Raw genomic sequence first — 72,089 nt, forward strand, 5'->3', positions numbered from 1 at the left:
CGCGAGTTCGGCTCCCGGCTGTGCAGGGAACAGTTTAAGAATTTGAATCTCGTTAAAACAGACTGCTGATTCACCGGAAGACCCATCAGCTTGTAAAAACACCCCGCCAGTCCAAGTATTCCAGTCCTGTTTGAGACAGCCCTAGCATGTATTCAATATCAACGGTGAATATTAACGTCACAACGGTGACATAATGGAGGTGTGAAGTACGTGGCAGGGCTGGAGGATCTTGAGGATGGTATGCCCATCTCCAGGGTCGGATTCACTGGAATAACAAAAAACAAAAAGACTAACAGACCCAGCAATCTGTTTCCCTTCCAGTTGCCATAGTAGGTGAGACAAACTAATTATTTTGGCAAGAAGTGCTTTTGTGTAACAGATTGTTACTAAAACCAGTTTATGCAGTAAGTACTGAACTTAAGGCAGTGTAGGAAATCACAGTCCAAATCACGGAACACCACCTCCAGACGTGAGGACACGATTCGCGTTGTCCACATCCTTATGAGCTGCTTTGTTCACGGCATTGATTTGTCTCATACGACACACTGGTCATGCAGAATTCTAGGAAATAGGAAGAGCTTGATAAATCTTGCTGTAAGAATCCCCGGGAGCGATACGCTGTGTTTGCATTCGAGTAATTTGTCATTAGCACTGCAGGAAACAGGCCCTCCACATATACTGACACCTTTCTTTATTTCTTTCAAGCTTAATTCTATCGAACTGGGATCCCCCAGGTTATGCAATAGTTTCAGATGATAAATTACTCCCATTGTCTCTACGCCCGTTCCAGTTTCCAGCTCCTCTCACTGCCAATCACCCAGACTTCCTGTCTCCCATCCCCACCCTTCCTCTCTCCCCTCCATACCCTTCATCTCTTCCCTCCATACCCTTCATATCTTCACCTTCTCTCTCATCTCCTCACCTTTCTCGCTTCTCTCCCCATTCTTCCTCTCTCCCCTATTCATCTTTGCTCTCTTCCCTCCTCACTCCAATTTTCTTTCCTCCTCCTCCTCCATCCCCTCTCTCCTTCGCACTATTCCTTTTTCGTCTCCACCATTCTTCTGTCCCCTCCTCACACTTTCTCCCTCCTTTCCCCATCCTTTCTTTCTCCCCTTCACACCCTTCCTCCCTCCCCTTCACACGTTGTCCTTGCTCCTGTACCAAGTCTTTTCCATAACACATGGTTTGCTCTGACTACAAAATTGTAGGAAGCATGAGATGGATTTGAGTCTCAGGCTGAAAACATCGTCAGCGATACCGATACTTCCTTCACCCTTACCGTTATAGGCAGCGTGGAAAATTACTGAAATGATACAAGTAGTCCACCACATTACCAGGTGTAGAAAATGACTAGCCCTCCTGGATTTCAGGTAGTTACATATTGCTAGAATTTATAGTGGAACTGAAAATATCAACTAAATATTTATATTAAGAATACTTATTCAGATAAAAACAACAGACATAAACAGCCATAAACTCATAAATGGTGCTTTATTTTATATTTGACAGTGGGCTAGATCAGTATTATTTTCCTGTATCTTGTTCACTTTAACTTGGCCTAAAATTGCCATCTCTTTACCTAGATTGCTGAGTTGAACAATAGGTTAACACTAGAATACAGGGTTAGTTACGAAGTAGTGCTGTAAAATTGATATACAGCCGTAATATTGTTTTTTTTCTGCCACTGACCAACGTGAATTAAACCGCTTAAGGACGAAAATATGGCTTAAGTTAAAGTCAGTGAACTATAGCACATCTAACAAGCACCATACAAAAAGTTAGTGGTCCCTCATAATTTCTGGAGAATCAGATGAACAGACTACCGCCAATTTCAAACACTGGTCTTATGTATTAGTGGACCATCAGTTATTTCTTGATCGGTTACAGTTTTGTTACATAAAACAAATCGTTTATTTAAATCGTTGGGTAATGAGTTACTCTTCTTGTGGAAAGCAGTCCTCTCCTTATGCAATTTAATTTAAACGTTTTAGTCTATATCTACAACTAATGATTTATATAGCATTCAAACATTTTTACCGTACAGATGTAGAGCTTAGCTTCACGTGTTATCATAATTATGATTCACACTTTTATTCGCTCCCTGCATATGGTTTGACTGGGTGAGAAAAAACGAAGAAATAATGAGGTGTGGAAGTAGACCTACTATGATGGCAAGGGGTGACCATGGTGTACTTGACTGCTATGGTCATATGGACAGAATATGTGATGAAGTGCAGGGATAGAGGTACACTGATCACAAGTATGCCATCCATCCATCCATCATCCAGTCCTATGTTGCCTCATGAGGAGTGTAGGAGCCCGGAGCTAGGCAAGTTGGTCCTGACATTCAAGTTGAGAGTGACCAACCTCACTCGTCCCTGAGTGGCATTACGTGAGCAATAAACCCCAACCATCCCTTGGATATAAACCTGCAGCGGCTCAATCAGATTGGAGCGCCTTAATTACTCACTAAACCACCAGGCCCCATAATTTGATTATATGGTTACCACCCAGCGTAGTAAACGGTTTCCTGCTGTACAGGAAATTATTTAGCTTGTCACTCAGTGCAGAGTCACCCATAGGCAGAAGGAAGAGGAAAGAATGAAGGAAAGACAGAAGAGGAAGTAAGGAAGAGAGGACAGAGCAGACACCCAAAGCAGCACTACATCGGGTGAGTGGATGGTGAGCGCCCCCACCTATCACATATGATTGAGAAAATAATAGAGGGCAGGGAGGAGGTGAAGGGATGGTGTGCAAGAAGTACCTGAGGATGAGGAGAATGAGATGTGCATAGAACAGAGCAATTTGGAGTGATGTGATGATTGAGGTTGGAAGGGGGACGACCCGCTATCACGTCTAATAACAAGCGAATAGTGAATCGATCGGGGTAAACTACAGTGTAATCAGCGGGGCCTGATTGTAGAAACTGCAGATTTGTGCTGTTGTAGAACATTATTTACGATAACTGAGAATAAATGTAAGTGAATGAGTGGTAGGTGGTGGCGACCATCGTCCACTCACTTGATGAATTGCTTCCTACTTCTTCCTTAGTCTTTATCATTCTTTTTCTGTGCCTGCCATCCTCTCTTCCTATTTCTCCCATCTTTCCTGTCACTTCTTATTGCTTTTCTTTCCTTTACAGGTGGCTTTGCATTGAGTGACAAGCCAAATGGTTTCCTGTAAGCCAAGAAACCGATTACGACGCTGGGTGGTAACCATATAACCAAACTATACGTGCACCCTACGTGTCAGCAAGTGGGTTGGTGGAGAGTTAGTGCCCCTCCCCGTAAAACAAATAATTCAAAGTCAAATGGCCACCCCTTACGGGATTATGGCGTCTGGCAATAGATACATAGATAGATAGATAGATAGAATGAGGTTGCATACTCATGCTTTCGAGTGCCACTCCTTAAAGCAGCAACTTTGCCAGAGTGGTGGGACAAGAAAGACCCTCCTCCCTTCTTCTTGTTCTTCTTTCAAACACGTTCATAAGCGAATAGGCCTCCTGTTAGCTGTAGTTTTTATGTACTCCCATGTACAGAAAATTTTAGCATCTGCAGTACAAAGTTCATTTGGATAAATATACACTTTCCTTCAGTGATTGTATCTACATTTCCTTCATGCTCCTCACACAAGAAACACAACCAGGCTCGGATCTAGACCATCCCAAAATATCCACCTCTGCACCTGCCCTCTATACCCACCTCCACGCCTATAAATAAGGGAGTTTTATACCAAGCCACGCCAGAGTTTACACCCTTCATTCTCTTTAGTCACACCTACACAGGTTCCTGACAGGTATACCTACAACTCATTCATTCTTTTGCCTCCAGTGCATTTACACCTTTTGAAATCTACGCTCTTACATCCTATAACCCATTCCCACATCATTCATGGATCTGTGTTAGTCAACTGCAGGACAAAGGGTCGTATTCTCGTTGGCTTAGGCGAGAACGTAACTACTTTCCCTTAGTGATTTATTTTCCATATTGCACCTTAATAGTCACCTGTATACTAGTAGAGCAAATTACGTCAATTTTTAAATGATATGAATAGCAAATAACGAAGTAGGAAGGCGTAATATGCATAATAAATCGCTATGAGAACTTGATACGGTGAAGTCCGCAATGCCAAGAAGGATACGGATCAAAGACCTTTCCCAACTTTTTCTCGTCACCTGCCGGCTGTTCACCTGCTGCATCTAAACCTGGCGAATTTCCGGAGTGCAGCTCCTCTGGCAAAGTGTGACTCCTTCTCAACCTGCAGTTTTCTCCAGATATCCATAATCAGGGGTCGTACACACACACTTGCAAACCATTGCCTGTTGTAACCGAGATTGGTTGTGTTGGAAGGACAAGACAAGGAAAGCTCAGAACCTGTCCATATCTAAAGGTCTTACTGCCGAAACCAATAACAGTCCCGAGATGGCTTTGATTGTGTGTGTGTGTGTGTGTGTGTGTGTGTGTGTGTGTGAATCTCAGTCCGGAAAGATGTGATCCGTCGGTGTGCATTTTTTGTTTTTCTGTTTTATTACGGCGAGGTATTTTGCAATATTTATTTGTTCTTTTTCTTACTGTCTGTCCTCTACCTAACATTATTCCATGATAAGGTTCCTTTTATCAATCTTAGCACAAGAACGCGTGATGGCATTTCTCATGATGCACTACAGCAAGTACTCCATACCAGGCTTAAATTTCGTCTTATTTCCCACCTGTAATTTAATCAGCGTCTCTAATTCAAATTTATACTTAGCTAAACTTCATTTTTTTTGTGATGAAATTGCATGAAATGATACTTTTATACGCTGTTATCGATATTTCTCGTGTTTTCTATTCTCTTTGCACGTGTTGGGTCCGATTAGTAAACATGTCTTCAGATTTCCACATTTTCTTAAACCTCCTTACACACACACACACACACACACACACACACACACACACATTTTTTTAATAGATATTATTTGTTGTGCCTCTCTTAATTTACTTTTTAGAAAATATAAACACCCACCTCAACATTCACAACTATACAAATGCTGATACTCGCATTAGGTCACCCATCCACACCCATCCTCTAGCTGATTCGCATGCAAATTTACACATGTCCACACTTTCACACCTACACTCACGTCTACACATCCATCCATCCATACCCATATTAGTACACACACACACACACACACACACACACACACACACACACACACACACACACACACACACACACACACACACACACACACACACACACACACACATCTAAATTACCATACGTATACATACAAGTTCAGCTCCGCCTCGGAATAAACTTAGGCATGTTTACACAGGCGAAAGGAGAGGAGGGAAGAAGGGAGGAGGGAGAGGAAAAAGGAAGGGGGGTGGAAGAGGGGAGACGTGAAGTAGTGAAAAAAGGAAAGGAGGGGAAAAGTGAAAGGATGGAGGGAAGGAAGTAAAATAAACAGAGGGAGCAGCAGATCAACAAAGGGGGAGAGATGCAAAAAGAGGTAAACGAGGAAAGTACAGGCAAAAAGAGCTGGGGTGCGGAGGTAATGAGAGAGAGAGAGAGAGAGAGAGAGAGAGAGAGAGAGACTGCATTTAGGGGAATGTGCCTGCCAAGTCCCCTTCTCTCCCTCACACTGTCTGGCTCTCATCTCCCCCTCTTCATCTTCTTCCGCGCTTCCTCTATCGCCACCCTTTTTCACCTCTCCATTCCTCCACCCCTCACCCATTTCTCTCCTCCGTAAATGCCCCTTCACCTCTCGTCTATGTCTCCTTTCTGTTTCTTTCTCCATACCGTTTAATCGTTTGTCCGTCTCAATTTTCCTTATCTCAAAACTCAGTCTCTTTATCTCTTTTCAGCCCAGTATTTCTTCCCTTTCTCTTCTCCTTCCCCTGTTTCTCTTCTACATCTTTTCATTGTCTGTGATCTTCTTTAATGTGCCTTTATTTTTTTTTTCTATCTTTCAGCTTGGTTTTATTTCTCTGTTTTTATTTCTTTTCCCTTCGTCTCTCTCTTTCTTTCTGTTTTTCTTCTTTTAATCTGCCTCCCTTACGTTCTCCTCTCTTTGGACTCGACTGTACATTCCTTCTTTTCCTTTTCTTCCTTCTTGTGAGTCTTCTTTGTGGTGATGTGGTGTGCGGCCTGGTGAGGTGGTGTGAGGGCTGGTGTAAGGCTAGCATGGTGGTGTGAGGGCTGGTGTGTTGGTTTGAGGGCTGGCGTGTTGGTGTGAGGGTTAGTGTGGAGGTGTAAGGGTCAGTGTGATGGTATGAGGGCTGACGTGTTGGTGTGAGGTTTAGTGTGGAGGTGTGAGAGCCGGTGAGGTGGTATGAGTGCTAGTTTGGAGGTGTGAGGGCTGCTGTGGTGGTGTAAGGCCTGGTGTGGCGTGTGGGGGCTGGTGTAAGGGTTGGTGTAGAGGGTGCATGAGGGTGCTCCAACAAACGTCTGCACCAGAATAACTCACTTTTTTGGCAGCTAGCCTAGTCCTCCACACTCACAGGCCGGGGGACTCACTCAGGCCGGTCACTGATTGGGAGGGAGGAAAGACTGGGACTGGGGACTGACTGGGGCTGAGGAAAGACTGGGACTGGGGACTGATTGAGGCTGAGGAAAGACTGGGACTGGGGACTGATTGGGACTGAGGAAAGACTGACTGGGGACTGATTGGGATTGAGGAAAGAATGAGTGGGTACTGATTGGGGCTTAGGAGAGACTGGAACTGGGGACTGATTGGGGCTGAGGAAAGACTGGGACTGGGGACTGATTGGGACTGTGGACTGATTGGGACTGTGGACTGATTGGGGCTGAGGAAAGACTGGGACTGTGGACTGATTGGGACTAAGGAAAGACTGGGACTGGGGACTGATTGGGGCTGAGGAAAGACTGGGACTGTGGACTGATTGGGGGTAAGGAAAGACTGGGACTGTGGACTGATTGGGACTGAGGAAAGACCAGGACTGGGAACTGATTGAAACTGTGGAAAGACTGGGAATGGGGACTTATTAGGACTGAGGAAAGAATGAGTGTGGACTGATTGGGACTGAGGAAAGACTTGGACTAGGGACTGATTGGGTCTGAGGAAAGACTGGGACTGTTCTGGATGTTGAGGACTGACTGGGTCTGAAATTGACTGGAGTTGGGGGACTACTGGGGTTAATTGGGGGTTAGGGCTAATTAGGATGAGGACTATTGTTATTCAGGCATTGGCGCTGACGGGGGGTTGGTGCTGGAGTCTTCTTGGGGTAGGGGGACTGGCTGGAGTTGGGGACTGAGTGGGGCTGGGAATCGACTAGCTTTGGGGACTGAGTGAGGTTATGAATTAAATGTGGTTGGAGATTGACTGTGGTTGGGGACTGACTGTGACTGGACTGACTGGTTGGGGACACTGTTGGGTTGGGCATGGACTGGGGTTGGGACTGACTGGGTTTGGGATTGACTAGGGTTTGAAATTAACTAAACTGGAGAATAACTGGGATTGTTCTGAGGTTGTGATGACTGGGACTGTTCTGGGGTTGCAAAATAACTGAGACTGTCCTAGGATTGAGGACCGTCTGAGTCTGTCCTGGGAGAAATGGCATTCCCCTAAGCTAGACCCTGGAATGGATCATATAACCTTTGCTAGGTTACAGGAGGGAGCTACCCCTCCTGGCACTGTAGTCTCCGGGCACAGCTTGAACTCGCGACCCTCCGGTCCAGAGCCCGAAGCTCTACCTTTGAGCTACCATGCCCCCTGTCCTGGGACTGGAGAAAGACTGGGATGTGCTTGTACTTGGTATTGACTGGGGCTACTCGGGCTGAGGTCTATAGAGTGATGAACTCGGGACCATTTTGCAGCTGGGGACTGATTGTAACTCACTGTGATTGTTTGGGTTGGGACTGATTGTAACTCACTGTGATTGTTTGGGTTGGGTATTGACTATCCTGGGATGAGGATGGATTATATCTTCACTTGGGTTGGAGCTGGCTGGAGTCGTCACTATAGTCAGGGCTGATTAGGTTTACACTAGGGCTTCACGTAACTGGATCCTATACCTGGTGTGGGATCAACTAGGTCATCAGTAGGAAGGGGCAGACTGGGTGTTCATGGGGACTGGGGAACTATTCGGTATTGTGGTATTAGTATTGCACTTCACTAGTGTAGGCTGACTTGGGTTTTAGAGACTGGCTAGAGGATCAGAGAGGCAAACAACAAAACAGAAATTTTACTGAAGAACAAAGTAGTAGTCAAACTTTTTTTTGTTTTGAGAATATATGTCTCCTTGGACATATTCTTTGAACTGCAATATTCTCCCCCCCCCCCTTTCTGTGGAGGCATAAGAGTGTATATATGTGCACGCAGTTATGTCGGGTATCCAGATCCAACCTCACTTGATCTTTTTGGTGGGACTTAGGGTTGGGATGATGACTAATGGTGAAGATATTGATAGTGATGATTGATTGATTGATTGACTGATTAACTGACTGTGTGCCTGATGATGATGCCTGATATATTGATTGATGATGATGATGATGGTGATTTGGTAATGATGATGACTGACTGACTGACTGACTGACCAACTGATGATGATTGATTGATGATGGCTGATGATGATGATGATGATTTACTGATAATCATGATGACTGATTGATGATGATGATGACTGAAGGTTATGAGTGACTGATGATGACAGTGATGACTAACTGATGATGATGATGATTGATTGATTGATTGATTGACTGACTGATTGATGATGACTGATTGATAATGATGTTGGTGATGATGATGACTAATTGACAATGATGACTGATTGATGATGATGGTGATGATGATGATGATGATGATGTTGATGATGACCACTGATAAGTGAATACCATTTTTCTAGTATAAATGCTGCCCTATTCAGAACAAAGTTGTAAGAGTTGTACGACATCTGGAACCCTACAAAGGAGTAAATATTTGAGAATAAACACACCTGGTCCCATTTGCTCCCTACTGATGAAAGCCAACAGTATTATCTCAGAGTTCCTGGCACAGCAGCATACAGTTGTGGCTCCTATATTAGCTGTTCTTGTGGTAGTTTCTTTCCAAGCTGTGAGGGTGTCTTATGAGTTAAAAGTATTATAGCTACTAATTTCATTTTTCAACATAAATGTACACGTTATGTCACAAAACTATACTTTGAGTAATTCCCTCTTATAGATGCCTTCTGATAAACCAGATTATTGAAAAGGAATAAAACTTAGCATCAGTGTATATATTCTCTGTGAAATATTACAAGTACTTTAGATGTGCACAAGTACATTACTATCTATCTATTGCCAGACACCATAATCCCATAAGAGGTGGCCATTCGACTCTGAGTTATTTGTTTTACGGGGAGGGGCACTAACCCTTCACCAACCCACTTGTTGACACGTAGGGAGCACATATGGTTTGGTTATATGGTTACCACCCAACATTGTACTGTAAATGGTTTCTTGGCTTACAGGAAACCATTTGGCCTGTCACTCAATGTAAAGCCACCTGTAAAGGTAAGAAAAGCAATAAGAAGTGACACGAAAGATGAGAGAAACAATAACATTAATTAACTGTGCCCTAATACTGGTTTAGCCAAGAGGAACACTTAAAAGCAGTAATTAGTACCCTCTTCCCCCAAAAGACAAAGCCATGGCCCAGCGAAGAATTCATTCCCTTTAAAGTGCATGAATGAATGAATAAATAAATAAATAAATACTGTAAATAAGGTGAGGATGAGACTTAAGTTCACACTGAGGTCATGGAAAAGTTGGTAGAAGGTGAGACATGACAGGGCCATGACTCTAATCTACTGAGAGGACACCAGTCATTGTCATACTTGGTACAAGTTTAAAATGAAATAAAATGCAAACATCAGTATAAATATTTTAATTTACACTGTTGTCTGAGCTACTCGCATCCATTACACACGTCCAAAATCTCTGTTGAATAAAGCGAACAAACTGCTCTTTTTTTCAGCTCATGGGGCGATGTGGGATTGGATGATGGATGGATGGATGGATATATATATCCATCCATCCATCACCCAATCCTACATTGTCCCATGAGGAGCATAGGAGCCCAGGGCTAGGCAGTTGGTCCCAACATTTAAGATGAGAGTGACCAGCCTCACTCATCCCTGAGTGGCATTACATGAGCAATCAACCACAACCACCCCTTGAATATAAACCTTCACTGGCTCAATCCGACTGGAGCGCAATAATTACCCACTAAACCACCAGGCACCAAAATTTGATTATATGGTTACCACCCAGCGTAGTAAATGGTTTTCTGGTGCACGGGAAACCATTTGGCTTGTCACTCAATGTAGAGTCACCCACAGGCTGAAGGAAGTGGAAAGAATGAAGGAAAGAAAGAGAAGAGGGAGTGTAAAGTCACCCGTAGGCAGAAGGACAAGGAAAGAATGAAGGAAAGAAAGACAGAAGAGAATGGAAGGAAAGAAGGATGGAGAGGATATATACACAGTCATCCCTTAACATCTGTGGTTTTAACGTACACGGTTTTGAATATCCGCGGATGGCTACAGAAAATAAAAAAATATCTCGTTGAACTCGGCTGACACTGTAACAGTTCGTGGCAGTTTTAGTGAAGTAATGGCATTATCCAGTGAATGAAATATACTGTAACACTCTTTCTTTTGGATGGAGCTGGGATGAGCACAGTAGTCAGAAGAGGCCATGCAGGAGTACACTATTCATTATTTTTAACTTTTAGTGTTCTTGTATTAAATAAAGTAGTTGTTTAGTATTCTTGTATTAAATAAAGTGGTTGTAAACATGCACATATGGTTTTTCTTTAGTTATATAAGGAAATGGGGGGTCCAGAGGTGTTTTTAAGGGGGAGCAGCAGATATCCGCGGATATTTAACATTCGCGGGTGTCTCTGTTACCTAACCCCCATGGATGTTAAGGGATGACAGTATATATGTATTCTGCCGCAAAACATACAGTATCAATAAGATAAAAATTTAAGACAAGAAATTAGACAGTTTTTACCAAAAACTATTATGACGAAACCCGTGCTGAAAATCTGTCATGTCATTATTGGCAGAAGGATGTGGCTCCTTCAGTGCCAACACTCAAGTTGCAAGTAGCCTCTCTCATCAGTGCAGGAGAGAAAATTGAACTATGGACTTCCTTTCCTGTACAATGCAAGAACTGTACCTAAAAAAGATAAACGAACTTTGCTTTGTATATCTCCATCCCATGTGAACACCAGACACTAGATTAGGAAGATGATAAACATAGATTTTATTATGTTCACTGAAAAAAAATCAGTGCCAGAATATATATACAAACTAAATGAAATTTGGACAATACTGCATACTCAACAGACTAAATGAACACATGCACAATAATACATCTGTGCCAAGACCCCTGTGATTTTCTTTTTCACAGTGCCATCTAAATCCAGTCTTCTTCCATTTTTCTGGTACTAATGCCATAATGGAAACACTATACAGTACTTGTTGATTGGAGCATGGGCAACATTAACTCTGGTCCTCAAGGTGCATGTGGTACGTTTTCTCTTGGGTGTAAGTAATGTTGCCAGGGGGAACCACAAAGTAGTCATCTACAACAGTTTGGGCACAGGCAATCACTTCCTCACTCAGATTATCACTACTCACTTCATCTTCACCCAGCTGAAGAGACCTGTCCAAGGGATGCCAATATGAATACAGTGCTGAGCTTAGCAGAATACTATTCTGGAGATATCACTGAATGTGGAAGGTGAGGATCAGGATGACTCTATGATGAAAAAAGGATGATCAAGCTCTAACTGTTCCAGAAAGAGTAAAGTGATTAGAGTGCTGGTCTGCTGATCAGAGTGTAGGTTAATCCCAGCTCTAACAGAGAATGTTGAGGATCTGAATTTAATTATGAAAGCCTTTGCTGTTCATTCATATAGCCCATCAATATGGAAACAAAATTTATTATCATAATAGCCATGGCTGGGTTAGTTGTCCAAACATATCCCATACAAAGTGGTTTGGTATTAATGCCCTCACAGTGACAAGTATGGATGTGTGGTGGCATTAAATTGCAGTGAAGTACTGAGAGTATCATGGTTTGATACATTAAAAAAGGAGAACTACTGAGTCTTAAAGAACTGGCCAACTGGCTCCAGTCCATAGCTTGATACACACACACAAAAGAGTGGAGCACTGACAATGCTAACCAACTGGTGTAAAAGCCAAATATCAGACCTTGCCTTGTGGTCTTGACCTTCAACTGACTGCTTTCAAAAATGAATTACAGTAAACCCCAGACATGTGAACTAATTAGGGATAAAGACTGATGATACATCATATTGTCTGATACAGCCAATTTTCAACAGGGGGAACTTTAATGATCCCAGGTTCAATTTAGATTTAATTTTGTTTGGTGAATACCTAAGGAATTATACATGTTTACAGTTTTATTTCAGTTAAATATAGATTTGAATTGTGTGCCCTGATACTGAACAGATAAAAATAGATCCTCGCTATAACAGACTACCTGGAGGAAACCCGGGTTCGGTAAAACTGAAAGTTCACTAAATCCGTGCTTCCTCCCCCTGCCCCTCAGGTGAGAATTCAAGCACATGTTTGAAAATAAATGAGAACATCATATTCTAGTGCTAAAGATGAAAGAACTGATCTTGCTGGTGAGTCACTTGAGTGTGTAGAAGAGTTTTGTTATTTGGGGGACATGTAATGTCCTGTGACTATGGTAAGGACTGGCTGGGGGAAGATTCTCCTGAAATTGAGAGGGCTCTCCTTCCATGCTGTGAGGTCTCTGTATGTGGCATGTGTTAGGAGTGTAATGCTTTATGGAAATGAGACCTGGGCAGCAATGGAAGAGAATATTCGTGGACTCAAACGTACAGAAATGACAATGATTAGATGGATGTGTAGTGCGTCCTTGAATGCAAAGCCTGGGAGGGCTAGATTTATGATTGAAGAGTTGGGAGGAAGGATGGGACTGGAATGGATTGGTGTTGTTATGAGAAGGGGTAGACTGAGATGATTTGGGGATATGGAGAGGATGGAGGATGACAACTGGGTGCAGAATGTGAGAAGTGTGAACGTCAGGGGTAGGGCTGCGAGAGGCACACCGAAATGACCTGGTCATTTCGGTGTGCCTCTGAGGTCAAAGAGTGCGAGCTCAGGGATAAAGGACTGAATAAGAAGGCTGCCAGAGATCGAGCAGCGTGAAGAGCTGACGCATGCAAGCATGTTTGAGCCTTTATAAATAAGATGACTGACCCATAATTTTGCCCTTTTGCACCTTACTTCACATCCTTGTCATAGCACTTCAAGATCAGTTCAGTACTGTCTTACTATAATCTGTTATTACAACTCAGAAATCATGATGGGGAGATGGCCATTTCAGCTCAGATGGGCCACAAAATGTGCCCCATTTAATGACCATTGTTTGGCACAGTATAACTAAAAAGCAGTTCAGTGAGTTCAGAGGTGCTTTGATGGGCAGCATGATGTCTCATTTATTAACCATTGTTTGGTATAGCCAATAAAAGTTTGGTGGGTTCTGAGGCGTTCATTAAATCCTAAATCTTTTATATTAAATCCTAAATCTTGTATATTGAGGTTTGTTATAATATGGGTCTACTGTATGAAATATTTTCAGTGAATATCACAGAAAAAAAAAAAAACTACCTTTTACTCAGAGTGGTGACCATATCACTGATTGATAAAGGTAAAGGTGGGGACAGATGCAATGAGGCACTTTGATACAGTGCTCATCTCTATAACCTAAGTCTTTTGAAGCTGTGGCAGGTTTTTCACCCAATATCCTGGGATACATGGCAGCTGCATCGTTCACGTTACCACAGTTGCCTTCCCTAGGCGTTATCCTATGGTCTGTCTATTTTATGAAGAGCGTTTGGGCGTTGTCCCTCTTGGGGAGTCCCCGTCCACAGTGTTGCCATACTTTGTACTGGGCAACTTAATCGGATTAGACACAAGGCACTAATGACAACTCTCCCTCCCAACACACCACTCGCTCCCTGCATATAGAAACTGCATTTTTTATAGATTTATTTCTATAAAAAGTCTATACACTCTTATGAATTTTTAGAATTTGAGGAAAAGCCTCCAGACTGACAGTCTGTCTGTCTTGTTGCGCTCTTATTCATTCCCTTTCTCCATGACCTTTCCCCCTACTCTCTGTTTCTGTCTGTCTGTCTGTCTCTAACATTATTTTTTATTATGACTGTGATTTTCTCCTTAAAGTGTGATGTTTATTTGTGGTTTATAACAGCTTTTGAGGGAACAATTATAGGTCCTCTGTTTGCCTTCTCTTCTAAAAAATACTTATTTCCTTTGTAAATAAGTTCTTTTTCTTTACTGTGGAGCACATAAGAGTGAGTAGCAAGAGTAAGAGCATCCATCTCAGGTGGCAGCCAGAGTGAAAATGACCTGGATTAGCATGGTCACTCTACCCTTACAAGCGTGGCAACGTTGGAAAGCAACTTTGCCAAGTGTTGTGGTATTTATAAAAAGTAATTGTTTTTAAAATAAAAAAAAAAAAAAAAAAAAAGAGGCATTTATAACACTATATAGCCTTATTATAGAAGTAAATATATATATATACTGTAAATAAACTTCATTTAGAAGTAGTAAATAGCTGACATGAGACACACAGGTGTACACGTTTGGCAGAGAGGTCGCCTAGGAAATTCCCAAGAGGGACAACGCCCAAACGCTCTTCATAAAATAGATGGACCATAGGTACTCATTTTACCTACTTGTCACTTAAGGGTAGATGGACACTGAATCAAGTGAAACCAGTTGCTTGCACAAGAATTTGAACCCTGGTGCCAACGGCTGGTAGCTTTGCAGTCAGTGATGCTCACCACTCAGGCACCTTTGATATATGGTAAGGTTGTTCAGTTTGCCCACAGAGGTCAATAATGTACAGCTAAACTTCAGGTTAATGAGGTCTGCTATAATGTTTCCTGTACATCATTCATGCCTGAACTGCCAAGTTTGGTTCAAATTGGGTATATCCATCTATAGCTAGATGCCATAATCCCATATGGGGTTGCCTTTTGACTCTGAGTTAGTTGTTTTAAGGGGAGGGGCACTAACCCTCCGCCAACCCACTTGCTGACATGGTTATATGGTTACCATCCAGCACTGTAAATGGTGTGCTGGCTTACAGGAAACCATTAGGCTTGTCGCTCAGTGTAAAGCCACCTGGAGTGGAAAGAAGAGGAATGACAGGAAAGAAGGGAGAAACAGGAAGAGAGGAGGTCAGACTGAAAAAGAGTGATAATGGTGAAGGAAGAAGTGGGAAACATTGCATCAAATGAGTGAATGACAGTTGCCACCAGAGGTCATTTTTTATTAAATTTACCTTGCCCTCTACCCCTGACCTTTAAACTTGCCCTGTGAGCTTGACAACTGTCCTTTCTCTGTGACCTTAACCTGAATGATCTCAAAACAGGATCCCTCTATTTCTGTCTTACTCTGAGACCTTCCTCGATGTCTGGTCTAAATTGGAAGTAAAACTGTTTAAATTGGCCCTGTCATGTGACCTTGATGTTTGACCTATAGCTCCCAAAGACACTGTCAACCCCCCAGACTGATCCTTAAACATTCCACCAAATCTGGTTTAAATCAAATAATAGCTGTTTTAGATATTTTGTTATGATGTTTGATCTATTTTTGAAGGTCATACACTCATTTTTCATGCAAAAATTGCACATTTGAAATTAAAATATCTCACAAATTAATTGAGATACAGGTATCTAGTTAAAAATCCTATGATGAAAAATTCTGCTGAGAATCTTAGCTGAATATTTTACCACTTAGCCTAGTGGAAAGTACTGAATTAAAATCTGCTCAGTGTTTTCTCAGTAACATGTTTTAGATAAAATCACAACAGCTGTAAAGCTGTAACTTAACAGAAATGTAACTGTGGTCCCTCTCATTAACGGAAAGGAATATGGTTACAGTTAAGCATATAGTTAACCAGTTACCAAGACAAATGTAAAATGTACCCATGCAAAGTTTTTAGGCAGTGAAAACAAAAGCAGCATTTGCATAATTACAATGATAGTATCATAAGTAGTTATGGTGAAGCATCCTTATTGTGGCTACACAATAAATAAATAGGTAACTGGTTGTTGTTTTTTTAAATGTTTAAGTGTGTATTTGTGGGGGAGGGGGTAGGCTGCACTAGTTGTGTCCAGTGAGCTTGCTCACCAACATGTTTACTCAAGCCTATAGCAAATACCATAATCTCTCCAATACCAAAGTCACGTGTCACAACAGCACATTATTGTGATGGTTTCAACACTGTATAGTTTCTCATAAATCTACCTGGCTATTGCAGTCCCATCATAAAAAGCAATCAGAATAACCCACCTGTCCTCCAGCACAGTAATCATAGGTTCCACGCCTTCTGTATTCACCACAGTAAGTTTGTCTGCCATGCTGGAACAAAAGTAATAGCAAGTTCTATACAAAGTACAGGACACCAAAAAACAAAGCCAAGAAGAATCCATCTTAATATTTGAGATATCTGATCACAAATGAATTTAAATGATGAACAAAATGCAAATAATATTATTTTGAGTCATACAGTTTCAACAAAGAACATATTTGTCAAATCAAATAGTGATCCATCACAACTGAGAAGGAAGAAAAAACAAACTAAAGTAGCACCCAATTTTTATCCAAAGTTGACATAAGCAAATGATACTGTGTTGTTGAGTGAAGACGAAGGGGAGCTGCAAGGCTTGGTGGATGAGTTTGGGAGTGTGTGTAAGAAATGGAATCTAAAGAATGTAGGGAAGAGTAAAGTGATGGTCTTTGAGAGAGGTGAAGTCAGTGAATGTACAGCGAGGTTGGATGGTGAGGAATTGGAAAATGTGAGTATGTTTAAGTACTTGGGTAGTGTGATGAGTAAGGATGGAGGTTTGGAGGGTGAAGTGCTTGAAAGGGTACAGCAGGGAAGAAAGGTTGCTGGTTCTTTGAAAGCAGTGATAAGAAACAGGGAAGTGAGCATGGAAGTGAAAAAGTTACTACATGACAGTATTGTGATACCAACTCTAACGTATGGAAGTGAAGCTTGGACATTGTTGGAAGGACACAGGTCAAGAGTAAGAGCAGTGGAAATGAGTTATTTAAGAGGAGCCTGTGGAGTCACATGGAGAGACAGGCTGACGAATGAGGATATAAAGGAACGTTGTGGTGTTGATGTGGATGTGATAGGAAGCGTTATGAGGAACACACTGAGGTGGTTTGGCCATGTGGAGAGGATGGAGGGTGAAAGACTGACAAAGAGAGTGTATGTGAGTGAGGTGGAGGGGGGAAGAGGGAGGGGGAGGCCGAGGATGAGATGGAGGGATGGGGTGGAGAGGTATATGAGAGAGGGGGGTGTGAGTTGGAAGCAGGGCAGTGAAATGGCGGGGGACAGGGCGACTTGGAGGCAATTTGTTTGTGGCCACCCCAAACGGGATTGAGGTGTCTGGCAATAGATAGATAGATAGATAGATAGACTTAAGCAAATAATAAATTACAATAACATCAAATTTTGGCCAAATACATTCTAACCAGCAACATAAGACTTGCCCTTGTACTTCAGTATGACTTGGTCAGATTGATAGACATGTTATACATACCAGTAACGTCGAAGGCACAAATGTATCCCTCACATTTTTATTGCAATGCGGTGTTGAAAACCTTACTGAAGGGTGAATGCATATAAACCAAACAGGTTACTGCTACGACTTAAATTTAGTGCAGAAACATTTGGAATGACAAAAAAGCTCAACCTCCAAGGACTTTTTTTTTTTTTTTCACCTACACAGTAAAGTAGACCCTCTCTATGCCAGACCAACTAGAGGGAAGCCCGATCTGATAAAGCTGATAATATGGTAGGTCCAATGGTAGCCCCCCAAAATGTGGGATTTCAAACACATAATGAAAAATAAATAAAATACTGTAGAATAATCTGATAATAAAAGTTAAAACTATACCCATGTTACACTAATGTGGCCAATTTCATACCCTTGTCATAGCAATTCTTTATAACTAGCACAGTATTATTATAACCCTGTATAACACCTCAGCAGCCATGAAGCTTGGGGTAAAATGGGTAAGAAACTCACTGTACCTATATGGATGATATAGACTGCACCCACTCCCCTCTCCTCATATGATGTTGACTGAGTTAACTGTCATTCATCATCGCTGTTGGCACAGTTTCTTGTGGCTCTGGTGTCACCTGTGGTAGAAGGGGGTCCTGAGGTGCTTGGGGTTGGGATCCTGGGGGTTGCACTGTTGGATCCTTAGACTATATGAAGGCTGGCTGAGGGGTGATACCATGAACACACTGGAGGTCTCTGACTGTGGAGTCTCTTGGCAGCAGGAGAGGGCACAGGCTTGAAAAACTGGGAGACCTTCACCTCGATCTGCCTTGGCTGCTGCTGCTGCATTAGCTCCAACATAATAAGCTGCACGGACTCATAGTGGTGGACAGCAGGGTCACCAATTTAGTCTATGATGGTGAGAAATGTGTGTGCGGCATCAATGCCTGCAGCTAGGGACAGTCTAGATGCCTCCATCTCCTCTTCTGCTTTATCTTCTTCCTTGGCCAGTGACTTGTCTTTTTGCAGTTCAGCTGCAATTTTCTCTTCCATCTGGTGGTGGTACCCAGGCACCAACATCTTCATCCAGCCACTCTTGCAGCTCCTCAGGAAGGTTCCCCTGCCTTGCAGCTGCCAACATTTCTGCCATCCTCGCTGACTCAAACCCCTCAAAGTCATGCAGCAGTGCTGGAGTCTTGGGGGTTCTGAGGAGTCTGCACCACCCATTCTTCAGTGTGACAAGAGATACTTTTTTTTCATGCTTCAGCCCTGTTGAAAACTATGTCCTTGATGGTGTAATTTTAAAATTTTGCTGGATCTTCTTGCTTCTGGTGTCCTCAAAGCCTTCCTGGTCCATCCCAACCTCAGTCCCAACAAGGCACTGTACAAGTAAAGGTTTCTGTAGTGCCTCTATGCACTCACTATAACTCCCTGGTCCATAGGCTGGATAGGGGCAGTGGTGTTGGCTGACAGGAACAAAGACTTGATTAGTCCATTCTTGCTGAAGAGTTTGGTGGAGGAAGGATGGGTTGGTGCACTGTCCAACAGCAGCACTGTCTTCATTTTTTCCGGACTGATGCCATACCTTTTCTGGTTCTGCCTAATAGAAGGGTCAAAACTGACGTGGAACCAGTCATTAATGATATCGTGGGTAAACCAGGTAGACTTGTTCCCATGGTACTCCACAGGATGACTGACCATGATGTCCTTGAGTGACCTAGGTTGCTTGCTCTTACCATCAACATTGGCACAGGCAAGAATGGAGAGATGCCCCTTCATTGTTTTATGCCCTGGAGTGCTTCCAATATCTTTTGACCTGGGTATTTTGAAGAAGAGCATGCCAGATGAGGGCAGTCTTGTCTGCACTGTAGATCTGAAAATTGTGCAGGCCCTCGTCTTCCATCTGCTTCTGAAGATGCTAGATGAACACCTCCACAGCAATGACTGGCACTGAGCATTTCCCTGGTTATGGCCTTGTAAACAAGGCCATGGTGCCTCCTAAACCTCCACAACCAGCCATCACTACATTTATAATTTTTAACTCCAAGGTGAGCAGCAAGCCTTTGTGCTGTGTGTTGGATATCCAGGGCTGGTAAAGGAACACCTTCAGCTTGCTCCTGCCTGTACCACTTACTGGTGTACACTGCTTCATCTAGTTTCTTGTTGGGCAGCTTCCTGCTCCTGAACACATCCTTAGCCTTCCTAACACCTTCATTTTTTTTTTTTTTTTTTTCAAAATCTTGTTTGTTTTGTCCTTGGTTTTCAGGATGTTGTGCAGGATTGACCTCTCACTTCTCTGCTTGTGACTGAGGTTGCCTCCACTCATGCCATTCTTGTGCACCTCAGTCACATCCATCTTCTTTGCAGGGCTTAAAACCTTCCTCTTAGCTTTCTCAATGGAGGAGGGGGAAGGTGATTCCTAACAGGAAGCCATTTTTCAGAGTCACTATGGGGTAACATTTTTCACTCTCAAGAGATGCAGAGTGCGAAGGTGATATAAACACAATGAAAGATGCAACAAGACTGATGCTGATGTATTTATTTACCTATTTGTATTTACCTATTTGTAGTATACAGGAATTGAGCAATGCTCGTGTTGTCCTGTCTCCATATCCACATTTATCAAGTCTACCTTTACACACATGAATGTTTTTCTCATGCACCACCTCTTTGTCTAAGTCGTTCCAAATATTTAAGAATATACCTAATTGTGATATACACGGAATGTACTATGCTCGTGGGTTTCCGTCGCTGTTTCTCAATAAGTCGAATTTAACTTTAAACTCGTTTATGTCTTTAGACTGGACGATCTCTTTGTCCAGGCTATTCCATAAGTCTATACTTCTGTAAGGAAAGCTATATTTCTTGATATCCTTCAAGCAGCTTGACTTTTTCAATTTCATTCCATGTCCTCTTGTTGCTCTCTTATCCCATACAAACAGATCTTCTTTGTCAATTTTATCTACTCCCACCATGGTCCTGAACACCGCAATCATATCTCCCCTCTTTCTCCTTTCCTCTAACGAAGGCAAATCCAGTTTTTCCAGCCTCTCTCTGTATGACAGGTCTGTCAAACTGGGGACCATCTTGGTTGCTGTTCTTTGTATTCTCTCAATCTTGTTTATATCTTTCTTTTTGTGTGGGCACCACACTACCGCATTATAGTGTGTGTCCACAGCCTCTGTCCCACCCAGACCTACTAGAAATAACCCAAAAACAGCCTGACATGCCACCACTTCCTGCCCATTCCTCCCCAACCTAGCCCAAGAGGTTGGGAAAAACAGCCGCAAACACTGGTAACTGCATTCTGAGTCACGCTGTGTACAGGAAATGATCCGATAGGCTTGTGAAATACACTCCATGTAACAGACAGCATACATTAAATGCAAAAAAGTGTCCGATGGGCTCAGAGTTGTTCAGTAGGTCCACATAATTTTTAGCATTAACCAGATGGTATCAGATATAAACTGTACAGTACAGTGGTTTGTCCAGGGGTCCTCAGAGTGTACATTAAAGCCGATATCCAGTCTAGCAGGGTATGGTAAAGTTAAGGTCTACTGTATATTGAGATACTGTACTACCTTTAAAATACAGTAGGAATATGGTATTGACAGAACAGGCAACCCCCAGTATCAAAATGGCTGCATTCTGAATTTTAGCCTATCCAAACTACTGTGGTGGCTGAGTGGTTAGCATCACTGACTGCAAAGCTGTCAGCCAATTAGCTTCAGGGTTTGAATTCTGGTGCAGGCAAATAACGACACTTGTCTTAGGTGTCCATACACCTTTTGTGGGTTGGTGGGTAAAATAGGTACAGTATATAGCTATCTTGTGTAACACTCATGGGTGGTAACTGTGGTAACCTGGATCATGTAGTGGCCTTGTATCCCAGGTCAGTGGAAGGATAACCCACCACAGGCTTAAAAGCCTATGTTACAGAGATGAGCACCACAGCTAATCTCCTCATCACATCAGTCCTCACCTTTGCCATGACCTTTTACCAAACTGCCACTTTTTGCACAAAACCCCCCTAGTGGTAGGTGAGGGCACCCATCATCCACCCACTTAGTGTACCAGTACTCTGTTTTAGGGTAACTCTATACTGAGTGGCAAGCCCAATGATTTACTGTAAACCAGAAAATCATTTACAACACTGGGTGGTAACCATAGAACCAACCAATACGTGTTCCTTATGTGACAAAAAGTGGGTTGGCAGAGGATTAGTGCCCCTCCTTGGAAAACAACTAACATAAAATACAAACAAGAACCCTCGGACCAGGACTGACCAACAGATGACGACAAACGACAGAACAAAAGACATGATACGGATTGCTACAAGGAATGTAAGGGGTGCGAATGATGAGATGAAAGAGAGAAAGAGATTCTCCAGGTGCTTGAAGGTGCAAAAGTGGACATATATGGAATAACTGGGACTAAATGGAGAGGTGAGAGGGTGGGAATATGGATGGGGTGTATGTGTGGGAGTGGATGAGAATGAGAGGGAAAAAGGAGTATGTATTGTTCTATGCAAGAGAAGGAAGGAGAATATAAGAGGACATAGATCACTTGGTTCAAAAATTGTGTGGGTAAGACTGGAAATAGGACTACAACTGCGGGTGACTGTGTATGTATGCGCCAACACAGGATCATGCAATTAGGGTGAAAGAAGAGTTCTGGCAAATGTGGAGGCATGCATAGAAAAGTCTGAATGGAATGAGAGTGTTTTTGATTGGAGATATGAATGGAACAGTAGGGAAGGAGAAGGTGGATGGAGTAGTTGGTGAGTGGGGTGTGCTTGCAGAAGTGGATGAGAACGGCAGTGCTCTAGTGGACATTTGTGTGTGTGCGTGTGTGGGGGGTTGGTGATAGCCAACTGCCACTTTGGGCACAAAATGATCCACAGGTATATGTGGCGAGTGATGAGAAGGGTGGGTGGTGAACTGAATGAACGGAAGGCAATGACTGATTATGTGTGTGAGCATGAGAGAATGACAAGGTGTGTACTGGATGCAAGAGCATACAGAGGCTGGAAGAGTGGACTTTCTGACCACCACTTAGTGGTGGTGAAAATCAAGATCAAATGCAATGGAGGAATAGAAGGAGGGAACAACAGGAAGAAGTACTGCATACAAGGAGGGTGGAAAGGTTGCAAGAGGATGGAAAAAAGACAATACAGTATAAAAGTGGAGGAGTGATTGGGTGAATATGATTTGGGGCTGATGGGGGAGGTGAAAGGTGTTTGCAAGATATTCACAGAAACAATATGTGCGGCATGTGAGGTGGTGTGTGGGATGAAGAGAAGACAAAAGGGTGTGCATGGAACAGCATGGTGGAATGAAGAGGTGAGACAAGCTGTGGTGCAAAAGAAGAAGCATATAGTGAGTGGATGGGAAGCAGGGGCGTGGAGGAAGTTGAGAGACGGACGAGAGAGTTATGTAGTGAGGAAGAGAGAGATGGAAAGATTAGTAAGTGAGAATAAGAAGAGAATGATGAGGAATTTGGAGGGAATCTGAGTGTACAGTGGAGGGAATGTAATAAAATGTTCTGGAAAGAGGTAAAGATAGTTAGACAGGGTGATAAAGAAGTAAGTTGGGGAGTGAAAAAAAAAAAAATGCTAGATTGCTAGTGGAAAAGGAAGAAAAAGTGAGCAGATTGAGAGAACATTTTAAGGAACTGTTAAACACAGAGAACGAAAGTAATGCAGGTATGAAATGCTGGGAGAAGGAGGGAGGCAAGAAGAGAGAAAGAAATCGGTAGGATGGAAGTAGTGGAAGCGATGAAGAAAGTCAAAATGGGGAAAGCCCCAGGAACTGATGGAGTGTGTGGTAAAATGCTGAAGCACAGTGGAGAGATAGTAGCAGAATGGATATCGAAGATGTGGAAATTGGCCTGGGAGGAAGGCAGTCCTGGAGGATTGGAAGTCAGGAATAATTATTCCTCTGTACAAAGGAAATGGGGAAAAAGAAGTGTGTGGTAATCACAGGGACATCTCTCTTCTTAGTGTAACAGGAAATGTATATGGTAGGATACTTATTGACAGAATTAGGGAAATAACTATGGAGTTAATTCGAGAAGAACAGGGAGGTTTTAGGAAGAGTCCTTAGTGGAAAAGTTTCTAGAGAAGGGAAAGAAGTTGTATGTGACCTTCATGGATTTGGAGAAAGCATATGACAAGGTAAACACACAAGGAATGAGGAGAATATTAAGAACAGAGTAAATGGGAAGTTGTTGAATGCTGTAAAGAATATGTATAAGGGTGCTAAGGCTGCAGTGCATGTGGATAGTGAACTCAGTAAAATTTTTTTATTTGAATGTTGGATTGAAACAGGGATGTGTCATGTCTCCATGGTTGTTCAGTCTGTATATGAATGGGATTATAAAAGAGATACAAGGTAGGGCAGTGGATGGTGGAGCGACCCTAATGAGACAGGGCAACGTTTGGAAACTCCCTGTACTGTTGTTTGCAGATGATACTGTATTGTTAAGTGAAGACGAAGGGGAACTTCAAGGCTTGGTGAGTGAGTTTGGGAAAGTGTGTAAGAAATGGAATCTAAAAGTGAATGTAGGGAAGAGCAAAGTTATGGTCTTCGAGGGAAATGAAGTCACTGGATGTACAGTGAGGTTGGATGAGGAGGAAATGGAAAATGTAAGTGCGTTTCAGTACCTGGGTAGTGTGATGAGTAAGGATGGAATTTAGGAGGGTGAAGTGCTTGAAAGGGTACAACAATGAAGAAAGGTTCCTAGTTCTTTGAAAGCAGTGATAAGAAACAGGGAAGTGAGCATGGAAGTAAAAAAGTCACTGCATGACAGTAATGTTATACCAACTTTAATGTATAGAAGTGAAGCTTCAACCCTGTTGGAAGGAAGAGTGAGAGTGGAAATGAGTTACTTGAGAGGAGAATGTGGAGTTTCACGGAGAGACTGAGACAAATGAGGATGTGAAGGAGCATTCTGGTGTGGATGAGGGTGAATAGGAAGCATTCGGAGAAATACGCTGAGGTGATTTGGCCATGTGGAGAGGACAGAGAGCGAGAAACTAATGAGAAGAATGTATGTGAATGAGGTGGAGGGGGGGAGAGGGAGGGGGAGGTCAAAGATGAGATGGAGGGATGGCATGGAGAGGTATATGAAAGAGGGGTGTGTGAGCTTGAAGCAGGACAGTGAAATGGTGGGGGACTGGGCAATATGGAGCCATTTTGTTTGTGCCATCCCTTATGGGATTAAGGCTTCTGGCAATAGACAGATAGACAGACCCTCTACTTGAATCTGCACTTCTATCTTTCCACTTCCCCAATAAAAAAATACCTCATCAAAAGATTTTTAAAACTATGCAACCTGCCAAACACAATGAAATGACTGCCAACCTTCCTAGAAAGTGTGCCTTACTGTATTTTTTGCAACAAACCCTTTAACCAAATCAGTATTAATGTGTTCTGGCAATAACTCTCAATGACTGTCTGACATAACCCCATACTCCTGTGTTCCTGACTGTTATCTAAATTTGACATATGAATTGTGCTACTGGAAGTGTGTACAGTAATTATGAGTGGATATGTAGTGGAGGGAGGGTTACTAAAGTTACACAAGATAGCCCTCTATAGTTTGGCCACTGCTCGTGACCCCCTGTGTAATGGCTATGTGTACTCTGTTGCAGGTGTTGTACTTCTATAACTGTGTAATTATGACTGGATATGTACAGTCACAAGCAATAATATCTTTACTCCCTTAGCATGATGGAAGTCGAAGGCAAAGCTGGAGAAAGGTCAAGCCAACAAACACAGGTTAGTTCAGCAGTGTAATAATGTTTCATATGTCAAGAGTTTTACTCACTTGAACCTCAACAACTCTCACACCAGCAGGAACAGTTATAAAGAAGGTTAAAGCATTAGCATTTATTATTTTGCTATAGCAGACCATCACTATACAGCAATGGACTAAATGAGGGAAAGACAGGTTCGATAAACCCGACAGTTCATTAAATAAGAGTCCCCCCCCCCCAAGGCTGAAATTCAAGCACATGTTTAAAAATAAATGAGCAGAGTATCATTTTAGTATTAAAAATGAAAACCATACCCATTTTACACTAACTAGGCCCATAATTTCACCCTTTTGCAGTTCATTGACATCCTTGTCATTGCACATCTTCATGACTAGTATGGAATTACTATTATCTGTTATTACAACTCAGCATTCATGATAGGGAGAGGGCAATTTCAGGCCAGGCTTGAGTAAAAAAGGGAAGGAAACACATGTATCGTACACTGTCCCTGTGTAGATGGCCATACGAGGCGTTACCCAAAAGTTCCTGAAATCTGATTAAAGAAGGAAAAAAAACTTGCATCAAGTCCTTATCACCACCATATCCTTCAAAGTAGTCTCCTTGGGCATGCAGACATATATCCCAGTGCTTCTCCCGCGACTGGAACATATTCTGGAAGTCTTCGAGCATCAGCTTGTTCAAGACCTGCGATTTTCTCCTAGATCTTCTCAGTGGTGTCAAATCTTAGTCCTTTCACCTGAATTTCCATTTTAAGAAAGAGGAAAAAATCACAAGGGGTTAAATTTGGTGAATACAGTGAGTAGAGGACAAAAGGCATATTTTTTGATGCCAAAAACTGCTTACTAACATGGGCTGTGTGCACAGGTGCGTTGTTATGGTGAAGCACCCATTTGTTTGTGCACCACTTGTCTGGATGTTTTCGCCTCACAAAATGCGTTGGGAAGTTCCATACAATGGGCTAGCAATGTCACAATCTTTGTGGATTGTCATTCTGTGTTGTTTGTGGATGGTTGCAAACTTTGGTCACACTGTCAGGAGTTGAACTAGTGGAAGGGTGACCAGATCGTGCACTGTCATCTGTTAATGTACATCCATTTTTAAAACGCTTAAACCAGTCATAGGTTTGCATAACCCCCAAAGTATTGTCACCAAATGCTTATTTAACATTTTGTGATTTTCTGCCATATTCTTTCCGAGATTCACACAAAACTTGATGCAAACGTTACTATTTCACATCCTCAATTACTGAGATAAAATTCGCAAACTAACCCAAACACAATGATGAATACACATATGCAGTGAATGCATCCACCTTACACAATGCCACTGGACATACTAACAAATAAAGGGTGCGTGCCCTGCCACCTAGCATCCACAAACCGTATGACAAGCGGTTTCGTCCCTGCTTTCAAATGTTAGGAACTTTTGGGTAGCACCTCGTACACTGCTTACATTCCCACTCATCTTGTAGGCTCTACACTATGTGAAATGGCCACAGTCAGCAAAGATGACTTGTGGGAGCTCTGGTGTCACATCTAGTATAAAAAGGCCCAAGGTGCTGGGGGTTGGGGTCCTGGAAGCTTTAGTGCTGGATCCTGAGGTATGTGAACTCTGGCTGAGGAGACTGATGCCACAGACACAATGGAGGTCTCTGTGCAGCCTCTTGGCACAGGAAGAGGGCACAGGCTTGAAAAGGAAGATCATAGGCTGGATCTTCCTTGGCTGCTGCTGCTGCTGCTGTATGACCTTGTCCTGTTGAGAAAGAGGTCCTTCAGTACCGCCTATGATGGTCATAATTGCATCTGCTGCATCATTGCCTGCAGCCAGAGACAGTCCAAATGCCTCCTCCTCCTCCTCCTCTTCCTCCTTTGCTGCTGTCCTGTCTTCCTGGTGATCTGCCACAATCTCCTCCATCTGGTGATGGTAGCCAGGTACACCAGCATCCTAATCCAACCACTTGTGCAGCTCCTCCTCAGCAAGGCTCCTCTGTTCTGCAGCTGCCAACAATTCCATAACCTCAACGGCTCAAACCCATCAAAATCATGCTGTGGTGCTGGAGTCTTTGAGGTTTTAAGGAGTTTGCACCACCCATTCCTGAGCATAGCAAATGGCACTTTCTTCAACAACTCTCCCGAATTGAAGATGGCATCCTCTGTGGTGTGGTTCTTGAAATTCTACAGGGTTTTCTTGACTCTGGTGTCCTCACAGTAAGCCTGACCCATTCTCTCCTTAGTCACAACAAGGCACTGTTGTGGGTAAAGGTTTCTGCAGTGCCTCTTGGAATACTCTATGACTCCCCAGTCCATGAGTTGGTTCATGACAACGGTGTTGGGTGGTAAGAATATGGCCTTCATTCATCCATGCCCGATGCAAAGTTTGGTGAAGGAAAGATGAGCTGGTGCACTATCAAACAACAGCACTGCCTTCATTTTGTCAGGACTGATGCCATACCTTTTATGGTGCTGCCTCACAGATGAGTCAAGCTACTGTGGAATCAGTCATGAATGATATCCTGGGTAAACCAGGCAGACTTGTTCATATGGTACTCCATAGGAAGCGTGGTCATGATGTCCTTGACTGACCTGGGTTGTATGCTCTTACCTACAATGACTTGCTATACGTGATGAGAGTCATCATCATCAGCCATGGCCAAAATGGACTTCTGTTCCTTCACTGTTTTATGCCCTGAGGTGCTGACAGCATCTCTGGAAGTCTGGGTGTTTCAAGGAAGGGCATGCCAAAAGAGCCCAGTCTCATTTGCATTGTAAATTTTAAACTATGCACTTCTTCCTCCCCCACCAGCTTCCAAAAGCGCGGAGTGAATGGCTCCACAACATCAACATCGACACTGACCAGCTCTCTAGTTATGGCTTTATTAACAATGCCATGATGCCTCCTGAACCTCCACAGCCAGCTATTACTACACTTGAAATTTTCATTCCAAGGTGTGCAGAAAGCCAGTGTGTGGCTTGTTGGATGTCCAGGCCACACATGGGTACACCCTCAGCATGCTCCTGTGTGCACCACTTATACACAGCTTCATCCAGATTCTTGTTCAGCAACTTCCTGATCCTGAACACACCCTTCCCTTTCCTCCCACTGTCCATTTTCTTCACTGCAATCTTTCTTTTATCAAGGGTCATCTTATTACAGTTTGGTCCTGGTCGTACCTCTCTTGTGGGTCTCGATCATCTCCATCTTCTCCGCAATGGTAATGTTCCTCTTCTTTGCTTTTTCAGAAGAGGATGTTCTGGGAGAATTCTTACATGAAGCCATTTTTTACAATCACAATGGAAAAAAACTCAGCAAAGTCGCATGATGTGAGATGTGCATGCAGTTGTCTGAATGTAACTCAAGACAAAGAAAGATTAAGGCCGATAATGTGTGATACAATTCACTGAAAACAGTAATAACAAATAGGAAAGTGAGCATGGAAGTTAAAAAGTTGCTGCATGACAGTACAGTAATACCTTGATATATGATACCCCTAGATGCAATACCTCAGCTTAATGATAGGGGTTGAAATACCACCATACCCTGCCTAACGATGGCCAAACCCCGATTTAATTATGGGATTTGATATTTTCTTACCAATTTTGATGATATTTTAGACTAAAATTGTGTGTTTAGGTTGATTTATAATCTGTTTTTAGATCTAGATTAATGTGGTTTAGCCACAGGTGGGGTGAACATTGTCATTTTGGGGTACAGTTTACTAAGCTTGATTTTTTCCAGAATAATATTTGACAATTTTCAGACTTTATTTGTTGGTTTTAGTGAGTTATTTACAACTGTTAGGCTTAGGTTAGCTTCTTTTACAGCTGTTAGGCCATTTAGATTGGCATTAAACTTGTTTTTGGGCTTATTTGGCTGGGTTTTGGACTTGGTTTGGGGGGAAACCCAAGGATGGTAAACACTCCCCATTACTTTACATGTTAAAAGTACCCTGATATACAATACCCCGCCTAACAATGGAGTTTTACCTAACCAATTACACTGTTAAACAGGGGTATGCCTGTTTTTTTTTTTTTTTTTTTTTTTTTTTTTTTTTTATGTGACCGACTCTAGGCATAGGCTTCACAGCCTGGTTGCAAGGCCCAGTAGTCCTCCTACGTACCGCACACCTCTACATGTCACCACTTCGGCGCTAACACCCACCGTCCATACTGAATACATGCTAGGGCTGTCTCATACAGGACTGGCGTATTGGTATTAGCGGGGGTATTTTTACGACATGTCGGCGGGCTTTCTGGTAGATCAGTAAAGTCTGATTTCACTGAAATTCAAATCCTTACACTGTTCCCTGCCTCAGCGGGATTTGAACCCGGGTCGGTCAGGACTGCAGGTCAACTCTCTACCGATTGAGCCACCGCCTCCCCACTCTAATATGGATGCGAAAATTAAAACTTGTTGGAAGGACACAAGTCAAGAGGGAGAATAGTGGAAATGAGTTATCTGAGAGGAGCATGTGGAGATACATGGAGAGACAGACTGACAAAGTCTGAAGTGAAAGAATGTTGTGGTGTGGATGTCAATCGTTTTCGTTTTCGTTTTTAAAGGCTCCAACATGCTCGCATGTGTCGGCCTTGGTCGTCTAATGGCAGCTCTCCATGCTGCATGATCCATTGCAGCCTCCCTGTTCAGTCCCTTAACCCTGAGGTCACACTTAATGACCTCATCCCATGTCTTTCTCGGTCTACCCCTCATAACCCCACCCCCAATATTAACACTTCTCACCTTCGTCACTCAATTATCATCCCCCATCTTCTCCACATATCCAAACCATCTCAATCTACCTCTCCTCATCACAACACCAATACACTCCAGTCCCATCCTACCTCTCAACTCTTCCATCGTAAACCCAGCCCCTCTAGGCCTTGGACGCAGGGATGCATTGCATATCCACCTAATCATTGTCATTTCTGTACGTCTGAGCTGGCGAATATCTTCCTCCTTCACTGCCCAGGTCTCACTACCATACAGCATTACACTCCTAACACATGCTGCATACAAAGACCCCTTAGCACGTAGGGAGAGTCCTCTCAGTGTCAGGAGAGGCAAGAGCTCCCTGAACTTCTTCCAACCACTTCTCACCCTAGCCACAGAGCTAGCTCCAGCCCCACCTCCAGCACACAACATGTCTCCCAAATAACAAAACTCTTCCACACACTCAAGAGATTCACCAGCAAGTTCAATTCTTTCACGTCTGACAATCTCCACCTGCTCACCCCGACACGCCGTACACATAAAATCAGCATTATCTCGCAGTCTACCTCTGATACCACTACATCTCTTATGCACTCATTTATCACACACAGCACAAGATGGAATTACTTCCCACGCCCTCGTGGCAAACTGCACATGGCCACTCTCCCTCGTCTTTGACAGTACCGCCACCAACCCTAGATATCATCACTTTTGTTTTATCAGCATTTACCCTTAAACCCTTGTGCCCCATACCATCTCTCCACTTCCTAAACCTTTCCTCTGCCTCCCTTTCGTTCTCTGCAATCAACACCAAATCATCACCATACAACAACTCCCACGGGAGTCCGTTTCTAAAGCCACGTGAAAGGGCTTCAAGTACCATGATAAACAACATGGGACTCAAGACTGACCCCTGATGCACACCAACATTTACGGAAAACTCATCACTCAAATCTCCATTCACTCTTACCTGGGTGTGAGCACCCACATACATAGCCATAACCACCCTAACCAGCCACTCCTCCAAGGCAAGCTTTCTCATTGCCCACTTCACCACCTCTCTAGAGACTCTGTCAAAGGCCTTTTCCAAATCAACAAAAACAAAATAAAGATCTCTTCTCCTACCAATATATTTTTCCTGAAGCTGTCGAACAATGAATATAGCATCAGTGGTCCCCCTACCTGGCATAAACCCAAACTGCATCTCATCAATATTCACTTTTTGTCTAATCATACCTTCTAAAACTCTCTCCATTACCTTCATTATCTGATCTAAAAGCTTTATACCTCTATAATTTCCTCTTTCCAGGGCATCACTCTTCCCTTTATACACATTTACAGTTACACTCTTCAGCCAATCATCTGGGACAACACACTCATAAATAATCCTATTTATCAGGTCAGTGACTAAACTCACCCCTATATCGCCTGAGGCCTTAAGCATTTCAGCAGTCAACCCAGACACACCTGCTGCCTTCCCCACCCTCATCCTGCCTATTGCCTCACTCACAGTAGCAGTATCAATCAAAGGCCAAGGGCCAAACACTGGATCTGCTGGCTCCAAACCTTCCCTGTCCCAGTCAAACTCCTCATTCAACAACCAGTTATAATGCTCTCTCCATGCATCTTTAATATCCTCACTGTTCACCACTACCCTTCCTTCATCATTCTTCACACACTGCTCACCTATAATATCCTGATTATCCCTCTTCACTTGACCTGCCACCCTAAATGTTATATTTTTCCTTTCCCCATGATTTAGGTTATCAAGTAATAGTCTCTGTGACTCAGACATTGCCCTGTATACCTCTCTTCTAGCCCTACGCTTGGCAGCCAAATATTCCTCTTTGCTACCATCCTTCTTCCATTCCCGGAAAAGCCTTCTTTTCTCCTTAACTGCAGCTTCTACACCCTCATCCCACCACCAAGTTACTTTATGTCTTGGTGGACCTCAAGTCCAACTGCATGTTACATCAGTAACTCTCAAGAAATTGTTCTTCAGGGCTCTGTACTGTTCATTAACGCCTCTGTCTACAGCTCCCTGTTCAGCCACTACTCTCCTCAACTCGCTATAGAAGGCATCCCTTACTACTTGGTTTTTCAGCTTCCATATTTTCCTTCTAGGTACATAAGTCCTCTTTTTCATCACTTGTTCTTTAAGCACCATATCACAAATCAATAGTTTGTGCTGCTGCACACACTCCTCACTTCCTATAACTTTAACATCCCTCACTAACCTCCTATCAGCCCTCCTAACCAGAAAATAATCTATCTGACTGCTATTTCCCCCAGACTCATACATAATTAACCTACTGTCTCTTTTCCTAAAATATGTGTTACACACAATCATGTCTGTTGCCTCCCCAAACTTGAGTATCCTTTCCCCTTCTGCATTCCTTAGACCATACGCACATCCCCCATGCACTCCTTCATAACCTTGTGCTGCTTCACCTACATGACCATTTAAGCCCCCTCCCAAAATCACTATCTCATCTCTGTCATTGTGACAGAAACTGTTAGGAGAGCACACTGAGGTGGTTTGGCCATGTGGAGAGGATGGAGAATGAGAGACTAACTAGGAGTGTATGTAAGGTGGAGGGCGGAAGAGGGAGGGGGAGATTGAGGATGAGAAGAAGAGAAGGAGTGGAGAGATATATACGTGAGGGAGGGTATAAGCTGGGGGGAGGGCAGCACAATGGCAGGGGAAAGGGCAATATGGAGGTGTTTTATATGTGGCCACCCCTTACCGGATTAAGGCATCTGGCTACAGACAGAAAGATGGAATGGAGAGGTATATGAGAGAGGGAGGATATGTTTTTTTTTTCTTCTTTTAATGCAAGGAAGGAGGAAAGAAAGGCCATGAGCCCACAATAACTGTTCCTTCCATGAGAAAAACAAAATACAAGAGAAAGACAAACTCAAGATCCAATCATTTTGAGATGCTTGGACACACTGCATTTGAAAGACTGGAGATCATAGGAAGCAGGAAATACAGAAAGAGATAGAGTGTTCCAGAGTTGACCTGTTGCATAAATGAAGGACTGGGAGTAATGGTTAACTCTTGCATTAGAGAGCAGGACAGAAGAGGAATGAGAGTTTGCTGCTAGACAGGTGCTATGCGCCCATCGTAAAGGTGGAGGAATGCATGCAGTCAGAGGAGCAGTGACCACTGAAGTAGCGATAGAAAAGAGATAAAGATGCAACACTGCAGCGAAGAGACAGGTTGAAGGGAGTCAGTAAGAGGAGAGTTAATGAGACGAAAAGCCTTTGACTCCACCCTATTGAGAAGAGCTGTATGTGGGGAACCGCCCCACACATAAGAGTTGTACTCCACACAGGGGCGGATAACACCCATGTATAGAGTCAACAACTGTGCAGGGGTAAAGAAGAAACGGAGTCGCCTTAGCACACTTAACCTCTTGGAAGCAGATTTTACAAGAGATGTAATATGATCTTTCCAAGACAAGTCCCAGGTAAATGAAACCCCAAGCAAGTTCAAGGATGATGCAGGATTAAGCTGAATATTATTACACATAAGTGGGTATACCTGTGGAAGATTTTGTCAGGTTGATAGGTGTAGTAACTGAGTCTGTGATGCATTAAAAACAACAAGATTATTTTTACCCCAGTCAGAGATATGACCCAAGTAAGACATTAGGTGTGCCATAGCCTTATCCCTTGTTTGTTGAAGTAACTGCTGAGATGGGCGTTGAGGGAACCGAATGGAAAGGTGAAGAGTGGAGTCATCAGCGTATGAGTGGATAGGGTTAGATATACAGCTTAGGAGGTTATTGATGAAAAAAAGGAAGAGAGCTGATGATAGGACAGAGCCCTGAGGAACACCACTGTTGATAGATCTAGAAGAACAATGGCCGTCTACAACAGTTGCTACAGAACAACTAGAAAGGAGGCTAGAGATGAAAGCACAGATAGAAGGATAGACACCGTAAGAGGTCAGTTTGGAAATTAAAGATTTATGCCAGACCCGATCAAAAGCCTTTGAGATGTCAAGTGCAATGGCATAACTTTCGCCAAAGTCCCGAAAGGAGGATGACCAGGAGTCCGAAAGGTAGGTGAGATGATTGCCAATGGAGCGTCCCTGGTGGAACCCATACTGACGATCAGAAAGAAGGTTGTGATAGGAAAGATGCTTTAAAATTTTTCTATTAAGAATTGATTTGAAAACTTTTGAGATACAGGATGTTAAAGCAATTGGATGATAGTTAGAGGGTTGGGAATGGTCATCCTTCTTTGGGACTGGCTGAATGAGAGCAAACTTCCAGCAAGAAGGAAAGGTACAAGTTGATAGACAAAGGCAAAAGAGTTTGCCTAGGCAGGGTGTAAGCACAGAAGCACAGATCTTGAGAACAACAGGAGGGACTCCATCAGGTCCATATGCCTTGTTAGTATTGAGGCCTGTGAAGGCAGAAAATACATCAACTGAAGAAATTTTAATGTCAGCTATTAGGAAGTCAGAGGGGGGAAGTGATGGAGGAACAGCACCGGAATCGTCTATGGTGGAATTGGAGGAGAAAGTCTGAGCAAAGAGATCTGCATTATCAGTAGAAGAAATAGCTACAGAACCATCAGAGTAGAAAAGAGGAGGGAAGGATGATGAGGTAAAGTTGTTAGAAAGGTTTTTGGCAAGGTGCCAGAAGGAGCGGGAAGAATTCGAGTTGGAGAGATGAGAGCATTTAGTATGGATGAAATTATTATTAGCAGATCGAAGAACAGACTTAGCACGATTCCGGGCAGAAACATATAAAAGATGTGATTCAGGGGTGGGTTGGCAGGAGGGCAGTGAAATGGCAGGGGAAACAGTAACATGGAAGCCATTTGTTTGTGGCCACCCCTTACCAGACTAGGATGTTGGCTAAAAACAGACAGACATACATGGAGAAACTCTCTGGTGCTTGCTGGGAATTCAAGGTTGGCCTTTCTTGCTCAGTGCTCATGTAGTGCAATAGACCTGATCTCATTGCTCTCATACAATTTTAATAGGTTTGTTAGAGTAGTAAGTCTAAGCATTCCAACACCATGTGGCCTTTAGTCCATCCATCATCCAATCCTATGTTGCCCCAAGAGAAGCGTAGAAGCCTGGGGCTAGGTAAGTTGGTCCTGACATTCAAGATGAGAGTGACCAGCCTCACTCATCCCTGAGTGGCATTATGTGTGCAATAAACCCCAACCATCCCTTGGATGCAAACCTACACAGGCTAAATCCGATTGGAGCACCTTAATTACCCACTAAACCATCAGGTGTCATAATTTGGTTATATGTTTACCACCCTGCATAGTAAATGGTTTCCTGGTGTACAGGAAACCATTTGGATTGTCACTCAGTGTAGAGTCACCCATAGGTTGAAGGAAAAGGAAAGAATGAAAGAAAGAAAGACAGAAGAAGGAGTGTAAAGTCACTCATAGGCAGAAGGAAGAGGAAAGAATGAGGGAAAGAAAGACGAGGATGGAAAAAAGAGAGGAAAGGGTAGACACCTGAGAGCAGCACAACATCAAGTGAGTGGATGGTGAGCGTCCCCACGTACCACCTATGTGGCCTTTAAAATGGGTTTATATTCAAAGGATTATTGGGGTTTATCACTCACATACTGCCACTTTGGGAAGAGTGACTGGTAACTCTTGCCTTTAATGTCTAGATTATATACCCTGGCCCAAGTTCCTTGTTCCTGATGATGCAATAAAAATACTCAATCATACACAAATAGACAGACACAGAGATGCAAAATAAAAACAGAATGATGGAGGGAAGTCCAATCTGAGCACCTGAAATGACTTTCTGAAAACCAGTAGATGGAGTAAGAATTATAGATGGAATATGCAGAAGCACAGTAAATGCAATATGTGGCATGGAGGAAAACCAGAGGACATGCAGATTGTGTTGTGGAGTGGATGTGGATGAACAGAAGCACACTGGGGTGGTATGGACATATGAACAGCCTGCTGCAAAACGAATGACCAAGAGAGTGAAAGTGCGATAACTGGTTCATCTGTGTGTAACTCTTTCCACCCTATCACCACCTCCCCCCTGCCTGCATCACTTCAGTTCTGAGTTGCCACTTTGGATCCTAGACTTATTTAGCTCCTCTTAGCTAAGGAGAGCTGCTTCAATTCCATTGGGCCCTTCAGCAAATGTCCCTGTCTTTTATGCTGACACAGCTTCTTTCTCACTCATACTGTCCCCACAATGCAAGGTCTGTGCCTTCTGGAAATGCCCACCTGCCAGTACCATGGAATACAGTACATTAATGTATGTACTGTACAACCCAAAAACTTTACCTCTTAATTTCATGCTCTGTATTCACAGAAAATTCTTGTCTTTCTGATTTATATAGTGCTATAATGTCTATGAGAAGTTAATTCAAAATTGTTGCCAAACTGTAGTAAAGGTATCAAAGATGACCCAAACCTTATTGCAGCTTCCAACACAGCTATCCCTTCCTTATTTGCAAAATCCACAAGGGACAATTTTTCCAGCAACTGTACAAGCCTCAAATCCACTTTGGTTGAAGGAGGTATGTCATGTTCACTGATGCTGGTTGTAACTGGATGCTGAGGAACAACTGACTTCCCATCTGCAAATAAATAAGGGTACTGATGAAGGATTTCAAGCGTCGATCGTTATTGTCATGATCATCATCCATGCACAATTTTCCATGTATACATGTAGGGTGGAGATCTAAAACAAACCTCCTCCACCTCTTTAGGACCATGAATCAGAGAAAAAAGAATGCTTCTGGTATAAAACCCCATCTGTTCAATAGAAAATACAAGGCTACCATATTTTTACCTATTTTTAAAATGCAGACAGAAGAGGGCAAATCCTGATGGCATAGAAGATCAAGCAACAATAAAATCATTAAAGACCAACTCAGCTTCAGCACATCACGTTTAATAGACTACAGGTTGAAGACAATGAGAAAGACACATTGACGATAGCCATTTCAGAGTTGACTAGCCATGTAAGTCCCCTGTTTGAGGTTTATAAGCTTGTTTCAGGTTTTGAGCAATATGGCTGATAATAGCTGACTAGATGGGATACTTAACAGATGCACCAAGGACCCTGACTAAGATATTACTAAATACAGTTTATGGATTTCATGATATTGCTTGAAACTTGATCTCTGCCTGTAAACACAGACCAAGGGAACTGGACAGAAATGGATGGGTGTGTACACAGATGGGTATGTGTATACCAAATACAAATGAAGATGGCAAACAAACAGAATTCAGCATGATTTCCTGAGTAAGGGCAATCTATCTATCTATCTATCTATTGCCAGATGCCTCAATCCCGTTTGGGGTGGCCACAAACAAATCGCCTCCAAGTCGCCCTGTCCCCCGCCATTTCACTGCCCTGCTCCCAACTCACACCCCCCTCTCTCATATACCTCTCCACCCCATCCCTCCATCTCATCCTCGGCCTCCCCCTTCCTCTTACCCCCTCCACCTCACTCATATACACTCTCTTCGTCAGTCTTTCACCCTCCATCCTCTCCACATGGCCAAACCACCTCAGTGTGTTCCTCATAACGTTTCCTATCACATCCACATCAACACCACAGCGCTCCTTTATATCCTCATTCGTTAGCCTGTCTCTCCATGTGACTCCACAGGCTCCTCTTAAATAACTCATTTCCACTGCTATCACTCTTGAATTGTGTCCTTCCAACAACATCCAAGCTTCACTTCCGTACGTTAGAGTTGGTATCACAATACTGTCATGTAGTAACTTTTTCACTTCCATGCTCACTTCCCTGTTTCTTATCACTGCTTTCAAAGAACCAGCAACCTTTCTTCCCTGCTGTACCCTTTCAAGCACTTCACCCTCCAAACCTCCATCCTTACTCATCACACTACCCAAGTACTTAAACGTACTCACATTTTCCAATTCCTCACCATCCAACCTCGCTGTACATTCACTGACTTCACCTCTCTCAAAGACCATCACTTTACTCTTCCCTACGTTCACCTTTAGATTCCGTTTCTTACACACTCTCCCAAACTCATCCACCAAGCCTTGCAGCTCCCCTTCGTCTTCACTCAACAACACAGTATCATCTGCAAACAACAGTACAGGGAGTTTCCAAACACTATCCTCTCTCACCAGGGCCACTCCAACATCCACTACCCTACCTTGTACCTCTTTTATTACCCCATCCATGTACAGATTGAACAACCATGGAGACATGACACATCCCTGTTTCAACCCAACTTTCAAAGAGAAAAATTCACTTAGTTCACCATCCACACGCACTGCAGCCTTCGCACCATCGTACATACTCTTCACAGCATTCAACAACTTCCCATCTACTCCATATATTCTTAACACTTTCCACAATCCTTGTCTATCCACCTTGTCATATGCTTTCTTCAAATCCACGAAAGCCGCATACAACTTCTTTCCCTTCTCTAGAAACTTTTCCACTAAAGATCTAAAAATGAATATCTGATCTACACAACCTCTTCCCTTCCTAAAGCCTCCCTGTTCTTCTCCAACTAATTTCTCTGTTCTTTCTCTAACTCTGTCAATAAGTATCCTACCATACACTTTTCCTATTATACTAAGAAGACAAATGCCCCTATGATTACCACACACTTCTTTTTCCCCTTTTCCTTTGTACAAGGGAATAATTACACCTGACTTCCAATCCTCCGGGACTCTACCTTCCTCCCAGGCCAATCTGCACATCTTCCACATCCATTCTACTAATATCTCTCCTCCATGCTTCAGCATTTCACCACACACTCTATCAATTCCAGGGGCTTTCCCTGATTTAACTTTCTTCATTGCTTCCACAACTTCTATCCTACTGATTTCTTCCTGTCTTCTCACCTCCCTCCTTCTCCCAGCCATTCCCCAGCCAGTTATACTCGCATTACTTCCATCCTCTATGTTCAACAATTCCTTAAAGTGTTCTCTCCATCATAAAGAGAATAACAACACTGATGAAAACAGACTGCAGGGAGCTGGTGAAAAGAGGGGAATTAATGAGACTAAAAAGGTATTAAAAATCAATTTTTGAACTCCCATGATTGACAGATGTACTCCAAACAGGGGCAAATATGCTATCTATAGCCTGACGCCCTAATCCCGCAAAGGGTGGCTGCAGACAAAACGCCTCCAAGTCGCTGTGTCACCCACCATTTGACTGCCCTCCCCCCAGCTCACTCTCTCCTTCCTCATATACTTCTCAACTCCATCCCTCCACCCTATCCTCAGTCTCCCCCTCCCTCTCCTTCTCTCCACTTCACCTACATACACCCTCTTAGTCAGTCTTTCATTCTACATACACCCTCTTAGTCAGTCTTTCATTCTCCATTCTCTCCGCATGTCCAAACCACCTCAGTGTATTTCTCCTAATTTTTTCAATCGCATCCACGTCCACCCCACAACACTTTTTGACTTCTTCAATCATCAACCTATCTCTCCATGTCACTCCACATGCTCCTCTCAGGTAACTCATTTCAAATGCTTTCACTCTTGACTTGTTCCCCTCTAGCAAGGTCCACGTCTCACTTCCATACGTCAGGCCCTATATAAAGTCTGTGCCTATGCTAGTTTAAAAAGTGCCTAGCCAGTCCAATGCATCCAACCTTTGAGAAGCTGATTTTTCAAGATAATTATGGTAATGTAAGCTTTTCAAGGCATAACGTAGGAAAAGACCAGATGGTTGGATGGATGGATGGGATCATTACAACATAGGAGTCCAGTCAGCATTGCCTCCTAACTTGACCTTCCAGTGTTTGACACACATGTACTGTATAGGTACTTCACTCACTGGGAAAAGAAAATTTCTTGTGAACCCAGGCTTATTTGGCCATGAACTCAAGGGAAGAGTGGAGAAGTCTGGTTTCTAGATGGATGCCACATTTGTCTCTCCATCCTTTTAACAAGGGCAACATAGTAGGCTCCACATCATCCCATTATCTGGTTATATAGTTAACACTCAGAGTTATAAATGGTTTCCTGGGTTACAAGAAGCAGTTAGGCTTGTCACTCAGTGCTGAGTAACTAGAAAAATAGACATTGGGGATGTCATCACTGCCATCCTCAACCCCTGCCAAACTGACCCTTTGTAAGGTAATTTACTTCCCCTGAATTGTTTTTCAACCAACTTAAACTGTACCTCATATGAGGCCTGCAGCGTGGCCTATGCAGACCCAGAGTTACAAATGGCTTCCTGGGTTACAAGAAACAGTTAGGCTTGTCACTCAGTGCTGAGTAACCAGAAAAATAGACATTGGGGATGTCATCACTGCCATCCTCAACCCCTGCCAGACTGACTCTTTGTAAGGTACAGTAAAATCTCAAATTTCGATGGACATATGTACCAAAAAACCGCATCTAAATTCAAAACATCAAAATTTGAACTGAACTTCTTATGGGAAAAATCAATTTGGGTCCAGGGCCTCCCAACTTCACTACATAAAATCATGATTTTTTGCCCACACTTCCTGTAAGCTTTATGAACTACAGTATGTGATTCAGTAACTATAGTTTTGCACTGTATTGCCATACCATACTGTAGTGTAGAATACAGCAAAATTTGTTACAGTTTGTCAGTATCCTGTCACAATTTTTATTACAGTAGTTACAGCACACTGTACAGTACAGTTTATCACTTGGCTGGCTGGTGCTGGTGGTGTGTGGCAGGGGTGGACCACTTAGTTGAAGTAGCCTCCTCTATGGAGGTATCCAACCCAAATTCCTCAAATTGAAAATCATCCTTGAGTATCTGGACATCTGCAGAGACTGCAGTGTCAACATCTTCCTCCTCACCCTCTTGGATGGTTATATCTTGCAACACCCCAGTAATTGGCCTGAAGGTGATGATCTTTGACTGTTTCTGCTTATGAAGCTCGTGACAGCATAGAAATTCGCGATTTTGCATCGAAAAATGAGGTAGGCAGACCACTCTAAAATGCATGTAAATTCGAATCATCAAATTCTAAACTGTTGAAATTTGAGATTTTACTGTAATTTACTTCCCCTGAATTGTTTTACAACCAATGTAAACTGTACCTCATACAAGGCCTGCAACGTGGCCTATGCACACCATTGTGTCTTGTATGAAGTCTGCAGCTACGCAAGAGTCAACCCTCTCATAGTCATGGCCACTCTTGTATTTTAGTCACACTACTGCCAGATGATTTTCTTCTGATAAGTTAGTCACAGCAAGTATTAAATGAGAAAAATCAGGAAAGATGCCATGAGCTAACATTATCACCTGTATTCAAAAAATAACACAGAAGTTGCATTTTTGCTGTTGCCATCACACCATCTTCATCACCATTAGTAACCTTTTAGCAAAGGAAGAGTGGCACTGTGCAGTCTGCCACAAGGATGTGGGAAGTAACTTCATCTTGTGCAGCACTTGTGATTAGATGCATAAGAGGTGTAGTGGTATTAGAGGTAGACTGTAAGCTAATGCTGATTTCATGTGTGCAGTTTGTACTGGAGGGACTGTAGAGTTTGTCAGGTGTAAAAGGATTGATCTGGCTGGCGAGTCTCTCGAGTGTGTGGAAGAGCATTATTATTTTAGGGACATGTTATGTGCCGGGGGTGGGGATGGAACTAGCTCTGTGGCTATGGTAAGGAGTGGTTGGAGGAAGCTCAGGGAGCTGTTGCCTCTCCTGACATTGAGAGGGCACTCCCTCCATGCTAAGGGGTCATACTGCGCGGCATGTGTTAGGCGTATATTGCTGTATGGTAATGAGACCTGAGCTGTAGAGGAACAGGATATTCATAGGCTCAAATATACAGAAATGATAATGATTAAATGGATGTGTATTGCATCCTTGAATGTGAGGCCTGGGGGGTCTGGGAAGGATGAGACTGGCATGTATTGGTGTTGTGATGAGGAGGGGTAGATTGAGATGGTTTGGACACGCGGATAGGACTGAGGATGACAACTGAGTGTGGAAAGTGAGAAGTGTGAACGTCAGGGGGAAGGTCACGAGAGGCAAACCAAAAAAGACCTTGGATGAGGTTATAGAGTGTGACCTCAGAGATAAGGGACTGAATAGGGAGACTGTCAGAGATCATGCTGCATGGACAGTGACCATTAGGTGACCAAGGCCAACGCATGCATGCATGTTGGACCCTTTTTAAACGAAACGAACAAACATGCACTCAACAGTGATCACGATGAATGCTCTTTAATGTTCGTACTATTAGCTTTCATGGGCCCTTTCTCTCATCACTGCCTGAGGTTGGCTAAACAAGAAATACAGAGTGATCGCTCCGGTGATGTGGGTAATTTTGATTCTGCTGGGGTACCATTATATACAGTAAAACAAAAGTGCACTATAGAGGCATATGAAAACCAATTCAAAGGCTCAGATGCTTCTTGCCAGTTGGCCACAATCATATTTCATAACATGATGTCACCAAACTTGAAATTCTCCATCATGGCAAATGAAAACAAGCATATGAAGCAAGCAAATGGTAAATTCTTGCAATGTCCATGACTGGCATGATTGACAGACTCATTTAAGAGTACTGCAGGTTGCCAGAAATGTTTGAAATCAGGGAGAAAACACTAAAGCCGAGTTAGGAGAGGGGTACTTCTGGCTTGCTCAGCTAAATTGAAACGAAAGTTAGCATAGAAGAGCAGGTGGACTAGAGTATCATTTCCTGAGTAGCTTATACTTTCATATCACTCCCCACATTTATGGATTACACACACTATTGTTTAGGCATGTGGCCATTAGGTTAACAACTGATAATGAGTGCTATTCCATCTTTACTTTCACTACACATTTCCCAGTACGTGGTTGTGACACATCCAAAAACTGTCTGACTGATATCAACACTTCTGTAACTTTTGAAAGCACCAGCTATTTAAAGGCTTGCTGAGATCAGGTAATGATGTCATGGTAACATCCTGGGACACACATTCTATTCATTTCATCACCAGTTTTTAAATTTTCCCTGCATACTGCTCCATCTTTTCTTGTTGAAATATATTCATGTAGAGTGATCCTTTGGTTATCATGCACTTGGTTATAGCAGTTTTTGTTATCAATGCAAGATGAAAATCTACATTCCTGCTCCTATCGCACATTTTTTTGTTCGAAAACATCGTTATCATGCACCTGAGCTGGTTTCTGCCAACAATGATGGTGCAGTGCCTATGGTTTCCAATGGCTCTGAGGGATTCAAGGATTAGGTCCTATTCGAGAAGTCAGTCCAAGGTGGTGGGGACTATTAACCCTCCATCCCCTGGCCTCAATACCCTTTACCTCAAGTCCATCTCCGGTCACTCTATGGTACAGTATATGTTTCTTATTGTGTCCTTTTCATCACTGTCTATTAACCTAATCATGTCTATGTGTGTTCCTGGTACATGCAGTACCATATCAATATGTACGTATTTTGTGGGTCTAAATTGTCATAAATGCAAAAATTTGGGCTTGCACTTGGGATGCAAGGTACAAATTCTGGTACATTTACAAAAAAATAAATAAATAAATAACACCAGACAACTAAGAAATAATGAGAATCAATATGTTGCACAATTTTAAATTAATTTTAATCTGTGACATTTCTTCTGCAAATGAAAAGTAAGTGAGATATTGATCGGTTTTGAATGTGGTGTTATGGTTTTGCTTCCTATCACAAAAAACAAAAAAGAAAAAGAAAAAAAAAAAACTTTAGGAAAAACACACTGAGGTGGTCTGGCCATGTAGAGAGGATGGAGAGCAGGAGACTGATGAGGAGAGTGTATGAGAGTGAGGTGGAGGGGGGGAGAGGGAGGGGGAGGCCAAGGATGAGATGGAGGAATGGAGTGGAGAGATATATGAGAGAGGGGGGTCTGAACTGGGAGCAGAGCAGTGAAATAGCAGGGGACAGGGTGACATGGAGGTGATTTGTTTGTGGCCACCCCTTACAGGAATAAGGCATCTGGCAATAGACAGAAAGTTATGGTTTTGTAAACATTTACCTTAACCTAATTCTTTTTCATGGTGAAAATAAAGAAAATGGTGAATTTCAAGTCATTTTGGCATTAACCTATTCAAATGTCACTTAACCTAAACTAGATCCATGTCATTCATGCCTAAGATCAGTTTCAAATCTTATCCTTTGTTGTCAGTGAAGGTCAACTTGAATCTGACTTCAAATCTGAAAACATGAAACACCAACTTCTGGCCCTATGATTGGCTGAATCAGGACCATAATGCACCAGGGAAAACAAAAACATACTGCATATGACCATACTGCATCACCGAGAAACAAGAGCACTTCACAGTTAATGAGCAAAACTTAAACAAACTGTCAGCACAGGCACACATTACAGACCCCACAATATCTTGCTTAATTTTCATTTGCGAAAAAGGCATCACTGACGAAAGTTGACTTAGAACTTTGCAACATATTAATTCCCATTATTATATCTTAGGAAACTGAGGTTATTGTTTTGTATGCATTATCTCCAATTAGGATAAGTCCCATAGGTTCTGTGCTTTTGTTATCATGTGCCATGCTTGGTACCAAATTTGCGCGATAACCAAGGGATCACTGCATGTACGATGCTCTGGACCAACTCCTATGTGTCTTGTTAACTTATGACATGACAGAAATAGAAACAGTTGGAGATTCCATGTATCCTGATTTCAGTGTTTACATTAAATCCTTTCAACACAGTGGTGAATTCAAATTGAAGACATCAGTGCAAATCCCGCATACTTCTGTACCTTTGCCCAAAAGTAGCCGACAAACTTTGCCTACACACACATGTTGTAGCAATGTACTATACTGGACATACATAACACACAAAACACATACAAGTACATAACACAGAAAACATACCCAACTTAGAAAACACACATCACACAGAAAACACACAAAACACATACCCGTACACAACATACGGAAAACACAGAAACACACAACACAGAAAACGCACAAAACAAGCACACAACACAAAACAGTTACATAATACAAAACACAGAAAACACACAAAACAAGCACATAATGCAAAACACAAAACAAGCACACAACACTAAACACATGAAACAAAGACAACACAAAACACATGAAACAAACTCAACACAAAACACATGAAACAAACACAAGACATACACAAGAAACACATAGCACAAAAACATACAAAATATACATGCACATCATAAAAATACACATATATTAGCAAACACACAATATGTACTGTACTGTATACACAGAACACATACATCATGCTGTAGATCAAATCCTATCCACTCATATACTGATAATTCCACCCTTCACCTTTCAGTTCGGTTCCTGCAAGGTCCATCTCAGCAGTTACTTCAACAAATAGAGGATGAAGCTATGGCACACCTAATGTCTGACTTGGCTCGTAACTCTGACTGGGGTAAAAGTAATCTTGTTTTTAATGCATCAAAGACTCAGTTCTTACACCTATCAACCCGACAAAAGGCTCCACAGGAGTACCCACTAATGTTTAATAATATCCAGCTCAATCCTGCATCATCCTTAAACATACTTGGGGTTTCATTCTCTCAGGATTCATCTTGGAAAGATCATATTACATCTCTTATAAAATCTTCTTCCAAGAGATTAAGTGTGCTAAGCTGACTCCGTACCTTCTTTATCCCGGCGCAGTTGTTGACTTTATACATGGGTTTTATTTGCCCCTGTGTAGAGTACAACTCTCATGTGTGGGGAGGCTCTCCACAGCTCTTCTCAACAGGGTGGAGTCAAAGGCTTTTCGTCCCATTAACTCTCCTCCTCTTATTGGCTCTCTTCAGCCTCTGTCTCCTCGTCGCATTGTTGCATCTTTATCTCTTTTCTATCACTTCTTCAATGGTCGCTGCTCCTCTGAATTGTCACCTTGCATCCCTCCACCCCTACGACGGGCACTTAGCACCCGTCAAGCAACAAACTCTCATCCCTTTTCTGTCCAACTGTCTAATCCAAGAGTTAACTGTTACTTCCACTCCTTCATTTATGCAAGAGATCAACGCTGGAACTGTCTCCCTCTGTCTGTATTTCTTACTTCCTATGATCTCCAGTCTTTCAAACACAGTGTGTCAAGGCATCTCAAATTGAACTGATCTTGAATTTGGCTCTCTACTATTGTTTTTTTTTTTTTTTCCCCTTGGAAGGAATGGTTTGTGGGCTCCTGGCCTTTGGTTCCTTCTTCCTTGCATTTAAAAAAAAAAAAAAAAAAAAAAAAAAAAAAAACTGTACTGTATACACACAACACACACACATCAAACACAAAACCCACACACTGGAGTCAACCAAACTTGCCTCAAGTGACATCATGCTTGGCTTAAAATGCACTATGAATGATTAGATCATGTCACTTACAAATTGGTTTTCCTTACCGCGCAACTCACGATCGTACTACAAAACAGCACATTACCAGACAAACAACTGTATAAGCAACTGTATGATGAGGGTGATAGCTAAACCCATCGACTTATCAGAATATACATCATGCTATGCAGCTAAAGACAAGTTCATTAATTCATGTAAATTCAACACTTCATACACCTGAAAGAAGTCTTTGGCTTTTACCTAAGTGAAAGCTGGTAGTTGCGAAGCTATGAGGATGTGTTATTACTCTCGCTCTGTGTAATAATGTTTGGTTTACTGCTTGCACAAGGTGTTTTAAACAGGAACTGTTCATGTCTTCCGTGATCAGTTATTTCCTGCAAAAATAAGAAAAATATTAATTTTAGATGGCATGCCTCTACAGGGTTCTCACATTTCAAAATGCACACTAGCTAGCTCATTTACCACAAACTACCATACCTATCCTAAGACAAAACAGGTCTTGGAAATGAATGTGTACTTTAAATCTTATAGAGAAATACAGTATGTCAGCTACAAAAATACAAGCATTGTCACAAGCCATCAGAGTTATGAAGCAACTTCATATACCGGTTGGCTATTATAGATCACAGGCCACACACGATACTGTACACCATATTCTGTAAAACCATTTTATTCTGAATGAACCTCACCAGAACACAAAAACAGGCACTGGGAAACTGGACTTGTTCGTCTTTGAATGGGCCATACTCGACGTATCCACAGTCACCTTATGACCAATGATCAGCCTCCAATTTGTTCAAACTGTCAATCACATCTCAGTGTTTCCCAGGTATTTTTATGCAGCCCCCTGCTCAATAATATACAAAATAACTTCCCCACACCTGGTTCAACTTCGTAGGACCCCTAACATCAGCGACATTCTGTATAAACTTTTTTCCTTTTCTAATGTACTTGTCTTATGTCCCTTCTCATTTACATTAATGTCCTTTACAGTTTTTAAATCATCTCCACATATCACTTTATATCCGTCGTGCAGCTGACCCTAAATTCTTTTCTCTCTTTTCAGTTCCCTTTCACCACCTTAGTGCCATATGGCCTTTGTTGCCTGGCACTAGGATGTTTATTCAATCTAATCTACATGTTGTAGAAGAAAACTGACTAAAGTGAGGTTACATGAGGGAAGCTATGAAAATCAGAGACTTTCATAATAAGAGTTTGAGTTATGCAAGCCAATACACAGTAAGCTCCCACAGTGCGCAAGTGGATGGGCGGTCCTGGTCCTCGCGCACTGTGAATACAACATCTTATGGGAAAAATTACATATGGGCAGTACCCCCTCATACCATGACATTTTTTTTACCCTGAGGGATTAATAAAGGGAAAAATTTTAAGACATATACTACAGATATATAGCTACAATGACAAAAACATGGTCAGTCACCTTAACAGCAGTAGACAACAGGCCATAACAGGGTTTCCAAGGCTCGGCAACACGCTTAGAGTGTCCCCGCTGCCCCGGCCACACCACGCTTGTTTAATGGTAACCAGTGTTGTATTATTCCAGGTTTTGACCAAGAAATTTATGGCCTGTCAAAAGTTATATTTCTTAAAGAATGCAGTAACAGTCATTATGGTGGGGGTTGCAGGTATGCCAGGTGAAGCAGGTGAGTCAGGTGGGGCTGGGGAGGGGGAGGGGAAGGCAGCTGGTGTGTCAGGGGAGGTAGTGAGGGGAGGATCCTCCATCTCCTCCTTGCTACTGCTCACATTTTTCAGCAATTTCCTTCATCTCTTCTTGTTTGTTTGTTTCATTCCTCATCTTGTTATGGACGTATTTGCAGTATACCTTGGCATGCGCAAAATAACCGTCATTCAATTGAACCCAAACATTATTATAGAAACTGGGTATCTATTCTAACTTACCGTTATTCCCCAAAACGTTATTGCCGAAGTCGTTCTTGGCAAGATCTTACTGTAGACTCCTCTTGAGCACCTTCCCCATGAGCCTCTAAGTTATGACGGGCGCGTTGTGCGGGGAAGGGGGGTCACGTATTCAGGGAAAATAGCAGTTTTGGGCCACTCCTTGCCTCTGCCTTGTGTATTGTGGGATAAACTTGCGCAATCAAGGTTTTTTGGCTATTATTTTTGGTCACTCACATACTATGCGATTTGCGTACTCTGAGCTTGTGTACTGTGGGAGCTTACTGTACTTGATGGGGGAGGGGTAGGGGGAATTGTCACCATCAGTACAAATAAATAAAAAACTGCAAACTTTGCCAAGAAATTCATATTATTTATGTGCACAGTACAGTATGGAATTTCAGAAACTGAATTCATACCTTCAGGCTATGGGTTCTCCAAATCAGAATAAAATCATATGACATTAATCAATAATCCCCCCTTTCTTTGGGGGAAGCAGCCTAGGTAAATAGACAGATGGACAATAAAAAAAATATCCTTGTTTTGAAGGGATTACTGGAATCTCTCCTAATGTAACAAAAATTATCTGGTATCAATCAAAACAATACTAAACATCCTCTGGGATAAATGCATACCAGTGTCAACCATTACTCCCCATCATAGTGACCTCATGGCCCCTTGTGCTATATGTGTAACTTTACTCTCGCAATTTTTTCCTTCAGCAGAGGAGATTCTTTTTGTCACATCATCCTCTGCCTTTCCTGGAGTCCAAGTAGTCCCTACGGCTGGTGGTGGCATTGCTCAGTTCATGCTGTACCCCTCAAGCAACAGCTGGATTTGCCCTCCAGAAGCTACCCTTGCCACAAGGATGCTGACTTGTGAACAGCATTCTTTTCTCCATTACCCAGATATCCTTGTTCTTACGTCAGAATTCCAGTATTACACATAATCCTGTCCTGGGCTTCATCAGACATAGAGAGAGGAGCTCCATCCTCCTAGCCTAGTTTACTACCAGCCCCCCACATGCCCTCGGACCAATGAAAGTCTGAAGAATTTATCTTCATTTAATAAACACCACCGGCAGATGGCTCTATTCTTCAAACCCCTTTTAGGTAAAAGGGATCCACTAGCCAGATTGCAGTAAGTCCTGGCTTTGGTGTCTGGTGCAAGAAAGAGATCAGACATATAGCCGTTTCTATTTTCCCAAGACCAGAGATTATGCCACCTTGTTGGTCCTGTTCAACCACATGTCTTCTCTCTAAACCATATTAGTCTTTTAGTGTTCAGCTAGCTGGTAAAATGGCCTATATGACATAAACATTCCACGTACCCAGCTAACAGCCAGGGTCCAGGGATAGGGAAAAAGGTAGTCCAACAATGACAGGCAAGACAAGAGGCACTGCAAAGCATGATGTAGTGAAACTGGAGAGCTACCAGTACAATGTTGATATGAAAAGGCTGGTGAAGAGGAAGAATCTGTTGAAAGAAGTACCATATCTGCTGTAACAGAAAGTGAATATGTGTGGAGTGTAACTCATACTGTTGGTAGCAGCATGCAAATGTGGGAGGGCAAAGAAAAGAGTGGGGAGCTGTGGAAGGGACTGAGAGGGTAGGTGAGTTGTTCTGGATTACAAGATAATCTTAAAAGCATGAAGGAGGTGACGTGAATCCAGAGTTGGAGCTGAGGACCTGGAGGTGTAACTAGGTGAGGTGAGGTGTGCAAGACAGAAACAGGGACTTCTGACTGATATGTGTAATGACAGAGGACTACCAGTATTCTTTCCTGCCTATTTTGGGCAGAGCTTCACACTTATATAGTACAGTATATGGTGTACATTAGCAACAGAAAACAAACCACATCACTGATTATGTAATAGCTAGTAGATGGAGAGGAATGGAAATGGGTTACCTGAGAAATGCTTGCAGAATTACTTGGAGAAATAAACAGAAAAATGAGGAGGTTAAGCAATGATGTAGTGTTGATTTGGATGTGTGGGAATGTGTTATATATGAGTGAGACAGAAGGGGAATGGGAAATTGAGGATACAGTGGAGGGATATGATGGAGAAATATGAGAGAGGAGTGGGAAGGTTGGAGGAAGGATAGCATGATGAAAAAGGATGGGGTGACATGACAGTTTATTTGTGGGCACCTTTTCCAGGATTATGAGATCTCGATGTCGACAGGTAGCTAGGCAGGACAAAAAAAAATCAGCAGACACTTGATAAAAGTTAGGTGGTTTTGTGAATGCAATGCTTAAAGTCCACATACATTTAGAATATTTTAGAATATGGCAAACCTTCAGTATCTCAGGATATTATAACAGAATTCAGGATAATTCAGGAGGGCAAAAAGTGACCAAGACTAACATAAAGTGTAACATATCTCAGCAAGGCCATGTCACTTGTGGAGCCTCAGACTGGACAACTGCAACAGACCCCTTACTTTTTAGTATCATTTAGCAGTGATCAGTGATTTCTTAATGGATCCTCCAGTCTCCAACCACCTTTTTAACAAGCTCCATGACCTGGAAGGATAGGAATGAAGATAATACATGTCAGGAAAATGCATAATTTTCTCTTTTTTCCCCAAGACTGGGACCTCTGTTTCATTATTGTAAGTACAGTACAGTATAAATATCTGCGCTGGAACTTATTTGGCCATACAAGGAAGAGGGTAGGGGAGGATGTAATCATGGGCAACTCAGAAATCAGGGCAACAACAAAGTGTGAACCCCAGTGAGGCTGAGTTATCAAGGGTTTACTGCAAAAAAAAAAAAAAGATCAGGAAGAAACAAACAGAATAAAGGCCGAGGAACTGTTCTTTTTGACGGGGTAGTAGCTGGTGCTACCTCGTCAGTAACTGCAAAATTTCATGGGGATTATGCAGACGACTCTGAAGCTACAGTACCGGGTATAAGTTTTTAAGACATCATGGTGTTCTGGCAGCTCAGGTGATCGGTAAACATTGTAAAAAAAAAAATCTGTGTTGCTTCAGACACAATATACTTAACTGGTTTTGTGACCATAGCACCTCCATTCCAGAGATGAAAGAGAGAAGTGCAATTACCAAGTGTCTGATTTCAAGGGTACTTTCCTTGATGAGGTTAGGTTAGGTTAGGCTAGGCTCAGTTGGGTTAGGTTAGGTTAGGTTAGTTTAGGTTAGGGATTTAGGCTAGACATGCAAACTATATTTTTCTGATGGTTTTTGATGTGCTTTGAAGAGTTTTGACCATCACTTCTATCAAAAATTACTAGTTTTTGTGATTTTGCCCAAGCAAAACTGGTAGGTGGGGATGGGGGAAAATCACAAAACAAGTGACATACATTAGAAATTAAGGTCAAAATCATTCAATCTATCTATCTATCTATCTATTGCCAGACGCCATAATCCTGTAAGGGGTGGCCATTGACTTTGAGTTATTTGTTTTACGGGGAGGGGCACTAACCCTACACCAACGCACTTGCTGACACGTAGGGAGCACGTATGGTTTGGTTATATGGTTACCACCCAGCGTTGTAAATGGTTTCTTGGCTTACAGGAAACCATTTGGCTTGTCACTCAATGTAATGCCACCTGTAAAACAAAGAAAAGCAATAAGAAGTGACAGGGAAAAAAAAAAAAAAAAAAAAAAAGCTAAAGAAGTAGGCAGCACTACATCAAGTGAGTGGATGATGGTCGCCACCATCAAAAACCACTGGAAAACTTAGTTTGCATGTTGAAATCCTGAGATGTCCTAAATTAAGAATACCGATTTTTTTTTTCTCTTGGGATAACTGCATGATATGGCAGGTATGTATATCCAATATCCCCCACAAACCTCTGTTAATATCAAAAATGAGGCCAAAAACTACCAAGAGGTTCTTGTGATAGAGGTACAGTCCTTATCTGTAATAATATTCTGTGTTAGTCTAAGACTTAATCTGTCAGGAAGTTTTAGATGATGAAACCTGTCAAGAAATTTAAAATGATTATCATGTAAGAAGAGGCGTACACTAACCATACACACGGATTCCTCAACGATCAGCTGATTTTGGAATCGGCTGATGCGGATTGCGGATACGTTCCGCATAGTTCTCGACTCAATCTTCTGTATGGTTAACAGCCCTTACTTATGAGTGGAGCGAGTAAGTTGCATCAAAATACGTTATGGTTGGTCTGAACGTTCATAGTCTCAGTTTAACAGGATTTCCATTACCACAGAGGCGAATTGGGTACCGAAACGAATTATCCATATTTTCTTTATTTTTTCCCGATGCACGTGCCTTTGTTTACATAACATGAAGGCAATTTTTTTGTTTTACATTTCCATTTTTAATGCATAAGCACATGCATTGAAGTAAGCTCTATTGTCATTTCAGATTATTGGAGAATTTTAGTTTAAATTTGATACTGTGTGGCTGTCACTCAGCGACAAGCCCATCTAACGGTATACGAAGGTCGTGAAGTTAAGAAGGCATAACTGGAGGACTTTGTTCACTGCAAATAGTGGGTACTACGTTTGTGCACTGTATGACATCAGTGGAGATTGTTATCAACAGAATAAGCCAACCCCGTTAACATCAGAATGGCCGGTAGGTATATCAGTATTGACGTGTAGCATTATATAACTGGATTAGATTGCCTCAGTTTAATGCCCCCTTTAACGTTGGTAATTTTCTTTTTTGGGAAAATCAGTTTCTTCATTAAAACTGAATTTGTCAGCAGTCATTATTGGTCACTTTAATATGGTAGCTTGTAGCCCACTTTCAAAGGAAAAAAAAAAAGTCATGCACAAAGTTCCCTCATGCAGAAAGTTCTTCTAGGTGGTTATAATCAAGAGTTCTGAGTAGAGAAGTCCCAGCTAGGATAAACAAAGATAGGTTATATTAGTTTAGGCTGGATCGTAAGGTTTCATCTGCAGTAGGGGAACTTTGTGCAAACGACATCTACTATGGCATTGCTTATTGTGGATGCGCAAACTGTCTTCCACATACACTCTAGCATGAAGGAGAACTTTCTTCATAATGGAACTGTGTGCATCCAACACTAGAAAACAATTGAAATGAAGGTACAGTATAATGTTTACTAGCATTTATCTTCAGCAGAGAAACAAATGATTTGTCTTAAACTGGGTTTCTTATATACCCTCTTATCATGCTGAATCAGTTTCTGATAGTGATATTCAACTTCTTAATTGGGGGAAGTGTGGGTGGTGATGCCTGTTTTTGTACAGTACAGGTACTTTGCAAAGCCAAAACCTATCCCAATTAGAAGGTTATGAAATGACAAGACTAGTGATAGCTACTTGTGATCTTTTGGAAAAAAAAAAATTGATCTAAATATATAGCTAAGAGAAATCCCTCCCCCCAAAAAAAAGAAGAAGTGCCATTTGGGGTAGGGGGGTTTCAAGAATACTCCCCCAGTATCCCTGCTTGTCGTACGAGGCGACTAAAAGGGTTGGTGGTGGGTTAGTGCCCCACCCCATAAAAGGAACTAACTAAAAAAGTGAATAAAGCGCCTTGGACCCGGACGGACCATACGTTGACGACTAAGGAACGGACAAAGGATATTCTTAGGGTGGGAACATGGAATGTGAGAGGAGTGAATGATGAAGTGAAAGAGAGAGAGATTGTTCAGGTGCTTGAGAATGTAAAAGTGGATATATGTGGATTGACTGAAACTAAATGGAAAGGTGAAAGGGTGAGAGAATGGGAATATGGTTTAGGTATATGTGCAGGAGTCATTGAGAATGAGAGGGCAAGAGAGGGAGTATGTGTGATGATAAGCAAGAAGTGGAAGGAGAATATAAGAGAGTATGAAACAGTGGGTGCAAGGATTGTATGGGTGAGGATGAAAGTAGGTATACAAGCGTGGGCGATTGTATGTGTGTATGCCCCGACAGAGGATCGAGTGGCAAGAGTGAAAGATGAGTTTTGGGCGAGAGTGGAAGCGTGTATGGACAAGTTTGAGAGGAGCGAGAGAGTGCTGTTGATTGGAGACATGAATGGCAAAGTTGGGAATGTACGAGTGGATGGAGTGGTTGGTCAGTGGGGTGTGCCAGCTGACGTAGATGGGAATGGAAGTGCTTTGGTGGACATCTGTGCTTGTAAGGGGTTGGCAATAGCCAACACCTACTTTTGTCATAAGATGATCCACCGGTATACATGGAGAGTAATGAGGAGGATGGATGGTGAACTTGTTGAACGAAAGGCAATGATAGACTACGTGTGTGTGGAAATGAGTTACTTGAGAGGAGCACTTGGAGGGACAGGTTGACGAATGAAGAAGTGAAGGAACGCTGTGGGGTGGATGTGGATGTGGTTGAGAAGATTAGGAGAATTACACTGAGATGGTTTGGACATGTGAAGAGAATGGAGAAGGAATGACTAAGAGGGTGTATGTAGGTGAGGTGGAGGGAGGGAGAGGGAGAGGTAGACTGAGGATGAGGTGGAGGGATGGAGTTGAGAGGTATATGAGGGAGGGGGGGGGTGAGTTGGGGGGAGGGTATTCAAATGGTGGGTGACAGAGCGACTTGGAGGCGTTTTGTCTGCGGCCACCCTTTGCGGGATTAGGGTGTCGGGCTATAGATAGATAGATAGATAGATGGTATATATATATCAGTAAACTGAGCAATAAATCTGACACATATTGGGCATCAGATGTCATACAGGCCAAGAAGTGCCTCGTTAGCTGGGAGGCAATTAACCAATGGCCCTTCTTCCTTCTCCCTGAGAGTACTGTCCATTGGGCTAACTCATCTTTGATGATTGCTTGGGGTCCAGACTACAGACTCATGACCATGGTTAAAAGGCCAAAATTCATTTCCGTAGGCAAAGAATGCTATTTAGGTCAGGGGAGCATGTTAGAACCTGTAAGTCCATTTTGCCAGTTTTGCTTGGTTGTCCCTTCTGTATAATGCCTCGTGTGTTTGTGTGTGTGTGTGTGTGTGTGTGTGTGTGAGATTAGTTCATAAAGATTCCATCATGCTTCCATGTGTCAGCAATGTTACCACACCTAATGGTGGCTCTCCATGCTGCTCAGTCTGTGGCAGCCTCCCTATTCCGTTCCCCATCCCCATGAGGTTGCACTGGGTGTTTGCGTATTTACCTATTTGTATTTACCTATTTGTAGTATACAGGAATTGAGCAATGCTCGTGTTGTCCTGTCTCCATATCCACATTTATCAAGTCTACCTTTACACACATGAATGTTTTTCTCATGCACCACCTCTTTGTCTAAGTTGTTCCAAATATTTAAGTATTTACCTAATATAAACAATTGTGGTATACGCGGAATGTACTATGCTCGTGGGTTTCCGTCGCTGTTTCTCAATAAGACGAATTTAACTTTAAACTCGTTTAAGTTTTTAGACTGGGCGATCTCTTTGTCCAGGCTATTCCATAAGTCTATACTTCTGTAAGGAAAGCTATATTTCTTGATATCCTTCAAGCAGCTTGACTTTTTCAATTTCATTCCATGTCCTCTTGTTGCTTTCTTATCCCATACAAACAGATCCTCTTTGTCAATTTTATCTACTCCTACCATGGTCCTGAACACCGCAATCATGTCTCCCCGCTTTCTCCTTTCCTCTAACGAAGGCAAATCCAGTTTTTCCAGCCTCTCTCTGTATGACAGGTCTGTCAGACTGGGGACCATCTTGGTTGCTGTTCTTTGTATTCTCTCAATCTTGTTTATATCTTTCTTTTTGTGTGGGGACCACACTACCGCTGCATATTCTAACCTGGGGCGGATCATGGCCACTATCAATTTTTTCATCATTTCCTCATCCATATAATGAAATGCTACTCTTATGTTAGTCAAGAGTTTATAAGTCTCTCCAACTATCTTGTTAATGTGCTTTTCTGGTGACAAACTATTTTGGACCAGCACTCCCAAATCTTTCTCTTCTCTCCTTTTTGTGATTAATTCATTACCCAAAAAATAATTCAGTGATGGTCTCCTGGTACTTTTACCCATTTCCAATATTTTACATTTCTTTACATTAAATTTCATTTCCCACGTCCGGCTCCAACTGTGTATCCTATCCAAATCCTCCTGCAGTATTTTTCAATCCTCCTCAACCTCTATCTTCCTCAAGATCTTTACATCATCAGCAAACAGACTTGCATAACTGTTCACTCCATCTACCATATCTTTTACGTAAATCAGGAACATTACTGGCGCCAACACTGAGCCTTGAGGGACTCCACTTGTTACTTCCCTCCATCCAGACATCTTTTCCTTTATTACTGTCCTCATTTGTCTGTCTCTCAAAAAGTCTCTCATCCATTCCAGAAGTTTCCCCTTTAGTCCTCCTATATATTCTAGTTTCCACATTAGTCTCTTATGAGGTACCTTGTCAAAGGCCTTCTCTAAGTCTAAGTACACACAATCCACCCAACCATCTCTCTCCTGTACCACATCAATCGCTCTTGAGTAAAAGCCCAACAAGTTAGAAACACATGACCTTCCACTGCTGAATCCAAACTGACATTCAGCCAATATATTCATCTCTTCCAGATATCTTATCCATCTGTCTTTCAGGATTCTCTCACACAATTTTGCGACCATGCTGGTTAGAGACACTGGTCTATAATTCAGGGGTTCTTCCCTGTTTCCTTCCTTGTAAATTGGTACCACATTTGCCCTCTTCCATTCTTTTGGCACTTTCCTCTCTTCCAGTGAGCATACAATTAAGCTGTGAATTTTATCCACCAGTTGTGTGTGTGTTACTGACAGTGAAGTTTGCTAGTGTGTGCAGCTTTGAATGTCCTGAAATGAGATTGGTGAATCAGATGTGTAATATGTCACACTGCAGGATTGAACATAATGTGCAGATACATGGCATTCTTGGGTATTAAGAATCTTACTGTAATGAGATGATGCACACAGGTAGCCCATGGAAAATGTTTTGACATGTATCAGACCATACCCCCCACAAAGAGGACTTAGGCCTCTACCTGGACAACATTAATCTATTGGTAACCAAGCTACTTTTAAAGGCACTGTAAGTAAGGTGTCAGCAGGAGGGTAGCAGGAATGTGAACTGATGAAACGAGTTTCATCTTGGATGTGGCTACTAGGGAACTGCACAAAAGATACAGCAGGGCTCTTTGAGGACCAGCCTCACAGAGTAATAACTCCTAATTGGTTATGAAGACAGTACCCTATAAAAGTGATCTGGAGGCAGCCAGGAATAGAGCCTTGAGAAATTGAAGTGATAGAGCTCTGCTGAGAACTGATGCACTGAAATGAAACTGCAAAAGATTTACTATACAACGATAGGGCTTTGCTAAGTACTAGCTAATGCACTGAAATGATGATGTGGATGATTTACAATGATAGGGCTTTGCCGAGTACTAATGCACTCAAGTGATGCTGCGGATGATTTACAACAATAGGGCTCTGCTGAGTACTAATGCACTTAAGTGATGCTGCGGATTATTTAAGTACGGTACTACTGTACCGGTATACAACATGCTCTCTTGCTCCTTCCAAGAATGCTAGGTTTTGAGGAAAATCTGAAGAGTGGAGTCACAGAATGGTCACAAGGTATAAAGGGCCTGGCCATAAGCTGTTAGGAAGTGGGTCCAGAGCACCTTGAATGATGTATACTGAGGCTGAGTGATCACAGTGCTTTCAAACTCAGCCTACATTCAGCAAGCATATTAGCCTATTGTAGCTTAGCAGCATGGTGCCAGGTTTGTGTCCCACCCACTTTACCATCCAGGCCAACTAACCAACTGATTTGGCAGCATTTCTTCCCCTCCATATACACACATACACCTTAGAGTACTGTAATGCACCAACAGTAGTGGAACAGTCTAAGACAAAACCTGGAAGGAAGCAGGTTGATGAGGACCCATAAGTGAGGGAGAGCTGAACTCGGGGCAATAGGGCGAGAGCAAAATAACCATGAGAATGCAGCACCATACTACCACATGTTTTGTGCCCGAGAACCTACCGGTAATAACATAAATACGGTAGGATATAGGAGTGGTAGTTATCAAATGGGTATAGTGAAGTGGTATGTAGCCAGAAAGGATGTGAGTTCAGGTGCAGGAAGAGAGGTGGCCTGCGGTTCTACCCTACCCAGGTTCAAATCCCCGCTGGGGCAGGGAACGGTTTAAGGATTTGAATTTAATAAAAGCAGACTTTGCTGATCTACCAGAAGACCCGCCAACATGTCGTAAAAATACCCCTGCTAATACCAGTACACCAGTCCTGTATGAGACAGCCCTAGCATGTATTCAATATGAATGGTGGGTGTTAGCACCGAAGTGGTGACATGTAGAGGTGTATGGAATGTAGGAGGACTACTGAGCCTTGGGAGCAGGCTGTGAAGCTTATGCCCAGAGTTGGACATGTAAAAAAAATAAATTAATAAATAAAGATGCCTTAATCCCATACAGTAAGGGATGGCCACAAACAAATTGCTTCCATGTCACCCTGTCCCCTATCATTTCGGTGCCCTCCCCCTGGCTCACATCCCCCTCTCATATACCTCCACTCCGTCCCTCCATCTCATCCTCGGTTTCCCCCTTTCCCCCTCCACCTCACTCACATACACCCTCCACATTAGTCTCTCGCACTCCAACCTCTCCACATGGCCAGACCACCTCAATGTAATTCTCCTAACACTTTCTATCACATCCACACCACATTGCTCCTTCACTTCCTCGTTTGTCAGTCTTTCTCTCCATGTTACTCCACATGCTCCTCTCAGATAACTCATTTTCACTGCTCTCGCTCTTGACTTGTGTCCTTCCAACAAGGTCCAAGCTTCGCTTCCATACATTAGAGTTGGTATGACAGTACTATCATGCAGCGACTTTTTTACTTCCATTCTTACTCTTCTATTTCTATCACAGCTTTCAAAGAGCCAGCAAACTTTCTTCACTGTTGAGCTGTTTCTAACACTTTATCCACTAAACTTCCATTCATACTCTTCTCACTACCCAAGTACTTAAATGCATTCACATTTTTCATTTCCTGATCATCCAACCTCACTGTGAATTCAGTGACCAGATTTCTCTTCAGAATCACCTTTTTACTCTTCCCTACATTCACGTTTAGGTTCTGTTTCTTACATACTCTCCCAAATTCAGTCACTAAGCCTTGGAATTCCCCTTTGTTCTCACTTAACAGTACGGTACAGTAATATCTGCAAACAGCAGAACAGGAAGTTTCCAGTTACTGCCCTCTCTCATTAGGGCCACTCCAACATCCACTGCCCTACCTTGTGTCTCTTATATAACCCCATCTGTATGCAGATTGAACAACCATGGAGACATGACACATCCCTGTTTCAGTCCAGCATTCAGATTGAGAAATTCACTCAGTTCACCATCCACAGGCACTGCAACTTAGCTCCCTCATACATACTCTTCATGGCATTCAGCAGCTTCCCAGTTACTCCATAAATTCTGAATATTTTCCACATTCCTTGTCTGTCCTCTCTGTCATATGGTATGTGTTCTCCAAATTAATGAAGGCTGCATACAACTTCTTTCCCTTGTCAAGAAACTTTTCCACTAAGTACCGCGGGTTTGAACCACGCCTGGTAGTTGCCATGCCAGGAGAGGTAGTGCCCTCCTGTCACCTAGCAGGGCTACTTAATCTAGTAAGGTCTAACTCGGGGAACATTTCCTTTCCTTTTGGTCAGTAGGGATCCTGCCGTATACTTTTCCTACTACAATAAGAAGGCAAATGCACCTGCCGTATACTTTTCCTATTACAATAAGATGGCAAATGCACCTGTGATTACCACACACTTCTTTTTTCCCCATTTCCTTTGTACAGAGGTATAATTATACCTGACTTCCAGTCCTCTGGGACTCTGCCATCCTCCCAGGCCAGTCAAAACATCTTCTATATCCATTCTGCTTCTATCGCTCCCCCATGCTTCAGCATTTCATCACACACTCCATCATTTCTTGGGGCTTTCCCCATTTTAGCTTTCTTCATTGCTTCCACTCCTTTCATCCTACTGATCTCTTCCTTCCTTCTTATCTCCCTGCTTCTCCCTTCTCGTGTCCGTCTCCCACCCATTCCCCAGCCTCTTATACTTGCATTATGTTCATTCTGTACTGGGTATGTTTAACAATTCCTTAAGATGTTCTCTCTGTGTGCTTACTTTTTCTCCCTTCTCCACCATCCATCTGCCATTTTTATCATTCTTTCCCATACCACCTTCTTTATCACCTTGTCTTACTCTCTTAACCTCATTCCAGAACATTTTCATACATTCTCTCCACTGTGCACTTAAATTCCTTCCAGATTCCTCATCTGCTCTCTTCTTACTCTCTCTTACTAATTTTTCACAGAGACCCTTTAGGGTCTCTACTTTTCATCTCTCTCTTCCTCTCCACAGACTGGTGTAACTCTTTATTCCATCTCTCAACTTTCTCCATGGCTCTGCATCCCATCCACACACTAGCTTCTGTATATTCTTTCTTCTTTTGACCACAGTTTGTCTCACCTCTTCATTCCACTGTGCAGTTCCTTGCACCCCCTTTTGTCTTCTCTCCTTCTTGCACACTACCTCACATGCTGCACAGATTTCTTCCATGAATATCTTGTCTCACCTCTTCATTCCACTATGCAGTTCCTTGCACCTCCTTTTGTCTTCTCTTCATTTCACACACCCTCCACCTCCCCCATCTTTTCCAAATCACATTTACCCAATGAGTCCCCCACTCCTCTCTTATATTTTGCCTTTTTTTTTTTTTTTTCCATTCTCTTGCAACCTTTCAACCCTCCTTGTATGGCCTAATTCCTCCTGCTTTTCTCTTCTATTCATCCATTGCATTTGTACCTTGACTTTCATCACCGCCAACTGGTGGTCAGAGGGTCCACTCCCTCAGTCTCTGTATGCTCTTACATCCATTACATACCTTCACATACTCTCATGCACATTCACATAATCATTCATTGTCTCCTGTTCGTTCAGTTCACTGCCCACCGTTCTCATCACTCGCCATGTATATCTGTGGATCATTTTGTGCCTGAAGAGGGTATTGGCTATCACCATCCCCTGCCCAACACAGATGCCCACTAGAGCATTACCATTTTCATCCACTTCTACAGGCATACCCCACTGACCAGCTACTCCATCCATCTTCACATTTCCTACTTTTCCATTCATATCTCCCGTCAAAAACACATTCACTCCTCTCAGACTTTTCTATGCACGCTTCCACATTTGCCCAGAGCTCTTCTTTTACTGTGCTTGCACGATCTTGTGTGTGTGCATGTACTCACACGATCACCCATGTTTGTATTCCTATTTTCAGTCTTACCCACACATTCCTTGGACCAACTGATCCATGCTCTTTTATATTCTCCTTCAATCTCTTGCCTACAACTATACATACACCCTCCTTTGCCCTCTCATTCCCACTTACCCCTACACATATACCCAATCCATATTCCCACTCTCTCACACACTCATCTCTCCATTTAGCCTTAGTCAGTCCACATACAGGTATGTCCATTTTTGCATCCTCAAGCACCTGGACAATCTCTCTCTCTTTCACCTCATCATTCACACTCCCCACATTCCACGTTGAAATCCACACCATTTCCATTGTACGGTCCATGGTTGTCAGCTGTTTGTCAGTCCTGGTCAGTGGCATTTTGTTTGTCATTTTAGTTAGTTTTTTTCCAGGGAAGGACACTAACCTTCCACCAACCCACTTGTTTACATGTAGGAAACACATATTGGTTGGTTATATGGTTGCCACCCAGCATCGTAAATGATTTCCTGACTTTCAGGAAATAATTTGACTTGTCATTCAGTGTAGAGTCCTGGAGTAGAGTACTGTACTACTACACTGAGAGAGTGGATGATGGACACTCCCACTGACCACATTAAAGCAGACTTTACTGATTTTTTCCTCAAGACTGGCTGTCAAATCATAAAAACACCCCAACTATTCCCATCACACTGTTCCTGAATGAAACAGCCCTATCATGTATTCAGTATGGATGGTGAAAGTTTGTGATGCAGTGATGATATCTGAAAGTGTGCGACATGTAAGAGTGGTAGAGTCTAGGAAACAGGTTGTTGCCTTTACCCAGTGATGGACACATTATGAAGCTGAAGTACATTATTATAATAATAATAATTATTATAATTATAGTAATAACAATAATGATCATAAAAATGATCATTTTCATTTTTGAAGGCTCCAGCATGCTTGCATGCTTTGGCCTTGGTTACCTAATGGCGAGTCATCATGCTGCTTAGTCTATGGCAGCCTCCCTGTTCAGTCCCTCAACCCTGAGGTCACACTTAATGACCTCGTCCCATGTCTTGTTCGGTCTGCCCCTCACAGCTCCACCCCCAGTATTAATGTTTTTCACTTTCTGCACCCATTTATTGTCCCCCATCCTCTCCACATGCCCAAACCACCTCAATCTACCTCTCCCCATAACATCAATACACTCCAGTCCCATTGTAAACCCAGCATCCCCAGGCCATGCATGAAGGGACGTACTGCACTTCCACCTAATCATTGTCATTTCTGTATGTTTGAGCCTATGAATATCCTCTTCCTTTACTGTCCAGGTCTCACTATCATGCAGTATTACACTCCTAGAACATGCTGCATACAAATATCTCTTAGCACTTAGGAAGAGCCCTCTCAATGTCAGGAGAGGCAATAGTTCCCTGAACTTCATGCAGCCACTCCTCACCCTAGCCACAGAGCTAGCTCCAGTCCCACCTCCAGCACATACCATAACATGTCTCCCACATAACATGTCTCCCAAATCACAAAACTCTTCCACACACTCAAGAGACTCATCAGCAAGTTCAGTCCTTTCAAGCCTGACTATCTCTACCTCCTTTCCCTGACAGCTGCTCACATAAAATTAGTATTATCACACAGTCTGCTTCTGATACCACTATATCTCTTATGCACCCACTTATCACAAACACTGCACAAGATGGAATTACTTACCACGCCCATGTAGCAAATTGCACATGGCCACTCTCCCTCCTCTTTGACAGTACCACTACCAACCCTAGATATCATCACTTTTGTTGTATCTGCATTTACTGTTAAGCCCTTGTGTCCCATACCATCTCTCCACTTCCTAAATCTTTCCTCTGCCTGCCTTTCATTCTCTGCAATCAACACCAAATTATATCAGCATACATCTCCCATGGGAGTCCATTCCTGAAGTCATGTGAGAGGGCTTTGAGTACCATGATAAACAACGAGGGACTCAAAACGGACTCCTGACGCACACCAGCATTCATGGAAAACTCATCACTCAAATCTCCATTCACTCTTACCTGGGTGCGAGCACCCACATACATGGCCATAACGACCCTAACCATCCACTCTTCGATCCCAAGCTTTCTCATTGCCCATTTCACCACCTCTCTAGGGACTCTGTCAAAGGCCTTCTCCAGATCAATAAAAACAAAGTACAGTTCCCTTTTCTTTTCTATATATTTTTCCTGAAGCTGTCAAACAATAAATGAGGCATCAGCGATCCCCTGCATGGCATAAACCCAAACTGAATCTCATCAGTATTCACTCTTCCTCTAATCATACCTTCTAGAACTCCCTCCATTGCCTTCATTATCTGATCTAAAAGCTTTATACCACTATAATTTCCTCCTTCCAGGGCATCACCCTTCCTCTTGTACACATTTACAATTACACCCTTCAGCCAGACATATGGGACAACACACTCATATATATAATCATATTTATCAGGTCAGTGACTAACCTCACTGCTATATCTCCTGAGGCCTTCAACATTTCAGCAGTCAGCTCAGACACACCTACCACCATCCCCACCTGCATCCTGCCTATTGCCTCGCCCACAGTAGCAGTGTCAACCAATGGCCAAGGGCCAAACATTGGAGCTGCTGGCTCCAAACCTTCCCTGTTCCAGTCCAACTCCTCATTCAGCAACCGTCTATAATCTGTCTATCTGTCCATTGCCAGACACCATAATCCCGTAAGGGGTGGTCATTTGTCTTTGAGTTATTTGTTTTACAGGGCACTAAACCTCCACCAACCCACTTGTTGACACATCAGGGGCACGTATGGTTTGGTTATGTGGTTACCACCCAGCGTTGTAAATGATTTCTTGGCTTACAGGAAACCATTTGGCTTGTCACTCAATGTAAAGCCACCTATAAAGGAAAGAAAAGCAATAAGAAGTGACAGGAAAGATGGGAGAAATAGGAAGAGAGGAGGGCAGACACAGAAAAAGAATAATAAAGGCTAAGGAAGAAGTAAGCAGCACTACATCAAGTGAGTGGATGATGGTCGCCACCACCTACCACGTCTTCTTTAATAATAATACTGATAATAATAATAATAATCCTCTTCTTCCACCTCCTTTCCCATCCCAAGGTCGGGTGAGTTAAGGTCCAGACATCCAGAAGAACGTGATAGAATGAAATAACGTACTAAACAAAGTTTGCTCAGTTGAATGAACCACACTGTTATTATTTCACTGTTCGAGGGTCTCGAATCCTGGCTCTACCTGTTGAATCAAGAAACATCCACATGCAGCTTCACACTAGCGTACCTGACAGTCAGTCTGACAAGTATCACAGTAAAGGGATGCCAATCCTTTGTCATACACTCCTCTGCACAAAATTAATGCAACCAACTTCTTTTTTTTTTTTTCCATGCAAAGAAGAACGAACCAAAGGCCAGAAGCCTACAAGATTCTTCCCTTCAGGAGAAAACAAAAACTAGATAACGAAGAGCCAAATTTAAGATCTGTTCATTTTGAGATTCCTGGACACACTGCATTTGAAAGACTGGAGGTCTTAGGCAGTAGGAAATACAGACAGAGGAAGACTGTTCCAGAGGTAACGTGTTGCATACGTGAAGTACTGGGAGTAATGGTTAATTCTTGCATTAGAGAATTGGAGAGAAAAAGATGAGAATTTGTTACTAGACGGGTGCTACACTCATGCCATAGTGCTGGAGGGATGCAATTAGACAGTTCAGAGGAGCAGAGTTCTTGTAATAACAATTATAAAAATGGTGATAATTAATGGATACAGACAGGGTGACCAGAAATATAATTCAAGCACACCAATAGCAGCACAGATTTAAGGGTTTGGAAAAATAAAAGATTGTAGGTGACCGGAGGACCAAAGGAAAATGCAGGTGTGCATAGAGCTTTCGGAGTCAGAACTGGTATGGGGATTCAGTGGCTCATAAAAGATCTAAAATGCCAACCAAAAGACCAAGCAGCTTGGGTTTAGGCATTAGGAGACATGACCAGTAATCATTATCATCATCATCTAATCCTGTGTTGCCCCATGGGGAGTGCAGTAGCCCAGGGCTTAGCAAGTTGGCCCTGACATTTAAGGTGAGAGTGACCAGCCTCACTCATCCTTGAGTGGCATTATGTGAACAGTAAACCCCAACCACCCCTTGGAATTAAACATACACAGGCTCAGTCCAATTGGAGAAGCTTAATTATCTGCTGAACCACCAGGCACCATAATTTGGTTATATATATAGTTACCACCCAGCATAGGAAATGGGTTCCTGGTGTACAGGAAACCATTTGGCTTGTCAGTCAGTGTAGAGTCACCCATAGACAAAAGAAAGAGGAAAGAAAGAAAGAATGATGGAAGAAGAAGGAAGGAAAGGTGGAAGGAAGAAAGGAAAGGGCAGTCACCCAAGAGCAGCACCACATCGAGTGAGTGGATGGTGAGCTCCCCCACCTACCACCAGCTGTATTCATTATTCTAGACAGTTCTCTTGGCTTACCTACATACATGTGTGTAGGGGGAAGGAGAATGCAGGTAGACCGCCTGTGTGCAACACTATAGTACTTTAGTTTATATAAGAGAGCATACCAGCCTGCAGAGAAAGTGTGAACAAAAACCCAAGACAAAATGAATAAGGCCTTACAAAATGTGATACACTCATGAGATGAGGGGAAGCATCTCTCTGGTGGCTACCAGCTGCACTGAATAGTCCACAGGTTTGTAGTAAAACTGACATTACAGAAATGAAAATAAGATTAGTTGGTATGTTGGAAAATATTAATCCCAAATTTCAACATGACAGGCCATGAAGTCTACTGGGGAAGCTCTAAGGCACAAAAACAACAAATTAGATATGCATCATGTAGTAGCAGTGTAATTCTGTACAGTAATGAGTCTTGGGCAGTAAAAGAGGAGGAGATTCATAGGCTCAATGTACGAAGATGAGAATGATTAGATGGATGTGTAATGCATCCTTGAATGACAGACTGGAGGAGGTTAGGACTGCGAATGAAGAGTTGAGAGGAAGGGAGGGATTTAATGTTATGGTGATGAGAGGTAGACAGATATGGTTTGGGCATGTGAAGAGGATGGAGGATGATAGCTGGGTGTGGAGGGCGAAAGGTGTGAATGTTGATGGTAGAGTTGTGAGAGGCAGACCAAAAAGGACTTAGGATGAGGCCAGATATTGTGACCTCAGGGTTAAGGAGCTGAATAGAGGGGCTGCTAGTGGAGGGCTGCCATTAGGCGACCAAGGCCAATGCATGCAACATGTTGGAGTCTTTATAAATGAAGCGAACGATGTTTGAATCATCAAGCCAAGTTTGAACCATTTATCATCTGTTACATAGACTTTAGTCTTACCAAGTACAAGAAAAATAATCTCAGAGAGGGGAAAACATTATGACAGGGTGAAGAAGGAATGGGAAGAACAGGTAGTTCAGTTGGTAGAGAGGTGACCTACAGTCTTACTGGACCCAGGTTCAAATCCGCACTGGGGCGGGGAACGGTTTAAGGATTTGAATTTAATAAAAGCAGAATTTACTTATCAACCAGAATACCCGCCGACATGTCATAAAAATACCCCCGCTAATACCAATACATCAGTCCTGTATGTGACAGCCCGAGTATGTATTCAATATGGACAGTGGGTGCTAGCGCTGAAGTGGTGACATGTAGAGGTGTATGGTACGTAGGAGGACTACTGGGCCTTGGGAGCAGGCTGTGAAGCCTATGCCCAGAGTCGATACACACATTTAAAAAAAAAAAAAAAAGTGTTGCTGAAGCTAGAAGCTTCCTAAAATCTGTTCACCAGAGTAGTTGCATCAGTCTGTTTTGTTATGATTTTGGTGCCCATGTGAAAGAGACAAGTAGGTGGCACACAGGATAGCCTTCCTGGACAGTCGCAGGCTTGGGAGCATAGTGGCTTGCCATTATATTTATTTATTTATTTATTTATTTATTTATTTTATGAAAAACCCAAGAGCAGTTTCATGTACAGTATATACTATGAACTGGTTAGTGGAGTTAGGTATTGTTTTCCTTGAATATTTAGCAAGTTAAAGTGGTCTTCCATATGGCCATAACATATGTTTATATCGATCAAGAGCAGTTTAAGTTACACTTCCAGAAATGTTGAATAGGACCAGGTTCGGTATATATTTAAAAAATAATGTTTAACTAAAAAAGCAAATAAAGCGCCTCGGACCCGGACGGACCATACGTTGACGACTAAGGAACGGACAAAGGACATTCTGAGAGTAGGAACGTGGAATGTGAGAGGAGTGAATGATGAAGTGAAAGAGAGAGAGATTGTCCAGGTGCTTGAGGATGCAAAAGTGGATATATGTGGATTGACTGAAACTAAATGGAAAGGTGAAAGGATGAGAGAATGGGAATACGGTGTAGGTATATGTCCGGTTGTCAGTGAGAATGAGAGGGCAAGAGAGGGAGTATGTCTGATGATAAGCAAGAAGTGGAAGGAGAATATAAGAGAGTATGGAACAGTGGGTGCAAGGATTGTATGGGTGAGGATGAAAGTAGGTATACAAGCATGGGCGATTGTATGTGTATATGCTCCAACAGAGGATCGAGTGGCAAGAGTGAAAGATGAGTTTTGGGCGAGAGTAGAAGCATGTATGGACAAGTTTGAGAGGAGCGAGAGAGTGCTGTTGATTGGAGACATGAATGGCAAAGTCGGGAATGTACGAGTGGATGGAGTGGTTGGTCAGTGGGGTGTGCCAGCGGAAGTAGATGGGAATGGTAGTGCTTTGGTGGACATCTGTGCTGGTAAGGGGTTGGCAATAGCCAACACCTACTGTCGTCATAAGATGATCCACCGGTATACATGGAGAGTAATGAGGAGGATGGATGGTGAACTTGTTGAACGAAAGGCAATGATAGACTACGTGTGTGTGGATGAGCGAATGAGAAGACAAGTGTTGGATGCAAGGGTGTGGAGAGGGTGGGGGAATGGAGTCTCGGACCATCACTTAGTGATGGCCAAGGTAGAGCTGCAAAGAAAGTGGTTGAGGAGGCGAAGGGGAAGACAGGAGGAAGCAGCTCCTGTGAGAAGAGTGGAGAAATTGCAAGATAGTGAGAAGAGGACAGAGTATAAGAGCATAGTGGAAGAAAGATTGGGAAGGTATGAGCTAGAGCAGATGGAAGGGGTGGAAGACGTATGTAAGATATTCACGGAAGAGATAAGCACAGCGTGTGAGGCGGTTTGTGGAGTGAGGAGGAGATGCAAGGGTGTGCAAGGGACAGCATGGTGGAATGATGAGGTGAAACGAGCTGTGGAACAAAAGAAGAAGGCATATGGTGAATGGTTGGCGAGTAGAGGTAGGGGAGAAGATGAGAGAGAGAAGAGAGAGGTATATGTGAGCAGGAGAAGGGAGGTTAAGAGACTGGTGAAGGAGAGTAAGAAGAAAGTGGATGAAGAGTTTGGGAGGAATCTGAGTGTGAAATGGAGGGAGAGTAAGAAATTGTTTTGGAAGGAGGTAAAGAAAGTAAGGCAGTGTGAAAGGGGAAATAGTAGGGGAGTGAAAGATAGGAATAATAGATTGTTGGTGGAGAAGAGAGAGAAATTGAGGAGATGGAAGGAGCACTTTGAGGATTTGTTGAATGTAGAGAGTGAGAGCAGTGTGAGTATAAGTGGTTGGGGAATGGCTGGGAGAAGAAGAGATGAGAGGAGGGAGGAAGAGATCAGTAGGTCGGAAGTAGTGGAAGCGATGAAGAAGATTAAGCTGGGAAAGGCCCCAGGAATTGATGGAGTGTGTGGTGAAATGCTTAGGTATGGGGGTGAGATTGTTGTGGAGTGGATATGGAAGTTGTGTAGATTGGCTTAGGAAGAGGGAAGGGTTCCAGAGGACTGGAAATCAGGTATAATTGTTCCTCTGTACAAAGGAAAAGGGGAGAGAGAAGTATGTGGTAACCATAGGGGTATTTGCCTTCTTAGTGTGACTGGTAAAATATATGGTAGAATACTCATTGATAGGGTTAGGCATATGACAGAGGAGCTAGTTGGAGAAGAACAAGGGGGATTTAGGAAGGGAAAAGGGTGTGTAGATCAGATATTTGTTCTAAGATGTTTAGTGGAGAAGTATCTAGAGAAGGGAAGGAAAGTGTACGCTGCCTTCATGGACTTGGAGAAAGCTTATGACAGAATAGATAGGAAAGGTATGTGGAAGGTATTAAGAATATATGGAGTGGAGGGGAAATTGTTGAGTGCTGTGAAGAGTATGTACGAGGGAGCTAGGGCTACGGTGCGAGTGGATGGTGAGCTGAGTGAGTTCTTTGATCTCAATGTGGGACTGAAACAGGGGTGTGTAATGTCTCCTTGGCTGTTTAATATATATATGGATGGGGTCGTAAGGGAGGTACAAGGTAGGGCAGTGGATGTGGGGGTGGCCTTAATGAATGAGGGTGAGATTTGGAAGCTTCCGGTGTTGCTGTTTGCTGATGATACAGTATTGTTGAGTGAAGATGAATGGGAGTTGCAAGGTTTGGTGAATGAATTTGGGACAGTGTGTAGGAGGAGGAATCTGAAAGTTAATGTAAACAAAAGTAAAGTTATGGTGTTTGAGAGATATGAAGTCACAGAGTGTGCAGTGAGGTTGGATGGTGAGGATATGGAGAATGTGAGTGCATTCAAGTACTTGGGTAGTGTGATGAGTAAGGATGGAACTTTGGGGGATGAAGTACGTGAAAGGGTACAGCAGGGAAGGAAGGTTGTTGGCACACTGAAAGCAGTGATGAGAAATAGGGAGGTGAGTATGGAAGTTAAGAAGTCACTGCATGATGGTATTGTGATCCCTACCCTGACGTATGGAAGCGAGGCGTGGACCTTGCAAGAGGGGAACAAGTCAAGAGTGAGAGCAGTGGAAATGAGTTACTTGAGAGGAGCATGTGGAGTGACATGGAGGGACAGGTTGACGAATGAAGAAGTGAAGGAACGTTGTGGGGTAGATGTGGATGTGGTTGAAAAGATTAGGAGAAATACACTGAGGTGGTTTGGACATGTGGAGAGGATGGAGAATGAAAGACTGACTAAGAGGGTGAATGTAGGTGAGGTGGAGGGAGGGAGAGGGAGGGGTAGACCGAGGATGAGGTGGAGGGATGGAGTTGAGAGGTATATGAGGGAGGGGGGGGTGAGTTGGGGGGAGGGGAGTCAAATGGTGGGTGACAGAGTGACTTGGAGGCGTTTTGTCTGCGGCCACCCTTTGCGGGATTAGGGCGTCGGGCTATAGATAGATAGATAGATGTTTAACAAAGCAACACATGATAAAAAGGCAAGGGAAGAACAAAGGGTGGTAGATGGTTCTTTGACCATGGGAAAATGGGCGAGATTAGACTGTTATGAGTCAAGCTAGGTGTAAGGAGCCAGCATGTCATTGGGAGTAAAACTAGTCAAGTTTGCCAAGGGTAGTACCTACTTTTAGTATGATGATAGGCAGAATGGGTTTGCCCCACAGATATCAGACTGGCATTCATACAACGACCCTCCCTCCCCATGGCTATTGCAGTTGTTTGTTAACCTAGAGATGCCTTGCAAGCAGGTCCCATGTATGTCTATCTATCTATCTATCTATTGCCAGACACCTCAATCCCGTTTGGGGTGGCCACAAACAAATCGCCTCCAAGTCGCCCTGTCCCCTGCTATTTCACTGCCCTGCTCCCAACTCACACCCCCCTCTCTCATATACCTCTCCACCCCATCCCTCCATCTCATCCTCGGCCTCCCCCTCCCTCTTCCCCCCTCCACCTCACTCTCATACACTCTCTTCGTCAGTCTTTCACCCTCCATCCTCTCCACATGGCCAAACCATGTATGTAAGGATACAATTTTCCATTATAAAAGCTGTTTCATTAACCAACCCCCAATCCTGACCCCCACTTGCTAACTGAAGATCCCTCTATGATCCCATCTATAGTACATACCGTATATGATTCCTTGGAGCACAGGTAATTGTTTAATGGTAGAGCAGACAGAAGACAGTGACACTGAACAAGTTTAGAGGCATAAATAATTGGGGAACACTCATCTGAACAGACAGTGATGGGTTGCTTATTGAATAAGGAGAGAGGGATCCAAGGGTGAGAAGTTGAGGTTGGGACTTGCCTCCAGGTGCACACTACACTTAACACAGGGCAACGTGAGATGTCAGCATAATTTTACCTGTACGAGGAATACGACCATTCCATTGCAAGGAGAGTAAACCTGGGCACTGCGTGGGTCAGCTTCAGTTATGAGAACCAATGTGCATGCATGGTCTGATTATGGAACAAGGACATGCAAAGGATTGTGAGCCCTTCATGTTCACTATGATGTCACCATGTTTGCAGTCTAAGACATTCAGCAACATGGCTGGCTGTTAGCATTAATTTGGTACAGTGGGGACCTACACCATTCACATGCAGTATCCGCATACTCTCGTTGGTCATCTTCTGGACTGTTTTTTTTTTTTTTTTTTTCTCCAGAGCATGTGGAATCCATATGCATTGCTCACATGTACTTGAAGGGTCT

The 72,089-nt window shown here is 42.8% G+C and overlaps 1 protein-coding gene across 1 annotated transcript; it reads right to left on the reverse strand.

Moving 5' to 3' along the window:
• Positions 1-9,907: 9,907 nt before the first annotated feature.
• GatC (glutamyl-tRNA(Gln) amidotransferase subunit C, mitochondrial) lies at positions 9,908-52,355 on the reverse strand. Its single transcript, XM_080275829.1, has 6 exons — positions 52,319-52,355; positions 50,764-50,845; positions 46,642-46,775; positions 36,520-36,685; positions 16,383-16,451; positions 9,908-11,661 (listed from the first exon to the last, which is right to left on the reverse strand). The coding sequence occupies exons 3-6, from the start codon at positions 46,751-46,753 to the stop codon at positions 11,499-11,501; spliced, it is 510 nt and encodes a 169-aa protein (XP_080131955.1). The 5' UTR covers positions 46,754-46,775; positions 50,764-50,845; positions 52,319-52,355; the 3' UTR covers positions 9,908-11,498.
• Between the last annotated feature and the right edge of the window lie 19,734 nt (positions 52,356-72,089).

Source organism: Coenobita brevimanus, chromosome 63 (assembly GCF_032717465.1).
Source record: "Coenobita brevimanus isolate Jiangsu-jjx chromosome 63, ASM3271746v2, whole genome shotgun sequence".
NCBI lineage: Eukaryota > Metazoa > Arthropoda > Malacostraca > Decapoda > Coenobitidae > Coenobita > Coenobita brevimanus.

Bases quoted from the DNA above. Each gene is read 5' to 3' on its own strand.
- GatC (XM_080275829.1), bottom strand. From the start codon at position 46,753: ATGAACAGTTCCTGTTTAAAACACCTTGTGCAAGCAGTAAACCAAACA. The intron at 36,686-46,641 runs GTAAAAGCCAAA...ATTTATTTGCAG, and splicing joins AACTACCAGCTTTCACTTAG to ATGGGAAGTCAGTTGTTCCT. The intron at 11,662-16,382 runs GTGGGTTATTCT...TCCCTTGGACAG, and splicing joins ATTACTGTGCTGGAGGACAG to GTCTCTTCAGCTGGGTGAAG.